Source organism: Nerophis ophidion, linkage group LG11, assembly GCF_033978795.1.
Source record: "Nerophis ophidion isolate RoL-2023_Sa linkage group LG11, RoL_Noph_v1.0, whole genome shotgun sequence".
NCBI lineage: Eukaryota > Metazoa > Chordata > Actinopteri > Syngnathiformes > Syngnathidae > Nerophis > Nerophis ophidion.
The window spans coordinates 19468118-19540206 of record NC_084621.1 but is presented as its reverse complement, the minus strand read 5'-3'; the positions used below and the strand labels follow the sequence as shown (position 1 = coordinate 19540206).

At 34.9% G+C, this 72089-nt stretch overlaps 2 protein-coding genes across 4 annotated transcripts; both read right to left on the bottom strand.

Annotated features, from left to right (window-relative positions):
- Nucleotides 1-3109: 3109 nt before the first annotated feature.
- On the bottom strand, nucleotides 3110-18432 carry LOC133561770 (zinc finger and BTB domain-containing protein 7B). Of its 3 annotated transcripts, none has more exons than XM_061915296.1 (3): nucleotides 18318-18432; nucleotides 13460-14968; nucleotides 3110-3683 (listed from the first exon to the last, which is right to left on the bottom strand). In XM_061915296.1, the coding sequence occupies exons 2-3, from the start codon at nucleotides 14942-14944 to the stop codon at nucleotides 3369-3371; spliced, it is 1800 nt and encodes a 599-aa protein (XP_061771280.1). In that variant the 5' UTR covers nucleotides 14945-14968; nucleotides 18318-18432; the 3' UTR covers nucleotides 3110-3368. The 3 variants fall into 3 exon arrangements, with proteins under 3 accessions (XP_061771280.1, XP_061771279.1, XP_061771278.1); XM_061915295.1 differs by lacking the exon at nucleotides 18318-18432 and adding an exon at nucleotides 17921-18266; XM_061915294.1 differs by lacking the exon at nucleotides 18318-18432 and adding an exon at nucleotides 17914-18265.
- A 10730-nt stretch (nucleotides 18433-29162) lies between these two features.
- On the bottom strand, nucleotides 29163-64452 carry ntd5 (ntl-dependent gene 5). The gene is made up of 8 exons (XM_061915297.1): nucleotides 64289-64452; nucleotides 59703-59837; nucleotides 58336-58527; nucleotides 52131-52248; nucleotides 51761-51837; nucleotides 42820-43002; nucleotides 32892-33089; nucleotides 29163-32823 (listed from the first exon to the last, which is right to left on the bottom strand). Exons 1-8 carry the CDS (start codon nucleotides 64353-64355, stop codon nucleotides 32732-32734), a joined length of 1062 nt encoding a protein of 353 aa, XP_061771281.1. The 5' UTR covers nucleotides 64356-64452; the 3' UTR covers nucleotides 29163-32731.
- Between the last annotated feature and the right edge of the window lie 7637 nt (nucleotides 64453-72089).

Below are 72089 nucleotides of genomic sequence, written 5' to 3'. Positions count from 1 at the left end.
CAAAAACATGACATTTCAACACCTAACATGTTAAAGGTAAACAAACATTTAGGTATACATATTATATACATTTTTTTAAAAAGTAAACAAACATTTAGGTATAAATATTATATAAAAACAGTACAACAAAATATAGTGCTAATAAGTACAGTATGTAATAAAAATATAAACCATTTACATTTTAATATGTAAATATTACTATTAGTTGTAGCATTCATATTAATATTAATATGATCATTATTAGTAGTAGTAGTGGTAGTATATTAGCAATAGTGGTAAAAGTGTTTTATTATTATTATTAATATAATTACCATCATCAGTGTTTATATTATTATAATTATTATTGTTGTTAATTGACAAGCTGTCAACTATGGAATGCATTAGCAACAGAAATGAAAAGAATGTCAGATTGAAACATGTTTTTATGTATGTGAACATTTTAATTTAAAGGATATACTGTCGTAAAAAATATATCAACAGTTTTAATTTACAGTAAAGTAATTTATGAAGGACTCACTTAAATACTACATACAATAAAAAAGGAGGACCCAAATAAATAAAATCATTTCATTTAGGACTGACTGTAATAACATTAAAATAAGATATAAATAAAGTAAATTACTGTAATAAAAAAGTAAAAATAAGATTTTAAAAATGAAATAAAGGACTTACAGTAACAGTAAAAAATATATATATATTAAAATAGATTCAATAATTTAAGGGAGGAACCAATGTAGTAAAAAAACTTTAAAAAAGTAAATTACTGTAATAAAATGTATTTAAAAACAATTTAAAGAAGGACTTACTGTACTACTCAACAAAATACAAAATCTAAATGAAATAAATAATTTAAGGGGAGAACTTACTGTAGTAAAAATTAAAATAAGAAAAAAATTAAGGAAATTACCGTACTAAAAATGTAAGAAAAAACAATTTAAAGAAGGACTTCTGTCATACTTACCAAAAATACAAAATCTAAATAAAATAAATAATTTAAGGGAGGACTTGCTGAATTAAAAATAATAAGAAAATAATATGAAAAAATAAAGTAAATTACTGTAATAAACATGTACAATTTTATTTAAAAAACAATCTAAATAGATAAAATAATCTAAGGGAGGACAGAGTGTAGTAAAAATAAAAAGTAGACTGAAAAAAAGTTAATAACTGTAATAAAAATGTAAAAATTACATGTTTTTATTATTTTTAAAGGACTTATTGAAATACACAACAAAAATACAAAATCTAAATACAATAAATAACTGAAGGGAGGGCCCAATGTAGTAAAAGTGTGCAAAAAAATAAATTACTGTAATAAGAATGCAAATATTACATTTTAAGAATAATTTAAAGAAGGACTTTCTGTAATACTCAACAAAAATACAATAAGTAATTTAAGAGAGGGCCAAATGTAGTAACATTTTAAATAAGAAGAAATTAAGTAAATTAATGTAATAAAAATTTAAAATATATATTTTAAAAACAATTTAAAGAAGGAGTTATTGTAATACTCAACAAAAATAAATACAATAAATGATTTGAGGGCCCACTGTAGTAAATAAAGTAAATTATTGTAATAAAAATGTAAAAAAAAAAACTTTTGAAAAACATTTTTAAAGTTCTTATTGTAATACTCAACAAGAATGCAAAATCTAAATACAATAAATTATTTAAGGAAAGACTTACTGTAGTCAAAATGTAAATGAGAAATAAATAAAGAATATTACTGTAATATAATTATTTAAATTTATTTTAAAAAATATTTCAAGAGGCACTTACAGTAATACTCAACACAAATAAATTATTTATGGGAGGACCCGTTGTAATTTTAAAAATTAAGTATATTACTGTAATTAAAAATGTCTAAATTACATTTTAAGAAGAATTTAAAGAAAGACTTATTGAAATACTCAACACAAATACAACATCTAAATACAATAAATAATTTGAGGACCCAATGTAGTAAAAATGTAAATAAATTATAAATTACTGTAATTAAAATATAAAATAATTTAAAAAATCTATTTAAAGAAGGACTTACTGTAATACTCAACACAAATAAATAATTAAGGGAGGACCCAATGTAGTGAGAATGTAAATAAGAAGAAATAAAGTAGATCAATGTAATAAAAAAAATATTTCAAAAACAATTTAAAGGACTTATTGTTAAACAAATATAAATACAATAAATAATTTGAGGACCCACTATATTGAAAATAAAAATTAAGTGAATTACTGATAAAAATCTAAAAAATATATATATATTTTTTTAATTATTTAAAGAACTTATTGTAATACTCAACAAAAATACAAAATTTAAATACAATAAATAATTTAAGGGAGGACTTACTGTACTCAAAATGTAAATAAGAACAAATAAAGAATATTACTGTAATAAAAATCGTAAAATGTATTAAACAATTTCTAGAAGGACTTACTGTAATACTCAACACAAATAAATAATTTAAGGGAGGACCCGCTGTAATAAAAATGTAAATACAAAAATAAAGTAAATTACTGTAATTAAAAATATCAATATTACATTTTAAGAATCATTTAAAGAAGGACTTAGTGAAATACTCAACAAAAATACAAAATCTAAATACAATAAATAATGTAAGGAAGGACCCAATGTAGTAAAAATGTAAATAAAATGAAGTAATTTACTGTAATAAATAATTAAAAAACAATTTAAAGAAGAACTTACTATAATACTCAACACAAATACATACAATAAATAATTTAAGAGAACACCGTCTAATTAAAATATAAATACAAAATAAAGTAAATTACTGTAATAAAAATTAATTAAATAACAATTTAAAGAAGGACTTACTGTGATACTCAACACAAATAAATAATATAAGGGAGGACTTACTATAGTAAAAATGTAAATAAGAAAAAATAAAGAAAATTACTATAGTAAAAATGACATTTCAGAAACAATTTCAAGAAGGACTTATTGACATAAACACTCTGAGTTGGAGCGGAACCTTGCCAGTGTGTAAACCCCCGTCAGTTCTTTGCAGTAAAGAAAGAACAACATGCAGAGAATAATCAGCGTTGACACTCGGTCATGGTGCGTGAGAAAGTGAGCCAGGCGGAGACGAAACTCTCAAAGTTTAATGAAAATAATTTAAGGTGCTGCACAGAATATAGTTTAAATATTAAATAGATGAAAGCAAAGATAAAAAAGTGAACGGTGTTTTCCTTCAAGTGCAAACCTCTCACAGTGTTTGAAGGAAGGAAGTCAGAAGTGCAAACATTGAAGCGCTTGAAGGTCATTGATTGGTTGGGAATGTTTTAAAGGTCAAAGAATGACATTCGAATATTGCAAGTGCTCCTGTCTTTGAACGCCGCGTCGTCCTTCACGGCTCCGTCTCCGACCCGGAGTTGTCCGGGTGCGACACGGTGGAGGAGTACCACTCCGCCGGCTCTTCCTCCGCCTCGCCGCCCCTCCCCTGGAGCATTTCCACCGCCGCCTGGTGGTACGGGTGCTTGCGCTTGGTGTGGCGGCGCAGCGTGTTGCGCTCGGCGAAGCGCGTGTGGCAGAGCTGACACTGGTAGGGTTTCTCCCCCGTGTGGACCCGCTGGTGGCGCTGGAGCTCGCCCGCCTCCCTGAAGCGCTTGGTGCAGATGTGGCACACGAAGTTCCTCTGGCCCGTGTGGATGTGCTTGTGTCTCTGCGGGGCACATGACAACTTAAATCATGGGTGTCAAACTCTGGCCCGCGGGCCAAATTTGGCCCGCCGTGTAATTTACTTGCCCCTTAAGGCAATGTTACGTTAACATTAGAGCTGGCCCGCCACTGTAACACCGCATTCACCACTAATACTCTTACTTGGCAACCCTCACGATTTTCCCGGGAGACTCCAGAAGTTCAGTGCCCCTCCCGAATTTCATCCGGGACAACAATATTTGGGGTGGGCTTTGGCGTTCTCTACAACCTGTCTCTACGTCCGCTTTTCCTCCAAACAAACAGCGTGCTGGCCCAGTCTAATAATATATGCGGCTTATACACACACACACAAGTGAATGCAAGGCAAAATTGGTCAACAGCCATACAGGTCACACTGAGGGTGGCCGTATAGACAACTTTAACACTGTTACAAATATGTGCCACACTGTGAACCCACACCAAACAAGAATGACACATTTCGGGAGAACATCCGCACCGTAACACAACATAAACAGAACAGAACAAATACCCAGAACGCCTTGCAGCACAAACTCTTCCGGGACGCTACAATATACACCCCCCGCTATTACCAAACCCCGTCCACCTCAACCCCACCGCCGAAAAGAGGCATTCAATTTTTATTTAAATTTTATTTGATATGCCATTGATATTTTTTAATTACTATTATTTGAAACTCGATTTTGCATGTCACTATTAAGTTATATAAGCCTTGCTTGTTCAATATTCAATGCAAAACGTGTTTGGGTCCCTATTAAAAGGTTAATTTGTTCAGCCTCGGCCCGCGGCTTTGTTCGGTTTTAAATTTTGATCTACTCTGTATTTGAGTTTGACACCCCTGCCTTAAATTGTGCTTTGTCCGTTCTCTGCTACCTTCTTTTTAGCACCGGTTGTTTACAAACCCCAAAAGCAGTGAAGTTGTCACGTTAAACGATGAATAAAATGGATTGCTAATCCTTTTCAACTTATATTCAATTGAATAGACTGCAAAGACAAGATATTTCATGTTCACACTGAGAAACTTATTTCAGCATCGTCTTGCTGAAATAAGCAGGGGCGTCAAAAATAACATATGTTGTCTGTACCTTTCAGCATGAATGGTGCCTTCACAGATGTGTAAGTTACCCATGCTTTGGGCACATTTTTAAAGCCTTTGGTATGACTCGGCCGGGGTTTGAACTCACGACCTAACGATTTCAGGTAGGTCGTGAGTTCAAACCCCGGCCGAGTCATACCAAAGACTATACAAATGGGAGCCATTACCTCCCTGCTTGGCACTCAGCATCAAGAGTTGGAATTGGGGGTTAAATCAACAAAAATGATTCCCGGGCGCGGCCACCGCTGCTGCTCACTGCTCGCCTCACATCCCAGGGGGTGATGGGTCAAACGCAGAGAATCATTTCACCACACTTAGTGTGTGTGTGACAATCATGGGTACTTTAACTTTAACTAATACACCCCCATTCTATCACAGATGCTGCCTTTTACACTTAGTGCCTAGAACAGTCCGGATGGTTCTTTTCCTCTTGTGTCCAGAGGACACAACGTCCACAGTTGCTGAAGACTGTGTGAAATGTGGACTTTTCAGACCACGGAACACTTTTTCCACTTTGCGTCAGTCCATCTTAGATGAGCTCGGGCCTAAAAAGCCGGCAGTGTTTCTGGGTGTTGTTGATAAATGGCTTTGGCTTTGCATAGTAGAGCTTTAACTTGCACTTACAGATGTAGCGACCAACTGTAGTTACTGACAGTGGTTTTCAAAAGAGTGTTCCTAAGCCCATGCGGTGATATCTTTTACACACTAATGTCGCTTTTTGATGCAGTCCCTCGCCCCGTCCTTGTTTGTGAACGACTCAGCATTTCATGGAAGCTGCTTTTATAGCCAATCATGGCACCCACCTGTTCTCAATTAGCCCATTCACCTGTGGGATGTTCCAAATAAGTCTTTGATGAGCATTACTCAACTTTCTCAGTCTTTTTTGCCACTTGTGCCAGCTTTTTCAAAACATGTTGCAGGCATCCAATTCCATCCATTTTCTACCGCTTATTCCCTTTTGGGGTAGCAGGGGGGCGCTGGTGCCTATCTCAGCGACAATCGGGCGGAAGGCGTTGTACACCCTGGACAAGTCGCCACCTCATCGCAGGCATCCAATTCCAAATGAGCTAATATTTGCAAAAAAATAACAAAGTTCCTCAGTGTGAACATGAAATATCTTGTCTTTGCAGTCTATTCAATTGAATATAAGTTGAAAAGGATTTGTTGTATTCTCTTTTTATTTACCTTTTACACAAGGTGACAACTTCACTAATTGTTGGGGTTTTGTATGTTGGAGTTCCCTGGGACCCTTTTTTCCCCATTGACTCTTTTTCATAACAGGCATTTTTCAAAATGCTGTAAACTTACTAATTTATTCGGCTTTTACCACCCTGAAAACCAAATGATTCCAAGCATTTCCCTTTGAAATGCGTGCAAAGCCTATTTCAGGTGTAATTTTACCCCTCCACCACTAGATGCCGCCAGAGTAACATTTAAGTTAGACGCCGTAAAGACGTGGTTACAAAACATTATGTGCACGTACGAATATTGCATACTTTGTGTTTTTGCCATAAAAAATGAATTTTGTTTATAGAGTTTAATTTCTGTCTTAATCATTAAAACTTTTTTTTTCTTTGCACTGAATGTATGTAATTTAGTTTTTTCATTTGAATTCTGTGAATTGACTTAAATAAATTTCACAGAAAAAGAATTGGGTGTTTAAAAATTCAGTGTAAAAAAATACGTGTACAAAAATTCAGTTTAAAAAACTTTGATTTTAAAAAATTGTATTGATATAAAAAAATGTGTATTAAAATTCAATGTTAAAAAAACAGTGTATAAAAATTCAGTTTAATAACTTGAATGTAAAAAAAATGTTTTTGTAATTTCAGTGTACAAAGTTTTCGTGGAAAAAATTATGTGTTTGAAAAAAATAAGTCAGTGTATAAAAATTCAGTTTTAAAAAACTTGAATTCAACAATTCAATTCATAAAAATTAAATGTACACATTTTTTATGTAAGAAAAATAGTGTATAAAAATGCAGTGTATTAAAATTCAATGTAAAAAAATAAATTTGAAAAAACTAAAATGTAAAAAAAAAAAGGTTTTTGTAAAAATTCACTATACCAAATTTTAGAGGAAAAAATTGTGTAAAAAAAAATCATTCATCCATCCATTGTCTACCGCTTATTCCCTTTGGGGTCGCGGGAGGCGCTGGTGCCTAAAAAAAAAATCAGTGTTTAAAAATTCAGTTTGAAAAACTTGAATTCAACAAATCAATTTATAAAAATTCAATGTACAATTTTTTGTGTAATTAATTGTGTATAAAAATTCAGTGCATTAGAATTCAATGTAAAAAAAAAAATAAACATCCTAACTGCCTCAGGCTAACTTTGTTTGGTTTTATTTAGCTAGCACCACAGTTACCCTCAGTTTTATCAGAGCTGGGGCTGTTTTGTGTACTAAAAAATCATTTAAAATATTGATAATCAAACAAAGAAATCATATACATTAGCATTAACTTGCTAACTAAGTGTAAAACAATATTACTGCCCTCTAAAATTAGCACAAATCCTATGTGAGTAGCTAATGCTAACAGCTAACTGTCGAGAGGAGAAGTATTCATCTGGCGATCTGAAACAGTACAAAAGTAAATATACTGAAAAGTTGTTTAACTTATCACGACTAATGGTAAAGTTCATATTAACATCCTAAATCCTTCAAGCTAATTTATTTGGTTTTGGGGGTTTTTAAGCTGGCATCACAGTTACCCTCAGTCTTATCAGAGCTGGGGCTGTTTTGTGTGCTAAAAAAATCATTTAAGATGCTAATAAACAAACCGACAGTTGACATTAATTAGCATTAGCTTGTGAACAAAGTGGAAAAAATTATATTTCAATCCATCCATCTTCTTCCGCTTATCTGAGGTCAGGTCGCGGGGGCAGCAGCCTAAGCAGGGAAGCCCGGACTTCCCTCTCCCCAGCCACTTCGTCCAGCTTTTCCCGGGGGATCCCGAGGCGTTGCCAGGCCAGCCGGGAGACATAGTCTTCCCAACGTGTCCTGGGTTTTCCCCGTGGCCTCCTACCGGTTTGACGTACCCAAACACCTCCGCAAGGAGGTGCTCAGCAGATTCCCGAACCACCTCATCTGGCTCCTCTCCATGCGGAGGAGCAGCGGCTTTACTCTGAGCTCCTCCCGGATGGCAGAGCTTCTCACCCTATCTCTAAGGGAGAACCGGAAGCTCCGCTGATCTCCGGTAAGAGCCGACTTATAACCACAATTTTGTCATTGAAAACTGCCGGTTGACATGTAGGCGGGGTCCATGTTCGCTTGACCGCTCTGATCCATAGTAAAGCTTCACCTCCGGGAATTTTAAACAAGGAAACGCTGTGTGTTTGTGTGGCTAAAGGCTAAAAACTTCCCACTTCCATCTTTCTTCTTTGACTTCTCCATTATTAATTGAACAAATTGCAAAAGATTCAGCAACACAAATGTCCAGAATACTGTGTAATTATGCGATTAAAGCAGACTACTTATAGCTTAGATCGGGCTGGAAAATAATGTCCGCTAAAACCCGAGACGTCAAACGCACGCGTCATCATACAAGTCATCATACCGCGACGTTTTCAACACGACACTTAGCGGGAAATTTAAAATTGCAATTTAGTAAGCTAAAAAGGCCATATTGGCATGTGTTGCAATGTTAATATTTCATCATTGATATATAAACTATCAGACTGCCTGGTGGGTCGTAGTGGCTTTCAGTAGGCCTTTAATACTACCTTAAATATTAATAAGAAAAGACATTTGTTGTGCTACTTTTGCTCCGAGCTTTGTGTTTTTTTTAAGCTAGCACCACGGTGCTATCATAGCTCCCTCTGTATTTAGTACAAAAAAATACATTAAATAATGGCGATAAACCCGCTGACAGCAGGTAAACATGGTGAAAAATAACACGTTCGGTTTTAAAGTCCAACGAGATGCTAATGCTAACAGCTAAGCTAACGCCAGATTTGTAGAAGAAACGCTGGATTTTTAACTGGACTTTAGTGAACGCTGGGTTGAAAGAAACTTAATACTACCTTAAATATTAATAAGCAAAGACATTTGTTGTGCTGCTTTTGCTCTGAGCTTTGTGTTGTTTTTTTTTGCTAGCACCACGGTGCTATCATAGCTCCCTCTGTATTTAGTACAAAAAAATACGTTAAATGTCGATAAACCCGCTGAAAGCAGGTAAAAACGGTGAAAAATAACACGTTCGGTTTCAAATTCCAAGGAAGTGCTAATGCTAACAGCTAAGCTCACGGCAGATTTGTAGAAGAAATGCTGGATTTTTAACTGGACCTTAGAGAACGGTACGTTAAAATTAACTTAATACTACTTTAAATATTAATAAGCAAAGACATTTGTTGTGCTACTTTTGCTCTGAGCTTTGTGGTTTTTTTAGCTAGCACCACGGCGCTATCGTAGCTCCCTCTGTATTTAGTACAAAAAATATGTTAAATAATGTCGGTAAACCCGCTGACAGCAGGTAAAAACGGTGAAAAATAACACGTTCGGTTTCAAATTCCAACGAAGTGCTAATGCTAACAACTAAGCTAACGCCAGATTTGTAGAAGAAACGCTGGATTTTTACTGGACCTTAGTGAACGGTACGTTAAAACCAACTTAATACTACCTTAAATATTAATAAGCAAAGACATTTGTTGTGCTACATTTGCTCTGACCTTTTTGTTTTTTTAGCTAGCACCACGGTGCTATCATAGCTCCCTTTGTATTTAGTACAAAAAATACGTTAAATAATGTCGATAAACCCGCTGACAGCAGGTAAACATGGTGAAAAATAACACGTTCGGTTTTAAAGTCCAACGAGATGCTAATGCTAACAGCTAAGCTAACGCCAGATTTGTAGAAGAAACGCTGGATTTTTAACTGGACTTTAGTGAACGCTGCGTTGAAAAAAACTTAATACTACCTTAAATATTAATAAGCAAAGACATTTGTTGTGCTGCTTTTGCTCTGAGCTTTGTGTTTTTTTAGCTAGCACCACGGTGCTATCATAGCTCCCTCTGTATTTAGTACAAAAAAATACGTTAAATGTCGATAAACCCGCTGACAGCAGGTAAAAACGGTGAAAAATAACACGTTCGGTTTCAAATTCCAAGGAAGTGCTAATGCTAACAACTAAGCTAACGCCAGATTTGTAGAAGAAACGCTGGATTTTTACTGGACCTTAGTGAACGGTACGTTAAAACCAACTTAATACTACCTTAAATATTAATAAGCAAAGACATTTGTTGTGCTACATTTGCTCTGACCTTTTTGTTTTTTTAGCTAGCACCACGGTGCTATCATAGCTCCCTCTGTATTTAGTACAAAAAATAAGTTAAATAATGTCGATAAACCCGCTGACAGCAGGTAAACATGGTGAAAAATAACACGTTCGGTTTTAAAGTCCAACGAGATGCTAATGCTAACAGCTAAGCTAACGCCAGATTTGTAGAAGAAACGCTGGATTTTTAACTGGACTTTAGTGAACGCTGCGTTGAAAAAAACTTAATACTACCTTAAATATTAATAAGCAAAGACATTTGTTGTGCTGCTTTTGCTCTGAGCTTTGTGGGTTTTTTTTGCTAGCACCACGGTGCTATCAAAGCTCCCTCTGTATTTAGAACAAAAAAATATGTTAAATGTCGATAAACCCGCTGACAGCAGGTAAAAACGGTGAAAAATAACACGTTTGGTTTCAAATTCCAAGGAAGTGCTAATGCTAACAGCTAAGCTAACGGCAGATTTGTAGAAGAAATGCTGGATTTTTAACTGGACCTTAGAGTACGGTACGTTAAAATGAACTTAATACTACTTTCAATATTAATAAGCAAAGACATTTGTTGTGCTACTTTTGCTCTGAGCTTTGTGTTTTTTTAGCTAGCACAACGGTGCTATCATAGCTCCCTCTGTATTTAGTACAAAAAATATGTTAAATAATGTCAATAAACCCGCTGACAGCAGGTAAAAACGGTGAAAAATAACACATTCGGTTTCAAATTCCAACGAAGTGTTAATGCTAACAACTAAGCTAACGGCAGATTTGTAGAAGAAACGCTGGATTTTTGCTGGACCTTAGTGAACGGTACATTAAAATTAACTCAATACTACCTTAAATATTAATAAGCAAAGACATTTGTTGTGCTACTTTTGCTCTGAGCTTTTTGTTTTTTTAGCTAGCACCACGGTGCTATCATAGCCCTACCTGTATTTAGTACAAACAAAACGTAAATAATGACGATAAACCCGCTGACAGCAGGTAAAAACGGTGAAAAATAACACGTTTGGTTTCAAATTCCAACGAAGTGCTAATGCCAACAACTAAGCTAACGGCAGATTTGTAGAAGAAACGCTGGATTTTTGCTGGACCTTAGTGAACAGTACATTAAAATTAACTTAATACTACCTTAAATATTAATAAGCAAAGACATTTGTTGTGCTACTTTTGCTCTGAGCTTTTTGTTTTATTAGCTAGCACCACGGTGCTATCATAGCTCCCTCTGTATTTAGTACAAAAAATACGTTAGATAATGTCGATAAACCCGCTGACAGCAGGTAAACACGATGAAAAATAACACGTTCGGTTTTAAAGTCCAAAGAAATGCTAATGCTAACAGCTAAGCTAAGCTAATGCCAGATTTGTAGAAGAAACGCTGGATTTTTAACTGGACTTTAGTGAACGCTGCGTTAAAAGTAACTTAATACTATCTGAAATATGAACAAGCAAACACATTTTTCTTGCTGATACGGCTTCAATCTATTTTTTCATGTTTTTTTAGCTAGCACCACAGTGCTGTTATAGCTCTATATTTAGTACAAAAAAAAAAAGTTAAATATTGTCGATAAACTCGCTGACAGCAGGTAAACGGTGAAAAATAACACGTTTGGTTTCAAATTCCAACAAAGTGCTAATGCCAACAACTAAGCTAACGGCAGATTTGTAGAAGAAACGCTGGATTTTTGCTGGACCTTAGTGAACGGTACATTAAAATTAACTTAATACTACCTTAAATATTAATAAGCAAAGACATTTGTTGTGCTACTTTTGCTCTGAGCTTTTTGTTTTTTTAGCTAGCACCACGGTGCTATCATAGCCCTACCTGTATTTAGTACAAACAAAACGTTAAATAATGTCGATAAACCCGCTGACAGCAGGTAAACATGGTGAAAAATAACATGTTCGGTTTTGAAGTTGAACAAGATGCTAATGCTAACAGCTAAGCTAGTGACAGATTTGTAGAAGAAACGCTGGATTTTTAACTGGACTTTGGTGAACGCTGCGTTAAAAGTAACTTCATACTATCTTAAATATGAACAAGCAAACACATTTGTCTTGCTAATACGGTTTCAATCTATTTTCTCATGTTTTTTTAGCTAGCACCACAGTGCTATTATAGCTCTATATTTAGTACAAAAAAAAACGTTAAATGATGTCGATAAACTCGCTGACAGCAGGTAAACACGGTGAAAAATAACACGTTCGGCTTCAAAGTCCAACGAAGTGCTAATGCTAACAGCTAAGCTAAAGCCAGATTTTTAGAAGAAATGCTGGATTTTTAACTGGACCTTAGTGAACGGTACGTTAAAATTAACTTAATACTACCTTAAATATTAATAAGCAAAGAAATTAGTTGTGCTACTTTTGCTCACTTTTTGTTTTTTTTAGCTAGCACCATTGCGCTATCATAGCTCTACCTTGATTTAGTACAAAAAATATGTTTAATAATGTCGATAAACTCGCTGACAGCAGGTAAAAATGGTGAAAAATAACACATTCGGTTTCAAATTCCAACGAAGTGCTAATGCTAACAGCTAAGCTAACGCCAGATTTGTAGAAGAAACGCTGGATTTTTACCGGACTTGAGTCAACGCTACGTTAAAAGTAATTTAATACACTCTTAAATATGAACAAGCAAACACATTTGTCTTGCTAATACGGCTTCTATCTATTTTTTCATGATTTTTTAGCTAGCACCACAGTGCTATCATAGCTCGATCTATATTAAGTACAAAAAAAATGTTAAATAAAGTCGATAAACCCTCTGACAGCAGGTAAACACGGTGAAAAAAAACATGTTTGGTTTCAAAGTCCAACAAAGTGCTAATGCTAACAGCTAAGCTAACGCCAGATTTGTAGAAGAAACGCTGGATTTTTACCGGATTTTAGTGAACGCTGTCTTAAAAGTAACTTAATACACTTTCAAATATGAACAAGCAAACACATTGGGCTTGCTAACACGGCTTTTATCTATTTTTTCATGTTGTTTTTTCTAGCTAGCACCACAGTGCTACCATATCTCCCTTTGTGTTTAGTACAAAAAATATGTTAAATAATGTTGATAAACCCGCAGGTAAACACGGTGAAAAATAACCCCTTGTTTGGTTTCAAAGTCAGACAAAGTGCTAATGCTAACAGCCAAGCTAGAGCCAGATTAATTGTTAATGCTACTTCAGCTTTGAGCATTTTTTTGTAGCTAACACCACAGTACTCTCAAAGCTATCTGTATTTAGTACAAACATGACTTAGAATACCCACTAACAAGCAGGTCCAAAACAATATGTTCCCAGTCCAAACCAAGTCCAAGGTCAGGCGAGGCGCTAGTAGAAACAGCTAAGCTAACGGCGGAACTTCCTGTTTTGACCGACGACCCGAGGGCCATGTTTGTTTAGGACTCACCTGCAGATGGCTGGAGCGCTTGAAGGCTTTGCCGCACTGCTGGCAAACGTGCGGCTTCTTCTGCGAGTGCGTGATGCGATGGCGCTCCAGGTCGGACAAGTAAAAGAAGACCCTGGGGCACAGCTGGCAGTACAGCACCCGGCGGGCGGACGGGTCACTGGGCGACTCGGCGGCGGAGACGGGGTCCAGGGGCTCCAGTTTGGGCGGCGACGGGGGAGCGGCGGCACTGGAAAAGTAAAGGTGGTCGTCAAGAGGTAAGTGCTCCGAGTCCGGTGCGGGCGCGGGGGATTGGGCATCTGAGGGGTCCGGGGTCGGACCAGTCAATGGCTTGTCGTTGTGGTTTGAGACCTGCTCAGCAGATATGGCTTCACTTCCATAAGAGTTAGTCGGACTAAACGAAGTGGCGAGGTCAGGGGCGCTGCCCGTGACAGGATGGGACAACAGAGGGAGGGAGACAGGGGCGGTGATCTGGGACAACTGGCCGGTGGCGGGGTCAAGGACAGCGATAGGGGTGGAGGCAGAGTCACTGGTGGACAAGAGGAGGAACATGGAGGAAGAAGCACCGGGCGTAAGAGAAAGACTGAGTTGAGCTGAGGACAGGAGAATCGGGGCGCCCTGTGAGCGGCTGCTCAGGATCTGGATGGCTTGATTGGGCTCCGGGGGCAAGGCATCCGAATCCACAACCGGCAAAGGGATCAGGCGACCGTTAGGTGCATCGTCTAAATTCTGGCTGAGGTTCGCCTGTGAGGACACTTCACTCTCCGTCTGAAGGACCTGGGACGACGTGGAGGCGTCCAGCTGCGGCACCCTGAGTCCATTCGGGCTGAGAGTATACGGGATGCCCTGGTCGTCTATGAGGAGAAGATCCTTGGTCTGGGGGTCCGTTGAGGTGAAGGTGGAGAAAAAGTCTTCATCGTCGTCCTCCTCCACCACGTCTCTGTCGCCCTCTCCGTCGTACTCGTCCACTTCCATAATCAGAGAGCTCTCACAAGTGTCCAGAAAGCGTCCGTACCTGGTCTCTCGGTTGTCTGGCCTCTTGGGTAGACTTAGGTCAAGGGGCTCGCTCTGTTCTTCCCTCCGGGGTCCATCCTGTAGAGAACTCTGCAAGCTAACTCCATTGACTTCTGACCAGTCCAAGAGGAGGGTTTCAGCGTCCACCTCCTCCTCCTCAGTCTTCACTACGTATATTTGGTTTGTTTCTAAACGGGAAGGCGTGGAGTCTTTGGTCAGGGTGGCGGCAGGCTGGGCAACCACCATTTTGGCTCTGATCGGCTGCCTTGGTTTGTCATTCGGTTGCTGGGGGTCGGGGGCACGAGTCTTGCCCAGCTCTCCGTTGATTGACGGAGCATCCCGGTCCACCAGACACGAGGACCGGAGGGTACCCTTTGAGTCCTCGGTGACAGCCTCGGGTGGTTCTGCACACCGGCCACCATTTCGGACCTCCGGACTGCCTCTTGCCAGCATTGTAGCCAACTGGGAAGCCATTTCGGATCATAGCCATTTATAGATCTACAATTGAAGAACACAATGAAGGATCTGTGTTAAATTGGGATTCTTAGTCATTACAATTCCAAATTTGTCAAAAATCCATTTTTAAAAGTATGCTAATAGTAACGCTATATGTTAGCATAACAAACTTCACAGTGAACCCCGAAAGATCCGACCGAAACATGCGCTTTCACTTGCGAGCATTAGCTTACAGCTAAAAATGTACGTAACCTTGTTCTTCTGAGCATGAGTGCGAAGGGAAGTGTTTTAGAAGAAGTGGATGATATCCATTGAATTAAAGAAAGAAATCCTCAAAAAGATGACAACTTGTGTGGCTAACTAACTGGGCGAAGCAGTCGGAGCGCAGCGGCGCTAGTCCGCGCCGATGCAGAATGAGTCGATAGCGACGCGTAAATGACATCTAAACATGTATCCATGAAAATATGAAGAAGCCGTTGATGGTGTTTTTGACCAAAGAGCAGTTCGAAGGAGATACCGTAGAGGTGATAACTGTACATTATTACTACAGTACTTTATAAACTACTGTATTTGTTTGCACATTTTTTGATACAATATGTACTATCTCAAAGGAGGTACCAAAGCTGGTACTATTTTTGGCACCGCCAGGCAAATTCTGCAGGGTAAGAAAAGTAGGCTCCAATTCTTTCAAAATAAAAAATGCGCTAGGTTGATGCTAATATACATTGGCTTTGCTATTGACATGCTACTGGTTAGCATTAGCCATTTTACATGGCGATTTCAACCCCTCCCAAATTCGACGACAAAGATGCATGTTACAATCAAACAGCTGCTGCCAGATAAGTACAATATTTACAGTATTAACACTTTTTAGGGGACAACTATTGGGAAAAAAAACATTAAAAACACTACTGTCATCTAGTGTCTTGAATTTACAACTGTAATTTCAACTTTATAATCATACTTGAAAATTATCATAATAAACTTATTTTTGAATCATATTTTTTTTGTAAGAACAATTAATATTTATTCACACACACAAAAGTACCCAAAATTGGTACCACTATTGTTTCCCAGGTACTGGAAATGGGTACCGTATCGTGAACGGTACCCACGTCAAAGTTAGTTGTTGTTTTTAAAAGCCAAGTAACGTGTTTTAAAATTTGATTTTTCCGCGGGGGGGTCAAGCAAAAATATGTGAAATATAATAAATGTAATAAAAAATAGTTTTTGTTGAGGTTTGATTCAAGTCTACTCGTGTCGAGGCGGAAAATGCTAATGAGGCGTTAGCACATAGCAATTGTGGCGTTCACTGACACTGCGTTTTTGTTATGGAGAAGCCGCTGATGGTGTGTTTGACCGAAGAGCAGTTCGAAGGATATACCGTAAAGGTAATAACTGTACGTTATTATTACATTACTTCTTAAACTACATCTTTTTTTATACAATAATTATCTGAAAATCGGGTGAAGTACCAAAGCTGGTACTTTACAAACAAATATTGCAATTTTCAATGCTAACATTTTATTTTTTTAAATGCTGCAATCTAAGTAACGTAAGGCTCCACTTTTCCAAAATAAAAAAATGTGCTAGCTTGTTGCTAATCTACATTGGCTTTGCTATTGACGTGCTACCGGTTAACATTATCGATTTTACATGGCGATTTCCACACTTTCCAAATTTGACGACTAAGATGCAAGTTACAACCAAACAGCTGCTGCCGAATAAGTACAATACTTACAGTATTAATGCGTTTAAGGGCACAACAATAACTAAAATTTAAAACACACTAGCGTCTTGGGCTTATAACTGTAATTGGAATTTTATAATCATACTTGAAAATGATGTTATCATAATCAACTTATTTTTAAATCAGATTTGTTTTTTTAGCAAGAACAATTATTATTAACACACACAAAAGTACCCAAAATTGGTACCACTATTAATTTCCAGGTACTGGAAATTTTCAATGCCTACAAAAACTTTTTTTTTTTTTTTAAACGCTGCAAGGTAAGTAACGTAAGGCTCCAGTTAAAAAAAAAAATAAAAAAAAATTTATGTGTGCTAACTTGATGCTAATACACATTGGATTTGCTATTGTCATGCTACCGGATAGCATTAGCGATTTTGCATGGCGATTTCAACCCCTTCCAAATTTGATGACTAAGATGCACGTTACAATCAAACAGATTCTACCTAATAAGTACAATACTTACAGTATTATCATGTTTTAGGGCACAACAATTAAAAAAAAAAAACCCTTTTTTAAAAAAAACTACGGCCATCTAGCGTCTTTGATTTACAAGTGTAATTGCAAACTTCATAATCATAGTTGAAAATGATGTTATCATAATCAACTTATTTTTAAATAACTTTGTTTCTTTTTAGCAAGAACAATTAATATTTATTAACACACAAAAGTACCCAAAATTGGTACCACTATTGTTTTCCAGGTACTGGAAATTAGGTTTGTTGTTTTTAAAAGCCATGTAACGTGTTAAAAAATGCATTTTTTTTTGTTGGGGGGGACAAGCACATAGATCTGAAATATAATAAATATAATTAAAAATATATATATATTTTTTTGGAGGTACGATCCAAGTCTACTCGTGTCGATGCGCGCTGTATCGGGGTCAAGGTAAGTGAGGAGAGAAATGCTAATGAGGCATTCACGTGACCTCGGAGCAAATAGCAATTGTGGCGTTCACTGACACTCCGTTAAATCGTGAAATGGAGACTTTAAAAAAAAGCCCGGAGAGGAGGCGTGGAGGCACAAGATGGTCACGACGGCGTGGGGAAAGCACGACGCGAGGGAATGAAGGAGAGATCGGTAATGGACGAGGCGGAGTGCGGGACGCCATTACGCACAGTCCCGGGTGCGAGCTGCCAGGGCTCCGTGACGACCGCGGGCTCGAACCTGCGCCATGGCCGCAGAGGGAAGCATGCAGGGCGGGGGGAAGAGGAAGAAGAGCAGCGGGAGGGCGAACCTCGAACCTCCAGCCAGCCGTGTGAAGAAGCCGCGGGTCCGAGCAGCAAACCTCCCCGCTTTCAGGACAAACTTTCCGGCCACGGCTCGTCATCCTGCCGCCGCCTCCCCGGTCTCTTCTCTACCGGACACGCTTTTTTTTGTCTTTTTTTTTTTTTTTTTGGCCAGGGGCCGGGGCGAGTGAGAACGGTTATGCCGAAAAGAGTGCGTGCTCCACCCCTGCGAGCCGCCGAGTTTGCGGAGAGACCCGAGCTTAGCCGAGTTCGCCCGAGCTTGCCCGAGCCCTGCACGCTTCCGGAGGACCAAATATGTCCGAACCGTCAGCAGGGCGATGCTGCCTGGCTCGGCTCCGGAGGGACGGAGGGAGGGGTCAGGGGAGGGAGTTGCTATGGCGGAGCAGCCTACCAAGTCTGAGCAGCCGCCGCCTTCAGCCTATCTTCAGCCGGTGTGTGGAACCCGCAGCCCCGACCTCATCCTCGGCCCGGCCGTCCAACAGGATGGGGACAACCGCAAACACACTTCCTGGTTATACCCACCCCTACTTCATTCATATATATATATATATATATATATATATATATATATATATATATATATATATATATATATATACATATATATATATATATATATATATAGTAGCTGAAAAAGTTAGCATGTCCATTATTTATAGTCACTGCTGTTGTGTCCTTGGGCAGGGCATTACAACATTAGCATGTTAGCAGTTAGCATGAGTCAGGTTAAGTACCATGTTATGTGACTCTTGAGGCGCACGGCCGCAAAATGAGCTGAAAAGGTTATTATGATCATGTTAGCATGCTAACATTCATATGTTAGCATGCTAACATTAACCATATGTCAAGTGCCAGGTTATATCACGCTGAGGTGTACGGCCATGAATTTAGCTAAAAACGTTATTTTGATAACTTTAGCATGCTAACATCTGAATTTTAGCATGCTAACATGTGAATTTTAGCATGCTATCATGAATTTTAGCATGCTAACATTAACCACGTGTCAAGTACCAGTTTATATCACGCAGAGGTGTACAGCTGTAACTTTAGCTAAAAAGGTTGTTTGATAACTTTAGAATGCTAACATATGAATTTTAGCATGATAACATGAACTTTAGCATGCTAACATTAACAACATGTCAAGTACCAGGTTATATCACGTTGAGGTGTACGGCCGTAAATTTAGCTAAACATGTTATTTTAATAACTTTAGCATGCCAACATATGAATTTTAGCATGCTAACATATACATGTTAGCATGCTAACATTAACCACGTGTCAAGTACCAGGTTATATCACCCTGAGGTGTACAGCCGTAACGATAGCTAAAAAGGTTGTTTTGATAACTTTAGCATGCTAACATATGAATTTTAGCATGCTAACATTAACCACGTGTCAAGTACCAGGTTATATCACCCTGGGAGGTACGGCTGTAAATTTAGATAAAAAATTTATTTTGATAATTTTAGCATGCTAACATATGAATTTTAGCATGCTAACATATGAATTTTAGCATGCTAACATTAACCACGTGTCAAGTACCAGGTTATATCGAGCTGAGGTGTACGGCCATGAATATAGCTAAAAATGTTATTTTGATAACTTTAGCATGCTAACATATGAATTTTAGCATGCTAACATATGAATTTTAACATGTTTAAATTAACCACGTGTCAAGTACCAGGTTATATCACGCTGAAGTGTACGGCCGTAAATCTAGCTAAAAATGTTATTTTTATAACTTTATCATGCTAAAATATGAGTTTTAGCATGCTAACATTAACCACGTGTCAAGTACCAGGTTATATCACGCTGAGATGTACAGCCGAAATTTAGCTAAAAAGGCTGTTTTGATAACTTTAACATACTAACATATTGATGTTAGTATGCTAACATTGACCTTATGTCAAGTACCAGGTTATATCACGCCGAAGTGTACGGCTGTACATTTAGCAAAACAAGTTACTATGCTAATATGCTAACAATAGCATGTAAACCGTTAACATGGGTCAAGTATCAAGTGATATGACTTATAAGGTGTACGACTGCAGAAGTAGCTAAAAAGGTTTTTTAATGGAAACCTTAGCATGCTAACGTATTAATTTTATCATGCTACCATATTTATGTTATCATGCTAACATTTCAACACTAGGATACCAACAGTACTCGTGTTAAGTACCGGGTTATATTAGTGTACAGCTGTAAATTTAGCAAAACTATTTAGCGCACTATCACGCTAACATTAGTTTGCAAACCATTAGCATGTGTCAAGTATCATGTTATATGGCTCTGAGGTGTAAAACTGTAAATTTGCGCTAACATTAGCATGCAAACTGTTAGCATTTGTCGAGTATTAAGTGATATAACTCTTTAAATTGTATGGCTTAAAAATTGTCTGAAAAGGTTGGCATGCTAACACATTTGCGCATGGGATTGTCTCAGCAGGTGGGGCTGTCGTCCAGAGACGCAAGGGTTCCTGGTCCGACTCCAGCTTCCACCATTCATAGTCACTGCTTTTTTGTCCTTGAGCAGGGCATTACAACATTAGCATGAGTCCAGTTAAGTGCCATGTTATATGGCTCAGAGATGTACGACTGCAGAACTAGCTGAAAAGGTTATCATGATATTGTTAGCATGATAATATTAATATGTTAGCATGCTAACAATAAGTTAGCATGCTAAGATTAATATTTTAGCAGTTAGCATGAGTTAAGTACCATGTTATATGGCTCAGAGATGTACAGCTGCAAAACTAGCTGAAAAGGTTATCATAATATTGTTAGCATGCTAACATTAATATGTTAGCATGCTAACATTAATAAGTCAGCATGCTAAGATTAATATTTTAGCAGTTAGCATGAGTTAAGTACCATGTTATATGGCTCAGATGTACGGCTGCAAAACTAGCTGAAAAGGTTATCATAATATTGTTAGCATGCTAATATTAATATGTTAGCATGCTAACATTAATAAGTCAGCATGCTAAGATTAATATTTTAGCAGATAGCATGAGTTAAGTACCATGTTATATGGCTCAGAGATGTACGGCTGCAAAACTAGCTGAAAAGGTTATCATAATATTGTTAGCATGCTAATATTAATATGTTAGCATGCTAACATTAATAAGTCAGCATGCTAAGATTCATATTTTAGCAGTTAACATGAGTTAAGTACCATGTTATATGGCTCAGAGATGTACGGCTGCAGAACTAGCTGAAAAGGTTATCATGACATTGTTAGCATGATAACATTAATATGTTAGCATTCTAACAATAAGTTAGCATGGTAAGATTAATATTTTAGCAGTTAGCATTAGTTAAGCACCATGTTATATGGCTCAGAGATGTACGGCTGCAAAACTAGCTGAAAAGGCTATCTTACTATGTTAGCAAGCTAACATTGTTTTAGCATGCTAATATTCAAATGTTAACATGCTAACATTAACATTTTAAAAGTTAGCAGGAGTTAAGTACCATCTTATATGGCTCAGAGATGTAGGGCTGCAAAACCAGCTGAAAAGGTTATCTTAATATGTTAGCATGCTAACATTTATACGTTTGAATGCTAACATTAACATTTCTAGCAGTTAGCATGAGTTAGGTTCCATGTTATATGGCTCTGACGTGTACTGCTGTACATTTAGCTAAACAAGTTAGCATGCTAACAGGTCGCACGTGGTTGCAAAACGGGCTAAAAAAAGAGGTTTTGGTGGTAATGTTAGCATGCTAACACATTAATGTAAAAATACTAATAGTAATCATGTGTCAAGTACCAGTTTATATTGGTGTACAGCTGTAAATTTAGCAAAACATTAGCTAGCAAACCGTTAGCATGTGTCAAGTATCAAGTGATACGACTTAGGTGTATGGCTGCAAAATTGTCTGAAAAGGTTAGCATGCCAGTGTTAGCATGCTAACACAGTTGTCCAGCGGATTGTCTCAGCGAGTAGGGTGGCTGTGCGGGTAACCGAGGGTTCGATTCCAGCTTCTGCCATCTATAGTCAATGCCGTTGTGTCCTTGGGCAGGGCGTTACAATATTAGCATGTTAGCAGTTAGCATGAGTCAAGTTACATGTTCTATGGCTTTGAGGTGTACTACTGTAAATCAAGCCTATCAAGTTAGCGCACTAGCATACTAATAGGTAGCATATGACTCAGGTGTACGGCAGCAAAATTAGCTGAAAAAGTTACTATGATCATGTTAGCATGCTAACAGTAACAGGTTATATTGCTCTTAGGTGTACGGCTGTAAATGTTGCAAAACTAGTTATGGTGTTAGCATGCAAACCGTTAGCATGCATCAAGTTTCAAGTGATATGACTCTAAGGTGTACGGCTGTGAAATTGTCTGAAAATGTCAGCATGCTAACACAGTTGTCTAAGGTTTATGTCTGTGAAATTGTCTGAAAATGTTAGCACGCTAACACAGTTGCCTAAGGTGTACGGCTGTAAAATTGTCTGAAAATGTTAGCACGCTAACACAGTTGTCCAAGGTGTACAGCTGTAAAATTGTCTGAAAATGTTGGCATGCTAACACAGTTGTCTAACAGATTGTCCCAGCGGGTAGGGCGGCCGTCCAGAAACGTGAGGGTTCCTGGTATGAGTCCAACTTCCGCCATTTACAGTAAAATGCAGTTGTGTCCTTGGGCAAGGCTTTATGACATTAGCATGCTAACAGTTAGCATGAATCAAGTTAAGTACCACGTTGGGGTGAACTGCTGTATATATAGCAAATCAACTTAGCATGCTAGCAAGTATCAGGTGATGCGACTCCAAGGTGTATGGCTGCAAAATTTGCTGAAAAAAAGTTATGACGATGTTAGCATGCTACATGCTAACAGTACCCATGTGTCAAGTACCAGGTTATTTTACGCTGAGGTTGCCAACAACATAATTGTGCGATGAACTAAAGTTTATTTATCTATGCTAGCAGGCTAATGTAAGCATTTTAACAGGTAGCATCTACCGACGTTCGGTACTTGATGCTATCTTGGAATTAGCTTGTAAACATGTTTGCGTTTTTTGGTAACTCTTTAGATCATTTTATTTGTTCAACCCTGGCTTTTGATTCTTGACACCGTCTTGGAAGTATTACAACTTGACCCATGTTAGCGTGCTAACATTAACACGCTAACATTATCAACTAGCATTTACGCCAACTGTATTTGTTTACAGCCCAAAATGGCGTTTGAAAGTTGCCGCCATCTAAGAAGTATACATACCTCTCCTATCTTAGCATGTTATTGTTAGCATGCTAACATTACATATTAGTTTTTTAGCCCATTTTATTTGTTCAAACTTACAAATTGTGGCTTTTGATATTTGATACCATCTTGGAAGTATTCCGTATCCCACGTTAGCGTGCTGACATACACATGCTAATACTTCCAACTAGCATTTAGGCTAATTTTGATCGTTTACACCCAAAAATGATGGCGTTTGAAACTTGTCAAAAATCTTTGAAGTGTACATATTTCCTATCTTTTAGCATGTTAATGCTAGCATGCTAACATTTTTATGATTGCTTTTTAGCTCAACCTGGCTTTTGATAATCGACTCCATCTTGGGAGTATTCAAACTTAACCCATGTTAGCATGCTAACATTTTCAACTAGCATTTAAGCTAATTTTGTCCATTTACTCCCAAAAATGATGGCGTTTGAAACTTGTCACCATCTTAGAAGTATACATAATTTTCCTTCCCCTAGCATGTTAATGTTAGCATGCTAACATTTTATATTAGCTTTTTAGCTCATTTTATTTGTTCAAACCTACAAATTGTGGCTTTTGATACTTGACACCATCTTGGAAGTATTCTGTATCCCACGTTAGCATGCTAACATTAACATGCTAATGTTTCCAACTAGCATTTAAGCTAATTTGGTCCGTTTACACCCACAAAGGATGGCGTTTAAACTTGCCGCCATCTCAGAAGTGTATGCTAATGTTAGCTTGCTAATATTTTTATGTTAACTTTTAACACATTGTATTTGTTGAACTTTTGATAGTTGACACCATCTTGGTATTCCAACTTACCACATGTTAGCATGCTAACATTAATATTCATTATATATATAAACATTGTATGTTTTCAACTAGCCTTTGAGCTAATTTTATTTAACACCCAAAATGATGGCGTTTGAAACGTGCCGCCATCTACGAAGTATACATACTTCTGCTATCTTAGCATGTTAATGTTAGCATGCTAACATTTTTATGTTTGCTTTTTATCTAATTTTTTCTTGTTCACACCTACAAATTGTAGCTTTTGATTGACACATCATGGAAGTATTCCAAGTTAATCCTTATTAACATGCTAACATTAACATACTTACATTTTTCAACTAGCAAATTGTATTTGTTTACACCCCAAAATGATGGCGTTTGAAACTTGCCGCCGTCTTAGAAGTATACATACTTCTCCTATCTTAGCATGTTAATGTTAGCATGCTAACATTTTTATGTTAGCTTTTTCACTCCTTTTATTAGTTTGAACCTACAAATTGTGGCTTTTGATACTTGACTCCATCTTGGAAGTATTTCAGCTTATCCCATGTTATCATGCTAACATTTTCAACTAGCATTCAAGCCAATTGTGTTCGTTAACACCCAAAAATGAGAGCGTTTGAAACTTGCCGCCATCTTAAAATATACTTTCTTTTATTATCATAGCATGTTAATGTTAGCATGCTAACGTTTTTATGTTAATATTTTAGCTCGTTTTATTTTCTTCAAACCCAGCTTTTGATAATTGACACCATTTTTGAATCTTGATATTCCAATTTACCCCATGTTAGCATGCTAACATTTTTCAACTAGCATTTAATCAAATTTTGTCCGTTTACACCCCAAAATGATGGCGTTTGAAACTTGTCGCCATCTCAGAAGTATACATACTTCTCCTATCTTAGTATGTTAATGTTAGCATGCCAATGTTTTTATGTTAGTTTTTTAGCTCATTTTATTTGTTCAAACCTACAAATTGTGGTTTTTTTATACTTGACACCATCTTGGAAGTTTTCCGTATCCCATGCTAGCGTGCTAACATTAACATGCTAATGTTTCTAACTAGCATTTAAGCTAATATTTTTCGTTTAGACCTCAAAACGATGGCGTTTGAAACTTGAAGTATACATATTTCTTATCTATTAGCATGTTAATGCTAGCATGCTAACATTTTTATGTTGGCTTTTTAGCTCATTTTATGTGTTAAAACCTGGTTTTTGATAATTGACTCCATCTTGGAAGTATTCAAACTTAACCCATGTTAGCATGCTAACATTTTCAACAAGCATTTAAGCTAATTGTATTCATTTACAACCAAAAATGATGGCGTTTGAAACTTGTCACCATCTTGGAAGTATACATACTTCTTAGCTGTTAGCATGTTAATGCTAGCATGCTCATTTTATGTGTTAAAACCTGGCTTTTGATAATTGACTCCATTTTGGGAGTATTCCAACGTATCCCATGTTAGCTTGCTAACATTAACATGCTAATGTTTTCAACTAGCATTTAAGCTAATTTTGTCCGTTTACACCCAAAAATGATGGCGTTTGAAACTTGTCACCATCTTTGAAGTATACATATTTCTTATCTTTTAGCATGTTACTGCTAGCATGCTAACATCTTTATGTTTGCTTTTTGGCTCATTTTATGTGTTAAAACCTGGCTTTTGATAATTGACTCCATCTTGGAAGTATTCAAACTTAACCCATGTTAGCGTGCTAACATTGACATGATAATGTTTTCAACTAGCATTTAAGCTAATTTTGTCCGTTTACACCCAAAAATGATGGCGTTTGAAACTTGTCACCATCTTATAAGTATACATAATTCTCCTACTTTAGCATGTTAATGTTAGCATGCTAACATTATATATTAGCTTTCTAGCGCATCATCTTTGTTCAAACCTCCAAATTGTGGCTTCTGATACCTGACACCATGTTGGAAGTGTTCCAACTTATCCCACGTTAGCGTGCTAACATTAACATGCTAATGTTTACAACTAGCATTGAAGCTAATTTTGTTCATTTACACCCAAAAATGATGGCGTTTGAAACCCAGCACTATCTTAGAGGTATACATACTTTTCCATGTTAATGTTAGCATGCTAGCTTTTTAGCAAATTTTATTTGTGTTTACAAATCATGTCTTTTGATATTCAACACCATCTTAAAAACATACTAAATTTTAGCAAAATTTTATTGATTTGGCGCTATCTTATAAGTATGCTCACTCAATTAACATTTTATGCTAGCATTTTAAACCTAAGAATCATTCATTTTGATACTTGGCGCAATCGGGATTGTGTGCTAACTTTTCCCATGTTAATATGCTAACATTTTATGCAATGCATTATAGCTATTTGATTCATTCAAACATGAAAAAAATCCTGCCTTTTCTAAATTGGTGCCATCACAGAGGTAAGCTAACTTTTCCTCGAAGGTTATCAAGTTGACAGTAGCAGGCGGCTAACGTATGCTAGCATTTTAGCTCATTTCGACCATTTTAAAACCATGAATTTTAGACCTGTCTCCATCTTAGAAATGTAAGCACGTTAGCTTTTTAGCTAGCATAGCATAGACAAATGTTCATAGTTGGCCCGTCAAAATTTCCGCAAGAATGTTCTAGTCTCACGAATAACGAGGCAGAAGATGCAAATGTGTTGACAAAAGTTTATTTCAAATCAATATAAAACGTGAAGAAAAGGAAATGTAGAAATATAAAAAGATATTGAAAGACACTTTAAAACATTTTGCACATTAAAGATGCTAAAAGCAATGCAATGTAGCTCAAGCTATGCTAAGCTAGCTGAACACAGCAACTTAGCTCAGTGTTTGAAGGTGACAAAGCAAAGTAGTGACACAGCCAATAAAATACCGTAGAACCCGATTATGTCGACAGTCTAAAACGTCAACATAAACATGTACATGTCAGTTAACAAAGGCTAATGTTAGCATGCTATTATTATTTTTTGCTTATTTTACTTATTCAAACATAAAATTACTTGACGCCACCTGAGACGTATGCTAAGTGTTCCAATGTTTGCATTCTGATGTTAGCATGCTAATGCTTTATGCTAAAAAAAAATTGCTTATTTTACTTATTGTAACCTAAAAAAAAAATCATACTTGACGCCATCTCCGTAGTATGTTCCTATGTTAGCATTATGTTTTATGAAAAAAAAAAAAAAATTGCTTTTTCTACTTTTTTAAACCTAAAACCTTTTAATACTTGATGCCATTTTACAAGTATGTTAAATGTTCCTATGTTAGCATGCTAATTTTACTTAATCAAACGTTTTTAATACTTCACTCCATCTTAGTATGTTAAATGTTCCTATGTTGGCATGCTAATGTTTTATGCTAAAAAAGTTTGCTTATTTTACTTATTCAAACCTAAAAAAACATAATACCTGACGCCATCTTAGTAGTATGTTCCTATTTTAGCATGCTAATGTTTTATACAGAAAAAATTTGCCTATTTTACTTATTCAAACCTAAAAAAAATTAATACTTGCCGCCATCTTAGAAGTATGTTAAATGTTCCTATGTAAGCATGCTAATGTTTTATGCTAAAAAAAAAAAGAGCTTATTTTACTTTTTCAAACCTAATAGCTTTTAAAACTTGCATGCCATCTTAGAAGTATGTTAAATGTTCCCATGTTAGTATGCTAATGTTTTATGCCAAAAAAAATTGCTTATTTTACTTTTTCAAACCTAAAAGCTTTTAATACTTTGACACCATCTTAGAAGTATGTTAAATGTTCCTATGTTAGCATGCTAGTGTTTTATGCTCACATTTTTTTGCAAATTTTACTTATTCAAACCTAAAAGCTTTTAATACTTGACGCCATCTTAGAAGTATGTTAAATGTTCCAGTGGTAGCGTGCTAATGTTTTATACTAAAGAATTTTACTTTTTCAAACCTAAAAGCTTTTAATACTTGACGCCATCTTAGAAGTATGTGAAATAGTCCTATGTTAGCATGCTAATGTTTTATGCTAAAAAAAAAAATGTGCTTATTTTACTTTTTCAAACATAAAAGCTTTTAATACTTGACACCATCTTAGAAGTATGTGAAATGTTCCTATGTTAGCATGCTAATGTTTTATGCTCACATTTTTTTGCTAATTTTACTTATTCAAACCTAAAAGCTTTTAATACTTGACTCCATCTTAGAAGTATGTTAAGTGGTCCTATGTTAGTATGCTAATGTTTTATGCTTAGAAAATCTGCTTATTTTACTTTTTCAAACCTTAAAGCTTTTAATATTTGGGGCCATCTTAGTAGTATGTTAAGTGGTCCTATGTTAGCATGCTAATGTTTTATGCTAAGAAAATGTGCTTATTTAACTTTTTCAAACCTAAAAGCTTTTAATACTTGACGCCTTCTTAGTAGTATGTTCCTACGTTAGCATGCTAATGTTTTATGTTGGGATTTTTGCCAATTGCATTATTTCGAACCTAAAAATAACGCCTTTTGACACTTGACGCCAACTTATTTTCCATGCTAGCATGCTAATGTATTCTGCTAAGATTCTGGCAAATTGTATTAATTTAGGCCAAAACATAGCTTTTAATATTTGACGCCGTCTTAAAATTATGCAAACTTTTCTCAAGTTTGCATGGTCATGTAAGCACAGTAATAATTTATGCTAGCATTTTTGCTAACTCCATTCATTCGAAACATAAAAATGACGGCTTTTTAATACTTGACGCCTATGTTTAATGCTAGCATTTTTGCTCATTCCAACATAAAAATTATGGCTTTTGATATTGAACACCCTCTTAAAAGTATACTAAATTTTAATGATTAGGCGCTATCTTATAAGTATGCTCACTCAATTAACATTTTATGCTAGCATTTTAAACTTAATCATTCATTTTGATACCTGGCGTAATGGGGATTGTATGCTAACTTTTCCCATGTTAACATGCTAACTTTTAGTTTTAGGTATTTGATTCATAATTGGTGCCATCACAGAGGTACGCTAACTTTTCATCGAAAGGTTATCAAGTTAACAGTAGCAGGGGTAATGTTTTATGCTAGCATTTTAGCTCATTTTGCCCATTTAAAACCATGAATTTTAGACCTGTTTCCATCTTAGAAATATAAGCACGCTAACTTGTGTTAGCCTTTTAGCTAGCATAGCATAGACAGAGGTTCATAGTAGGCCCGTCAAAATTTTCGCTAGAATTTTCTAGTCTCACGAATAACGAGGCGGAAGATGCAAATGTGTTGACAAAAGTTTATTTCAAAACAATATAAAACGTGAAGAAGAGGAAATGTAGAAATAAAACAAATATTGAAAAACACTTTAAAACTTTTTGCACATTAAAGATGCTAGAATCAATGCAATGTAGCTCAAGCTATGCTAAGCTAGCTGAACACAGCAACTTAGCTCAGTGTTTGAAGGTGACAAAGCAAAGTAGTGACACAGCCAATAAAATACCGTAGAACCCGATTATGTCGACATCTGTCTAAAACGTCAACATGTACATGTCAGTCAACAAAGGCTAATGTTAGCATGCTATTTTTTTTGTGTGCTTATTTTACTTATTCAAACCTAAAAGCCACAGAATTAAATACTTGATGCCACCTGAGACGTATGCTAAGTGTTCCAATGTTTGCATTTTGATGTTAGCATGCTAATGATTTATGCTAAAATAAAATTGGCTTATTTTACTTATTCAAACCTAAAAGCTTTTAATACTTGACCCATCCTAGAAGTATGTTAAATGTTCCTATGTTAGCATGCTAATGTTTTATGCTAAAAAATATATGTTATCCAAGCCTAAAAAAATGTAATACTTGATGCCATCTTAGTAGTATGTTCCTATGTTAGCATGCTAATGTTTTATGTTTGGATTTTTGCTAATTGCATTATTTCGAACCTAAAAATAACGTCTTTTGACACTTGACGCCAACTTATTTTCATGTTAGCATGCTAGTAGAATAGTTTGCAGTTTTGAATAATGTTTTCTGCTAAGATTCTTGCAAATTGTATTAATTTAAGCTTAAACATCATAGCTTTTAATATTTGACAGCATCCTAAAAGTACGCTGACTTTTTTAAAGTTTGCATGGTAATGTAAGCACGGTGAAAATTTATGCTAGCATTTTTACTAACTCCATTCATTCCAACATAAAAATGACGGCTTTTTAATACTTGACGCTTATGTTTAATGCTAGCATTTTTGCACATTTTATTCATTCCAACCTAAAACTGACAGCGTATGATACTTGATGCCATCTTAAAGGTATGTCATTTTTTCCTGTGCTATAATGCTAATGTTAGCATGTTAATAATTTATGCTTGCATTTCTGTTCACTTCATTCATTCAAACCTGAAAATAATAGCTTTGATTACTTGACGCCATCTTAGTTGTATGCTAACTTTTCTTATGTTAGCAGGCTATTGTTTTCGCAAACTGCATTCATTTGAACCTAAAAATAATCGCTTTTGATACTCGACGCAATCTAAGTACGCTAACTTTTCGTATGTTAGCGTGGTAATGTTACCATTGTAATAATTTGTTAGCATTTTTGCTAATTCCCTTCATTCAAACAAAAAAAATTATGGCTTTTTAATACTTGACGTCATTTTTAGAAGAACGCTAACTTTTCCCACGTCATAAATGCCAAAGTTAGCATGGCAATAATTTATGCTAGCATTTTTGCTCATTTCATTAAGAATGCTAACATTAGCACAGCAATAATTTATGCTAGCATTTTTGCTAATAACTTTCATTCAAACCAAAAACCCATGGCTTTTAATACATGACGTCATTTTTAGAAGAACGCTAACTTTTACAACGTCATAAATGCTAAAGTTAGCACGGCAATAATTTATGCTAGCATTTTTGCTAATACCTTTCATTCAAACCAAAAACCCATGGCTTTTAATACATGACGTCATTTTTAGAAGAACGCTAACTTTTACAACGTCATAAATGCTAAAGTTAGCACGGCAATAATTTATGCTGGCATTTGTGTTCATTTCATTGAGAATGCTAACTTGTTCTGCGTTATACTGCTAACGATAGCACAGCAATAATTTCTGTTAGCATTTTTGTTAATTCCCTTCATTTAAACAAAAAAAATTTGGCTAACTTTTCCAACGTTATTTTTCCTCATTTCATTCATTCCAACATAAAAATTATGGCTTGCAATATTTGACGGCATATTTAGCAGTAGCAGAATGCTAACATCAGCACGGTAATACTTTCTGTTAGCATTGTTGCTCATTCCAACATACAAAATTATAGCTTGCAAATACTGGAAGCCATTTTTAGAAGAACAAAAACTTTTCTTATGTTATAATGCTATCGTTAGCACAGTAATAATTTATGTTGGCACTTTTGCTAACACCCTTCATTCAAACCAAAAAAAAACATGGCTTTTAATACATGACGTCATATTTACAAGAACGCTAACTTTTTCTACGTCGTAAATGCTAAAGTTAGCGCGCTAATGATTTATGGTAGCATTTTTGCTAATTTCATTCATTCCAACATAAAAATGATGGCTTTTATATTTGATGCCATATTTTGAAGAACGCTAATGTTAGCACAGTAACGATTTATGCTAGCATTTTTTTCATTTCATTCATTCCAACATAAAAATAATGGCTTTCAATACTTGACGGCATATTAAGCAGAACGCTAACTTTTCCTAAGTTATAATGTTATCGTTATCATGTATGTTAGCATTTTTGATAATTCCCTTCATTCAAAGCAAAAAACTATGGCTTTTAATACTTGACGCCATTTTTAGAAGAATGCTAACCTTAGCACAGTAATCATTTATATTAGCATTTTTGCTATTTTCCTTCATTGAAACCAAAAAACTTATGGCTTTTAATACTTGACGCCATTTTTAGAAAAATGCTTATTCATGTTAACATTTGTGCTATCTTATGGCTTTTAATACTTGACGTCATTTTCAGAAGAATGATAATTTATGTTAGCATTTTTGCTATTTTCCTTCATTCAAACCAAAAAACTTATGGCTTTTAATACTTCATGCCATTTTTAAAAGAATGCTAATTTATGTTAGCATTTTTGCTATCTTATGGCTTTTAATACTTGACGCCATTTTTAGAAGAATGCTAACGTTAGCACGGTAATCATTTATGTTAGCATTTTTGCTATTTTCCTTCATTCAAACCAAAAAACTATGACTTTTAATACTTGCCGCCTTTTTTAGAAGAACGTTAACTTTTCCTACGTTATAAATGCTAACATTAGCACAGTAACGATTTATGCTAGCATTTTTGCTCATTTCATTCATTCCAACATAAAAACAATGGCTTTTAATACTTGACGCCATTTTTAGAAGAATGCTAACCTTAGCACGGTAATCATTTATGTTAGCATTTTCCTTCATTCAAACCAAAAAACTATGACTTTAAATACTTGACGCCATTTTTAGAAGAATGCTAATGTACGCATGGTAATCCTTTTTTTTTTAGCATTTTTGCTAATTCCCTTCATTCAAACCAAAAAACTATGACTTTAAATACTTGGCGCAATTTTTAGAAGAACGCTAACTTTTTCTACGTTATAAATGCTAACATTAGCACGGTAACGATTTATGCTAGCATTTTTGCTCATTTCATTCATTCCAACATAAAAACGATGGCTTTTAATACTTGACGCCATTTTTAGAAGAACGCTAACTTTCCAGTTAGCATGCTAACGTTAGCATGGGCAAACGGGTTCTACTGTATTGGTTGTCGGCGGCCATCTTGCAAAGGACAACAACAACAAGCAGCAGGTGTACCTAATGAAGTGTCTCCTGGCTCAGACGGCGGTGGCGTTGGCCGGCAGGTGGCAGGCGGGTATCTCGGAGACCAGGCGGTGAGGGAAGAGTTTGTACTGCAGCCAGGTGGGCTCTGAGAGAGAGAGAGAGGGCGGTCAAGATGGCGGGCGGCGAGAGCGGGGAGGGCAGCCGCTGGCTCACCGAGGTAGCAGGCGGGCGGCGGCAGCTGGCCATCATGGCAGGTGTGGCTGGTGGCCAGGCTGCACGGGAGCTGAGGGTGTTTGCAGTAGAAGGTGACCTGCTGTCCGTGGGCCACCATGGCGTCCGTCACGTCCAGGGGCCAACGCTTCACGCCGTCAATCATCACGCGGCTCCTGTGGGCGGGGATCAGGCAGCGAGCTGGCGGCACAAACACACAGGGGACACATCATTAGGGACGCCTCCTTCATCATCGCACTTATATGTCTCCCCACTAAACTATCAAACCTGATAAATGTCTTCCTATTAAAGTATCAAACTTTAATTAAGTTTGATACTTTAATTAAATATCAAACTTAATAAATGTCTTCCCATAAAAGTATCAAATTTGATAAAAGTATCAAACCTAGTAAAAGTATCAAACGTAATAAACTTAATAAAAATATCAAACGTAATAAAAGTATTAAATCAAACTTGATAAAAGTATCAAACGTAATAAATGTATTAAACCAACTTGATAAAAGTATTAAATCAAACTTGATAACTGTATCAAACTTAATAAATGGCCTCCCATAAAGGTATCAAACTTAATAAAAGTATCACATTTAATAAAAGTATTAAATCAAACTTCATGTCTTCCCATAAAAGTATCAAATTTGATAAGAGTATCAAACCTAATAAAAGTATCAAACTTGATACAAGTATGACAGTACAAGTATTATGTGTAAGGTTGACAAACATCACCAGCTGATCTTTCAACTGTCTTTGTGTTGTAAATGTTTTGCCTTTACCAAAAATAGATTTTTTTAATTTATTTTATTTTTATTTTTTGTTGTTTTGTTTTGGGGTTGTTGTTTTGCGTCAGAGTATATGTTTCTACATGTATCATACAGTATATATTTATACATGTATCATACAGTATACATTTATATATGTATCATGCAGTATACATGTATCATACAGTACAAATGTATACATGTATCATACAGTATACATTTATACATGTATCATACTTTTATACATGTTTCATACAGTATTCATTTATAGATGTATCATACTTTTATACATGTTTCATACAGTATTCATTTATAGATGTATCATACAGTATACATTTATACATGTATCATACATTTCTACATGTACCATACAGTACACATTTATACATGTATCATACAGTATACATTTATACATGTATCATACAGTATACATCTATACATGTATCATACATTTATACATGAATCATACATTTATACATGAATCATACATTTATACATGTATCATACAGTATACATTTATAGATGTATCACACTTTTATACATGTATCATACAGTATACATTTATACATGTATCATACAGTATACATGTATCATACAGTATACATTTATAGATGTATCACACTTTTATACATGTATCATACGTATAAATTTATACATGTATCATACAGTATACATTTATACATGTATCATACAGTATACATTTATACATGTATCATACATTTATACATGTATCATACAGTACACATTTGTACATGTATGATACAGTATACATGTATCATACAGTACACATTTATACATGTATCATACAGTATACATGTACCATACAGTATACATTTATAAATGTATCATGCAGTATACATGTATCATACATTTATACATGAATCTTACATTTATACATGTATCCTACATTCATACATGTATCATACCGTATACATTTATACATGTATTATACAGTATACATTTATACATGTATCATACATTTATACATGTATCATACAGTATACATCTATATATGTATCATACATTTATACATGAATCATACATTTATACATGTATCATACATTTATACATGTATCATACAGTATACATGTATCATACAGTATACATTTATAGATGTATCACACTTTTATACATGTATCATACATTTCTACATGTATCATACATTTCTACATGTATCACACAGTATACATTTATACATGTATCATACATTTCTACATGTATCACACAGTATACATTTATACATGCATCATACATTCATACATGTATCATACAGTATACATGTATTGTTGCGATCTGCTGCTCAGATCTACACTATTTATTTTTCTATTTTGTATATTTCTCCGACTCCTTATTTCCTGTTTGCTTTGTCACCATAGTCACTCATCAGTCCACCTGCTAGTCTCGCACCACACACCTGCTAATAATTATCACCCTCCTATTTAAGCTCACCTTTTCTGTTCACTCACTCTCGGATCCTAATTTGCCCACGCGCATCAGTGACGACTCTCATCCTTCGTATGTATTTTCTCGGTAGCTCTTACGCTAAGCCACTTTATAATCCAGCTTTCATGCTGAATGTTTTTGTTTACTCTTTTGTGTCCTCGTACCAAGTTTTAGTTTTCCTTGTGTTTTATCCTAGCTTTCACGCTAGCGTCTTTTGTTTACCTTTTCTCTTTACACCAGTGTTTTTGTTCATAGACTTTTGTTATTAAATAAATACCCTTTATCTTACCTATGCTGTGTTCTGCTTCGACGCATCCACGGGAAAACCACACCGGCATTACCATGCCGAAGAAGAGTCCTCACATGTATCATATATTTATACATGTATCATACATTTATACATGTATCATACATTTATACATGTATCATACAGTATACATGTATCATACAGTATACATTTATAGATGTATCACACTTTTATACATGAATCATACATTTATACATGTATCATACATTTATACATGTATCATACAGTATACATTTATACATGAATCATACATTTATACATGTATCATACATTTATACATGTATCATACATTTATACATGTATCATACAGTATACATTTATACATGAATCATACATTTATACATGTATCATACATTTATACATGTATCATACAGTATACATTTATACATGAATCATACATTTATACATGTATCATACATTTATACATGTATCATACATTTATACATGTATCATACAGTATACATTTATACATGAATCATACATTTATACATGTATCATACATTTATACATGTATCATACAGTACACATTTATAGATGTATCACACTTTTATACATGTATCATACAGTATACATTTATACATGTATCATACAGTACACATTTATACATGTATCATACAGTATACATGTATCATACAGTATACATTTGTATATGTATCATGCAGTATACATGTATCATACATTTATACATGTATCATACATTTATACATGTATCATAGAGTATACATTTATACATGTATCATACAGTATACATTTCTACATGTATCATACATTTCTACATGTATCACACAGTATACATTTATACATGTATCATACAGTATACATTTATACATGTATCATACATTTATACATGTATCATACAGTATACATCTATATGTATCATACATTTATACATGAATCATACATTTATACATGTATCATACATTTATACATGTATCATACAGTATATATGTATCATACAGTATACATTTATAGATGTATCACACTTTTATACATGTATCATACAGTATACATTTATACATGTATCATACATTTATACATGTATCATACATTTATACATGTATCACACAGTATACATTTATACATGTATCATACAGTATACATTTATACATGTATCATACATTTATACATGTATCATACAGTATACATGTATCATACATTTATACATGTATCATATGTTTATATCTGTATCATACAGTATACATCTATAAATGTATCATACATTTATACATGTATCATACAGTATACATGTATCATACAGTATACATTTATAGATGTATCACACTTTTATACATGTATCATACAGTATACATTTATACATGTATCATACAGTATACATGTATCATACAGTACACGTTTATACATGTATCATACAATATACATGTATCATGCAGTATACATGTATCATACATTTATACATGTATCATTCAGTATGCATTTATACATGTATCATACAGTATACATGTATCATACATTTATACATGTATCACACAGTATACATTTCTACCTGTATTATACAGTATACATTTATACATGTATATACAGTATACATTTATACATGTATCATTCAGTATACATTTATACATGTATCATACATTTATACATGTATTGTACAGTATACATTTATACATGTATCATACATTTATACATGTATTATACAGTATACATGTATCATACAGTACAAATTTATACATGTATCATACAGTATACATTTATACATGTATCATACATTTATACATGTATCAAACAGTACACATTTATACATGTATCATACAGTACACATTTATACATGTATCATACAGTATACATTTATACATGTATCATACATTTATACATGTATCCTACAGTATACATGTATCATACAGTACACATTTATACATGTATCATACATTTATACATGTATCATACAGTATACATGTATCATACAGTATACATTTATAGATGTATCACACTTTTATACATGTATCATACAGTATACATTTATACATGTATCATACATTTATACATGTATCACACAGTATACATGTATACGTGTATCATACATTTATACATTTATACATGTATCATACAGTATACATGTATCATACATTTATACATGTATCATATGTTTATATCTGTATCATACAGTATACATCTATAAATGTATCATACATTTATACATGAATCATACATTTATACATGTATCATACAGTATACATGTATCATACAGTATACATTTATAGATGTATCACACTTTTATACATGTATCATACAGTACACATTTATACATGTATCATAAAGTATACATTTATACATGTATCATACAGTATACATGTATCATACATTTATACATGTATCATACGTTTATATCTGTATCATACAGTATACATCTATAAATGTATCATACATTTATACATGTATCATACAGTATACATGTATCATACAGTATACATTTATAGATGTATCACACTTTTATACATGTATCATACAGTATACATTTATACATGTATCATACAGTGTACATGTATCATACAGTACACGTTTATACATGTATCATACAATATACATGTATCATGCAGTATACATGTATCATACATTTATACATGTATCATTCAGTATGCATTTATACATGTATCATACAGTATACATGTATCATACATTTATACATGTATCACACAGTATACATTTCTACCTGTATCATACAGTATACATTTATACATGTATCATTCCGTATACATTTATACATGTATCATACATTTATACATGTATTGTACAGTATACATTTATACATGTATCATACAGTATACATTTATACATGTATCATACATTTATACATGTATTATACAGTATACATGTATCATACAGTACAAATTTATAAATGTATCATACAGTATACATTTATACATGTATCATACATTTATACATGTATCAAACAGTACACATTTATACATGTATCATACAGTACACATTTATACATGTATCATACAGTATACATTTATACATGTATCATATATTTATACATGTATCCTACAGTATACATGTATCATACAGTACACATTTATACATGTATCATACATTTATAAATGTATCATACAGTATACATGTATCATACAGTATACATTTATAGATGTATCACACTTTTATACATGTATCACACAGTATACATTTATACATGTATCATACATTTATACATGTATCACACAGTATACATGTATACGTGTATCATACATTTATACATTTATACATGTATCATACAGTATACATGTATCATACATTTATACATGTATCATATGTTTATATCTGTATCATACAGTATACATCTATAAATGTATCATACATTTATACATGAATCATACATTTATACATGTATCATACAGTATACATGTATCATACAGTATACATTTATAGATGTATCACACTTTTATACATGTATCATACAGTACACATTTATACATGTATCATAAAGTATACATTTATACATGTATCACACAGTATACATGTATCATACAGTACACATTTATACATGTATCATACAATATACATGTATCATGCAGTATACATGTATCATACATTTATACATGTATCATACAGTATGCATTTATACATGTATCATATAGTATACACGTATCATACATTTCTACATGTATCACACAGTATACATTTCTACCTGTATCATACAGTATACATTTATACATGTATCATACAGTATACATTTATACATGTATTATTCAGTATACATTTCTACCTGTATCATACAGTATACATTTATACATGTATCATACAGTATACATTTATACATGTATCATTCAGTATACATTTATACATGTATCCTACATTTATACATGTATTGTACAGTATACATTTATACATGTATCATACAGTATACATGTATCATACATTTATACATGTATCATACAGTATACATGTATCATACAGTACACATTTATACATGTATCATACAGTATACATGTATCATACAGTATACATGTATCATACATTTATACATGTATCAAACAGTACACATTTATACATGTATCATACAGTACACATTTATACATGTATCATACAGTATACATGTATCATACAGTATACATTTATACATGTATCATACATTTATACATGTATCCTACAGTATACATGTATCATACAGTACACATTTATACATGTATCATACATTTATACATGTATCATACAGTATACATTTATACATGTATCATACTTTTATACATGTATCATACAGTATACATTTATACATGTATCATACATTTATACATGTATCATCGATATACATTTATAGATATATCATACTTTTATACATGTATCATACAGTATACATGTATCATACAGTATACATGTATCATACATTTATACATGTATCAAACAGTACACATTTATACATGTATCATACAGTACACATTTATACATGTATCATACAGTATACATGTATCATACAGTATACATTTATACATGTATCATACATTTATACATGTATCCTACAGTATACATGTATCATACAGTACACATTTATACATGTATCATACATTTATACATGTATCATACAGTATACATTTATACATGTATCATACTTTTATACATGTATCATACAGTATACATTTATACATGTATCATACATTTATACATGTATCATCGATATACATTTATAGATATATCATACTTTTATACATGTATCATACAGTATACATGTATCATTGATATACATTTATAGATATATTATACTTTTATACATGTATCATACAGTATACATTTATACATGTATCATACATTTATACATGTATCATCGATATACATTTATAGATATATCACACTTTTATACATGTATCATACAGTATACATTTATACATGTATCATACAGTACACATTTATACATGTATCATACTTTTATACATGTATCATACAGTATACATTTATACATGTATCATACATTTATACATGTATCGTACATTTCTACATGTTTCATACAGTATACATTTATACATGTATCATACATTTATACATGTATCATACAGTATACATTTATACATGTATCATACATTTATACATGTTTCATACATTTTTACGTGTATCATACTTTTTTTACATGTATCACACAGTATACATTTATACATGTATCATACATTTATACATGCGTCATACAGTATACATGTATCATACATGTATCATACATTTATACAAGTATCATACAGTATACATGTATCATACAGTACACATTTATACATGTATCATACAGTATACATGTATCATACAGTATACATGTATCATACAGTACACATTTATACATGTATCATACAGTATACATTTTAATAAATATATGTTTTGTTCCTTCTTACATTGTTGACGACTCACTTGCCTTCACACGAAAAAATGTTTTGACATATATTTATTTCTTTGGTTTGTGTATTTTCCATCCATCCATCCATTTACAACCGCTTATTCCCTTTGGGGTGGCGGGGGGCGCTGGTGCTTATCTCAGCTACAATCAGGTGGAAGAAGGGGTACACCCTGGACAAGTGGCCACCTCATCCCAGGGCCAACACAGATACAGTATACAGACAACCTTCACACACTAGGGACCATTTAGTGTTGCCAATCAACCTATCACCTTTATATTTTGTTATTGTAGCTGATATAGGCTCCAGTGACCCCCGTGACCCCAAAGGAAATAAGCGGTAGAAATGGATGGATGGATGTTGTTATATTTTCAGTTTTATTGTATCATACATTGTTCGATTTATGCATTTTAAAATACATATAATAATAATAAAGATAGTATGTATTAGTTTAGTTCAAAACAATTGTTTGTAGGGGGGAAAAACTAATAATATGGAATATTTATATTCAATATTACATAAAAACGTATTTGACTAAAAAAATGTCTGCCTTCCAATAAACATCTTTCTACTACTTCTGCTATTTGGAATAAAAAATGCTTCTTTTTTTGACAAAATAACATCCATATATATATATATTTATACATATATACAAATATATGTATATGCACGTATAATATGTGTGTGTGTATATATATATATATATATATATATATATGTAAATATACATGTGTATGATTTGTGTGTGTATATATATATGTATACATATATGTGTGTATGTTACACACATATATGTGTGTGTATGTATATATACATATATGTAATTATATACTCATATATATATAATGTGTGTGTGGGTATATATATACACGTACATTGTATATATATCCATACAAACACACACATATATATGTATAATGTGTGTATATAGATATAATGTATGTGTATATATTTACATACTGTATAAGTATATATATATACACACACGGTATATATGTGTGTATTTATATATAATGTGTGTGTGTGTAGATATATGTGTGTGTGTATATATATATATATATATATATATACACACATTTATATGTATACATATTTACATACACACACATATATAGATATACAGATACACTTTTTTTATTCACTTTAAGTCTTGATACTTGGCACCATCTTAAAAGTATGCTTATTTTTCTTATTTAGTATGCTAATGCTAGCATGTTAGCGTTTAAAAGCTAGCATTTTTGCAAATTTTACTAGTTGGAACCTAAAAATAATGGTATTAATACTTGACACCATCTTAGAAGTATTACAGCTTGACGCAAATTAGCGTGCTAACATTAACATGGTAACTTTTCCAACAATCAGTTAAGCTAATTGTATTCGTTTACAGCCCAAAATGATGGCGTTTGAAACTTGCCGCCATTTTAGAAGTATATATACTTCTCTGATCTTAGCATGTTAATGTTAGCATGCTAACATTTTTATGTTAGGCTTATAGCTCATTGTATTTGTTAAAACCTACAAATTGTGGCGTTTTATACTTGACACCATCTTGGAAGTATAACAATTCATCCCATTTTAGCGTGCTAACATTAACATGCTAATGTTTCTAAGTAGCATTTAAGCTAATTTTATTTGTTTACAGCCTATAATGATGGCATTTGAAACTTGCCGCCGTCTTAGAAGTGTATATACTTCTGCTATCTTAGCATGTTAATGTTAGCACGCTAACGTTTTTATATTAGGTTTTTAACTCATTTTATGTACACAATATGTTGATATCTATGTATGTATGTATATATGTATACACATACATAGTGTGTGTGTACATATATATATATATGTAAATAAAAATTATATATATAATTTACATTATATTTATTTAATGTGAAGGAATTATCTGTAGAAAAATATAAACATGTATTTATTTTAAATTTTCTCCATTTCAAGGAACTAACCTCAATGCAAATAATGTATTAAATATGAACAAAAAAAATAAATATATATTCCATTATATTTCTGAAAAGGCCTCCTTCTAAGAGTCTGCCATGTTTAAGAGACATGGCTGAGTCGGCAGTTCTCACCCCTGCAGGAAGGTGGCGCTGCACTCCAGCTGCCGTTGGACAAGCAGGTGACCTTCTGGGCTCCGTCCAGCCGGAAGTTCTTCTTGCAGAGGTAATGGACTTCGAAGCCCACCTCGTACTCCGTCTTCTGGACCGCCACCACGTAGCCCTGCGCCACCTCGCTGGGGGGGGTGCAGTACAACTCTGGGGGGGGCACACACACCAGCACTTCATCAGAATAATCATCAAAATAATAACATATACATGTTACATCTCTACATCAACTTTACATTTATTTTATCAACATGAAGCTTTTTTTAAAAGGTTATTTTCTATATTTTATGCCCTTCTTCTCAAGACTGTTTTTAATATGGTAAACTAACAAAATATTTCCCCAAAAATATGTTGTTTGCTATTAATAAATAAATACGCTGATAAATTCATAACATACAAGTTTTTTTGTTTTTTTTACAATGACAGTTTTTAGCAGAAAAACACTCGGGGATGTGAAAAGGTCCCCCTCATAAAAGTGTTAAAAAAAATGTCAAATATTATCACATTTTTTAATTTATTTTCATTGCTTAAATCTACACTTCTGACCAGTCTGTTGATATAAGTTGTTATTTTTTGTTTCATGCTGGGGTTTTTTTAAATAAAAATTAAGGTCTTGGGGATTTACATATATATATATATATATATATATATATATATATATATATATATATATATACATACACAAACATATATATTCATATACACATTTACATACTTATACACAAATACATACATATGTATTCATATATATAAATATATACATACATATACACATATATGTACACCTACATATACACATTTATATATACATATACACATGTATAAATACATACATACACACATATATGTATACATATATAAATACATACATTCACATATATATACATTTATATATACACATACATATGTACACATATATATACGCATATGTATACATATATATGCATATACACATGTATATAAATACATACATACACATATGTATACATATATATAAAGATTCATATAAATACATACATACATACACACATTTACATATATACATATATACACATTTGTATACATATATAAATATACACATACATATATACATACACATATATGAATGCATATAATTATATATACATACACATATATGAATGCATATATTTATATACACACACACATATATGCATGCATATATACACAGATATATATATACATATACACCTCTACATATAAATACATACATACACACATATGTATACATATATGAATACATACATACACACATGTATACATATATGAATACATACATACACATATATATACATTTATTTATATACATATTTACATATTCATACATATATATACTCATATATATGTATACATATATAAATATACACATATATATACAAAAACTGTTTCCATATGAGTTGGGAAACTGTGTTAGATGTAAATATAAACGGAATACAATGATTTGCAAATCATTTTAAACCCATATTAAGTTGAATATGCTACAAAGACAACATATTTGATGTTCAAACTTTTTTTTTTTTGAAAATAATAATTTAGTTAATGACAGTGGTTTTATTAAGTGTTCCTGAGCCCATGTGGTGATATCCTTTACACACTGATGTCGGTTTTTGAAAGCAGTACCGCCTGAGGGGTCAAAGGTCCATAATATCATCGCTTACATGCAGTGATTTCTCCAGATTCTCTGAACCTTTTGATGATTTTACGGACCGTAGATGGTAAAATCCCTAAATTCCTTGCAATAGCTCGTTGAGAAATGTTGTTCTTAAACTGTTTGACAATTTGTCCACAAAGTGGTGACCCTCACCCCATCCTTGTTTGTGAATGACTTAGCATTTCATAGAAGCTGCTTTTATACCCAATCATGGCACCCACCTGTTCCCAATTAGCCTGCACACCTGTGGGATGTTCCATTTAAGTGTTTGATGAGCATTTCTCAACTTTATCAGTATTTATTGCCACCTTTGCCAACTTCTTTGTCACGTGTTGCTGGCATCAAATTCTAAAGTTAATGATTACTTGCACAAAAAAAAAATAAGTTTATCAGTTTGCACATCAAATATGTTGTCTTTGTAGCATATTCAACTGAATATGGGTTGAAAAGGATTTGCAAATCATTGTATTCTGTTTATATTTACATCTAACACAATTTCCCAACTCATATGGAAACAGAGTTTGAATCTATATATATATATATATATAAATACATACATACACATATACAGTATATATATACACATATATATATTTACACACACATATACATACATATATATATATATATACACACATATACACATAAATAAATACATACATTTTTACACGTATATGTATACATACTGTATATATATAAATATACACATTTACATATATATACATATACACATAAATACACACATATATACACATATATTGTATGTATACATATATATAAATATAAACATTTACATATATATATATACATATACACATATATAAATATATACATACACACACATATATATATAAATATACACATTTACATATACACACACATATATATATGTATATATATATATATACATATACACATTTACATATACACACATATATATGTATATATAAATAAATACACACACACACTAGGGCTGTACGGTTGTACTTTGTTTTCCCTTTTTTTCATCCACTTGAAAAAAAAAATTTTATCAGATGAAACTTGTTATTTTTTTACATTTTGTCTTTTTTATACCCATGAAACTTTTTTGTTCTACCTCTTTTTTTTTGTTTGTTTGATTCATATGGAACATGAATTTTTACTTTTTTGTAAAAACTTGTATTTAATTCATTTATTTTTTATCTACATGGAACTTGTTTTAAAACTTTTTTCATCCGCATGAAGCTTTTGTATACCCACGAAACATATTTACAAACTTTTTTCTTTTGTTTTATCCACATGGAATAAATTATGTTTCTTCTTTGTCATCCAAATGGAACGTTTTCTATTTTTTTTCCCTTTTTTTCATCATTAGAATTTTTTTTTTTTTTTTGGGTACATTTTTTCTTGTTTTTAATCACATGGAACTTTGTATTGTCAAACCTATTTTTTTCTCTTTTTTCCATTTAAATGAAACTTTGTTTTTGTACTTTTTAATTTAAAAAAAATTGAACTTTTTACTTTTTTTTTCTTCCACATTAAACTTTTTTTTTTTTTTACTTTTTTCCCCTCCAAATTTAACTTTTATTAAAAATGTTCTTTTGTCATTTTCATTGAACTTTTCTTTTACTATCTTTTTTCTTTTGATGCATTCAACTTTTTTTTACTTTTTGAGTTGTTTCTCTTTTTTCATCATCAAAAAATAAATTATATATACACATACATAATTATATATATATGTATGTGTACATATATACACATACATATATATATTTAATGTATTTATGATTTTTATTACTTTTTTTTGAAAATGATGAATAAGAGAAAATCTTAAAAAAAAAAAAAAAAGCTCCATGTATTCTAAGAAATATTTTTGAGGGAAAATAGTGCATATTTTGTTTGTTTACCATATTAAAAAAAGTGGGGGGTTTCACTAAAAGTACATTAAAAACATATATACATATATATATGCAAATGTAGTGCAAATTTATGCAAATGTAGTGTATATTATTTTAAATGTAGTGCATATTACTGTAAATGGAAAAACAGTACTGCTGTTTTATGGTTAAAAAAAAAAAAGGACGCTCAGTTACCAGAATTTTACTGTAAAATTTATTGGGGGGGTTTTACCGTAAATAAAACAAAATGCACTTTTACAGTAAAATGTTGACACCTGAGCTGCCAGATTGTTTTTTTTTTCCATATTATTTCCAGGGCCAAATAAAACAAAGTGGCCCTCCGGGCCTTAAGTTTGACACCTGTGTGTTAGCATCTAATTTTACTGTAAAATTTACATTTAATTTTTTACAGTAAATAATAAAAAATACTGCACTTTTACAGTAAAGTGTTGACACCTGAGCTGCCAGTGTGTTTGTTTTTTTTACATTTTATTTCCAGGCTTTCGAGGGCCAAATAAAACAACGTGGCCCCCCGGGCCTCGAGTTTGACACCTGTGTATTATTAGCATCTAAATTTACCCTAAAATTTACATTTGGTTTTCTTTTACTGTAAATATAAAATTCTGCACTTTTACAGTAAAATGTTGACGCCTGAGCTGCCTGTTTGTTTTATTACATATTATTTCCAAGCTTTCGAGGGCCAAATAAAACAAAGTGGCCCCCTGGCCTTGAGTGTGACACCTGTGTGTTAGTATCTAATTTTACCCTAAAATTTACATTTGATTTTTTTACTGTAAATTTTTTTAAAAAATGCAATTTTACAGTAAAATGTTGACCCCTGAGCTGCCAATTTGTTTGTTTGTTTTTACATATTATTTCCAGGGCCAAATAAAACGATGTGGCTCCCCGGGCCTTGAGTTTGACACCTCTGTGTCGGCATCCTATTTAAACGTAAAATTTAATTTTTTACCGTAAATTAAAAAAAACTGCACTTAAAATGTTGACACCTGACCTGGCAGTTTTTTTTATTTTTTTTTATTTCAAGGGTCATATAAAACGAAGTGGCCCCCCGGGGCCTTGAGTTTGACACCTGTGTGCTAGCATCCTATTATATTATTTTTTTACTGTAAATAAAAAAAAACTGCACTTTTACAGTAAAATGTTGACACCTGAGCTGACAGTTTATTTGTTTACATATTATATACAGGCTTTCGATGGCCAAATAAAACTAAGTGGCCCTCCGGGCCTTAAGTTTGACACTTGTGTGTTAGTATCTAATTTTACTGTAAAATTTACATTTCATTTTTTTTACTGTAAATAAAAAAAACTGCAATTTTACAGTAAAATGTTGACACCTGAGCTGCCAGAGTGCTTGTTTTTTTTACATATTATTTCAAGGACCAAATAAAATGACGTGGCCCCCCGGGCCTTGAGTTTGACACCTCTGTGTCAGCATCCTATTTTAATGTAAAATGTCATTTTTTACTGTAAATTTAAAAAAAAACTGCACTTTTACAGTAAAATGTTGACACCTGAGCTGACAGTTTGTTTTTTTACATTTTATTTCCAGGCTTTCGAGGGCCAAAAAAAAATAAAGTGGCCCCCGAGCTTTGCGTTTGACACCTGTGTGTTTGCATCTAATTTTAACATAAAATTTGATTTTTTTTTTTATTACTGTAAATTTAAAAAAAACTGCACTTTTACAGTAAAATGTTGACACCTGAGCTGCCAATTTATTTGTTTCCATATTATTTCCAGGCCTTCGAGGGCCAAAAAAAAGGAAGTAGCTCCGGTGCCTTGAGTTTGACACCTGTGTGCTTGCATCTAATTTTACCGTAAAATATACATTTGATTTTTTAATGTAAATTTTAAAAAAACTGCAATTTTACAGTAAAATGTTGACCCCTGAGCTGCCAATTTGTTTGTTTTTTACATATTACTTCCAGGGCCAAATAAAACGGTGTGGCCCCCCGGGCCTTGAGTTTGAAACCTCTGTGTCAGCATCCTATTTTAACGTAAAATTTAATTTTTTACTGTAAATTAAAAAAAACTACACTTTTACAGTAAAATGTTGACACCTGACCTGGGATTTTTTTTTTTTTTTTTTTATTTCGAGGGTCATATAAAACGAAGTGGCCCCCCGGGGCCTTGAGTTTGACACCTGTGTACTAGCATCCTATTATATTATTTTTTTACTGTAAATTAAAAAAAACTGCACTTTTACAGTAAAATGTTGACACCTGAGCTGCCAGGTTGTTTTTTTTACATATTTCAAAGGCCAAATAAAACAAAGTGGCGCCTCGAGTTTAACACCTGTGGGTAAGCATCTAATTTTACCATAAAATTTGATATTTTTACTGTAAATAAAAAAAAATGCACTTTTACAGTAAAATGTTGACACCTGAGCTGACAGTTTGTTTTTTTTACATTTTATTTCCAGGCTTTTGAGGGCCAAAAAAAATGAAGTGGCCCCCGAGCTTTGCGTTTGACACCTGTGTGTTTGCATCTAATTTTACCATAAAATGTGATTTTTTTTTTTATTACTGTACATTTTTAAAAAACCTGCACTTTTATAGTAAAATGTTGACACCTGAGCTGGCAGTTTGTTTGTTTTTATTTTATTTCCAGGCTTTCGAGGGCCCAAAAAAATGAGTGGCCCCCGTGCCTTGAGTTTGACACCGAATTTTACCATAAAATTGGAAAAAAAAATTTACTGTAAATTAAAAAAAAGCTGCACTTTTACAGTAAAATGTTGACACCTGAGCTGCCAATTTATTTGTTTACATATTATTTCTAGGCTTTCGATGGCCAAATAAAAGGAAGTAGCTCCCGTGCCTTGAGTTTGACACCTGTGTGCTTGCATCTAATTTTACTGTAAAATATACATTTGATTTTTTACTGTAAATTTAAAAAAAAAACTGCAATTTTACAGTAAAATGTTGACCCCCTGAGCTGCCAATTTGTTTGTTTTTTAAATATTACTTCCAGGGCCAAATAAAACGGTGTGGCCCCCCCGGGCCTTGAGTTTGACACCTCTGTGTCAGCATCCTATTTTAACGTAAAATTAAATTTTTTACTGTAAATTAAAAAAACTACACTTTTACAGTAAAATGTTGACACCTGAGCTGGCAGTTTGTTTGTTTTTTTATTTTATTTCAAGGGTCATATAAAACGAAGTGGCCCCCCGGGGCCTTGAGTTTGACACCTGTGTACTAGCATCCTATTATAATATTTTTTACTGTAAATAAAAAAAACTGCACTTTTACAGTAAAATGTTGACACCTGAGCTGCCAGGTTGTTTTTTTTACATATTATTTCAAAGGCCAAATAAAACAAAGTGGCACCTTGAGTTTAACACCTGTGGGTAAGCATCTAATTTTACTGTAAAATTTGATATTTTTACTGTAAATAAAAAAACCTTGCACTTTTATAGTAAAATGTTGACACCTGAGCAGACAGTTTGTTTTTTTTACATTTTATTTCCAGGCTTTTCAAGGCCCAAAAAAATGAAGTGACCCCTGAGCTTTGAGTTTGACACCTGTGTGTTTGCATCTAATTTTCCCATAAAATTTGATTTTTTTATTACTGTAAATTTAAAAAAATTTGCATTTTTATGGTAAAATGTTGACACCTGAGCTGCCAGTTTATTTGTTTACATATTATTTTCAGGCTTTCGAGGGCTAAATAAAACGGAGTGGCCCCCGGGGTCTTCAGTTTGACACCTGTGTGTTAGCATCTAATTTTACCGTAAAATATACATTTGATTTTTTTACTGTAGATAAAAAAATTTACTTTTACAGTAAAATGTTGACACCTGAGCTGCCAGTTTATTTGTTTACATATTATTTACAGGCTTTCGATGGCCAAATAAAACAAAGTGGCCCTCCGGGCCTTAAGTTTGACACTTGTGTGTTAGTATCTAATTTTACTGTACAATTTACATTTGATTTTCTTACTGTAAATAAAAAAAACTGCAATTTTACAGTAAAATGTTGACACCTGAGCTGCCAGAGTGTTTGTTTTTTTTACATATTATTTCAAGGGCCAAATAAAATGACGTGGCCCCCCGGGCCTTGAGTTTGACACCTCTGTGTCAGCATCCTATTTTAACGTAAAATGTCATTTTTTACTGTAAATTTTAAAAAAACTGCACTTTTACAGTAAAATGTTGACACCTGACCTGACAGTTTGTTTTTTTACATTTTATTTCCAGGCTTTCGAGGGCCCAAAAAAATGAAGTGGCCCCCGAGCTTTGCGTTTGACACCTGTGTGTTTGCATCTAATTTTACCATAAAATTTGATTTAATTTTTTTTACTGTAAATTTTTAAAAAAAACTGCACTTTTACGGTAAAATGTTGACACCTGAGCTGCCAGTTTATTTGTTTACATATTATTTCCAGGCTTTCGAGGGCCAAATAAAAGGAATTGGCTCCCGTGCCTTGAGTTTGACACCTGTGTCCTTGCATCTAATTTTACTGTAAAATATACATTTGATTTTTTACTATACATTTTTTAAAAAACTGCAATTTTACAGTAAAATGTTGACCCCCTGAGCTGCCAATTTGTTTGTTTTTTACATATTACTTCCAGGGCCAAATAAAACGGTGTGGCCCCCCCGGGCCTTGAGTTTGACACCTCTGTGTCAGCATCCTATTTTAACGTAAAATTTAATTTTTTACTGTAAATAAAAAAAAAACCTGCACTTTTACAGTAAAATGTTGACACCTGAGCTGACAGTTTGTTTTTTTACATTTTATTTCCAGGCTTTCGAAGGCCGAAAAAAATGATGGGGCTTTGAGTTTGACACCTGTGTGTTTGCATCTAATTTTACCATAATTTTATTTTTATTTTTTTTCTGTAAATTTAAAAAAAAACTGCACTTTTACGGTAAAATGTTGACACCTGAGCTGCCAGTTTATTTGTTCACATATCATTTCCAGGCTTTCAAGGGCCAAATAAAACAAAGTGGCCCCCGTGCCTTGAGTTTAACACCTGTGTGTTAGAATCTAATTTCACCCTAAAATTTGATTTTCAAATGTAAATAAAAAAAACGGCACTTTTACAGCAAAATGTTGACACCTGAGCTGCCAGTTTGTGGGATTTTTTTTACGTATTTCAAGGCTTTCGGGGCCAAATAAAACAAAGTGGCCCCCCGGGGCCTTGAGTTTGACACCAGTGAATGAATGAACGAGGGATTGCCGTAAATAACAGCTGGCAGTGTCAATTAAAACAAATAGGGATGCGCTTTATTGTGGGTGCGGTACCGTGTTTGGCCACATGAGAGCAGCAGAGAGCTGAGAAGCAGCTCCGTGGCTTCAAAGATGTCGCATATTTACTTCCCAACAATAAGTGTTGACTCACTTCGGCAGGCGGGGTGCGGGTGTTGCCATCGCCGGTCATCCTGGCAGAAGTTCTCCGAAATCCCCAGCAAGCGCGACCTGCGGGACGTGAAAGCAGACGAGCAGATGGCCGCTGAGTGACACGTGACACATCTTTACCGGCTTCACAAGAAGGGAAAAATCAAAAAATGTGCGAACGCGTCTCTCCTTTTAGACTGACAGCCTCACAGCTGCATTGGCAGCGCGAGATGAGTCAGCGTGAAAAGAGTCCACTCGACACTTAATGACCCGTTTAGTACTGGTGGGATCCACGCAGTCCCCGTCTTCATTCCTCCCACTCGTCACTTCTTCCAACATCCACCTCCGTCAACGCTATCCGCCCACATCCTCACCCTGGCAGGCAGCTGTAGCGGATTGCTGTGCCCACGGCGCCGTCGCCTTCGATACGGATATTGCCGTCGGCGTCCTCCGGAAGCGGGCAGGTCAGGGCGGCAGTGGGAGGCGTGGCCCCTAGAGGGCAGCAGAGACACGTACAGGAAGCTCGTTTTTATTGTTGTCATGGGATTTCACAATAAAAGACTGGCAGAATTTTACTGGAGAAATAAAATTGGTGCCATTTGTTTTCATTTACAGTGGCTGCTGCTCAGTCACCAAATTATTAAAATGTAGAATAGTTTTGTATTTAATTTTGTTGTTTTAATGTAATTTGTAAGATGGTACCACATTTATTTTTATTGTAACATTCAATTTGTTTATATTTTAAAATCTACATTTTTTTCAGTGCATTACTGTAAATTGAATTAATTTTTTTAAAATATTATTTTTTTTTATTTAAAATTATTATTTTTTTTCAATATAATTCTAGTAAGTGAACTGCCAGTTTTTACTCTAAAATCAAAATATATATTTTTAATGTACAATGCATTACTTTAATTTTAAAAACAGCACTACTGTTATTCTTCTTTTTTGCCCTATATATTAGGGACAAGCGGTAGAAAATGGATGGATGGATGGATACTTACTTTGCGTGTGTAAATATAAATGTATGTATGTATATATATATATATATATATATATATATATATATACATATATATATATATATATATATATATATGTATATATGTATAAATATATATATATATATATATATATATATATATATATATATACAGTATACATGTGTGTGTATATATGTATACATATGCATATATTAGTATATATATACAGTATGTATACTAATATATGCATATATTAGTCGATATATATATGTATATACTGTATATATATATATACATTATATATATATATACAGTATAGACAGTGTATATGTAAATATATATATATATATATATATATATATATATATATATATATATATATATATATATATATATATATATATATATATACATATACAGTATATAAAGGCATGCGGTAAATGTAAGCATGTGCTAATTATTTTAAAACCTCTTCTCACTCCGGCACTTACCTAAGGCATGCAGTAAAAAATGTAGTGTGATGTAAGCTTGGACCTTAAATCCTACTGAATAGCTCTTAATCTTCTTCCCTTTATATATACATATATGTATGTATATATACACACACACACACACAGATATTTACAAAAATATTTTGCAAAGGTAAACATGGTAGGCTATAGGCTACTGGGAGCTCGCAGCTACACAACAGTTAAGCACACAATAGCACAGCAGCTAGACATAATAATGAATCATTATTGCGGTGTAAAACATCACATTTGTCAATATAAACAAGTAACAAAGAGTTATGGTTGCATGTCACTTACACATGCAAAGTCTACAAGGCAGAAGCATCCAGTAACAAACGTGTCCGCATCATTCATTCTTGTGTCGCCCACAAAAAAGAATTACCACTCCACTTCAGCTTTAAGCAGACATGGTACAGCCGTGAGGGCTCCAAACACCAACATGGAGTGGGCTTCATCGTGGAGGATGAGAGGACAGAGGATGGAGGATGGGAGGATGAGAAGATGGAGGATGAAAGGATGAGAGGATGGAGGGTGACAGGAGGAGAAGATGGAGGATGAGAGGATGAAAGGATGAGAAGCAAAAAGGATAAGAGTAACAAGGAAAGGCCTGAAGCAACATGACCAGTACACCTCTTTTTCTCTCTCACTCTGTGGACTGTGATGGGCCACCCACACACGCACACACGCACACACACACACACACACACACACACACACACACACGCTGCCACTTTGACAGTGATCGGCCGCCCACAGCCTCTCAGCAGGCATGAAGGAGCTCGGCTCACACTCCAGCATGCATACACACACACACACACACGCACACACACACACACACACACAATCGTTTTGAAAACCCACCTACCTTCTGCCTTAGTCTGTCAGCAGCTTGCACGTCTACTCTCATCACTAAACTCACAATCCTGTCCTCATTTCACATTTTACTGCTTTCCAATTGTTTGTGTGTGAGTGTGTGTGTGTGTGTGTGTGTGTGTGTATGTGTGTGTGTGTGTGTGTACGTGCGTGCGTGCGTGCGTGCGTGTATATATATATATATGTATATATATATATATACATATATATATATATATATATATATATTTATTTTCAGAATATCTTAAATCAACTTTATTTTGTTGCTTTGTTATTATTATTATTAATGTTGTATTACTAATTTATTCATATTATTATTGATTATATTGTAGTAATATTATTTGTAGTAATAATAATATTGCATTACTAATGTATTAGTATTACTAAAAAATATTACTAATTTATTACTAATAATATTGCATTACTATGTAATTATTATATTTTTTATTATTATTGTTATTAATATTACTATAATTATTATTATTATTGTTATTATTATTATTATCATTATCATTGTTACTATTATTATTATTATTATTATCATTATTACTATTATTATTATCATTATTATTATTACTATAATCATTATTATTATTATTATTATTATTATTGTTATTATTATTATTATCATTATTATTGTTATTGTCATTATCATTGTTATCCATCCATCCATCCATCCATCCATCCATCTTCTTCCGCTTATCCGAGGTCGGGTCGCGGGGGCAACAACCTAAGCAGGGAAACCCAGACTTCCCTCTACCCAGCCACTTCGTCTAGCTCCTCCCGGGGGATCCCGAGGCGTTCCCAGGCCAGCCGGGAGACATAGTCTTCCCAACGTGTCCTGGGTCTTCCCCGTGGCCTCCTACCGGTTGGACGTGCCCTAAACACCTCCCTAGGGAGGCGTTCAGGTGGCATCCTGACCAGCTGCCCGAACCACCTCATCTGGCTACTCTCGATGTGGAGGAGCAGCGGCTTTACTTTGAGTTTCTCCCGGATGGCAGAGCTTCTCACCCTATCTTTAAGGGAGAGCCCCGCCACCCGGCTGAGGAAACTCATTTCGGCCGCTTGTACCCGTGATCTTATCCTTTCGGAACGTAGATCGACCGGTAAATTGAGAGCTTTGCCTTCCGGCTCAGCTCCTTCTTCACCACAACGGATCGGTACAACGTCCGCATTACTGAAGACGCCGCACCGATCCGCCTGTCGATCTCACGATCCACTCTTCCCCCACTCGTGAACAAGACTCCTAGGTACTTGAACTCCTCCACTTGGGGCAGGGTCTCCTACCCTACCCGGAGATGGCATTCCACCCTTTTCCGGGCGAGAACCATGGACTCGGACTTGGAGGTGCTGATTCTCATTCCGGTCGCTTCACACTCCGCTGCGAACCGATCCAGTGAGAGCTGAAGATCCCGGTCAGATGAAGCCATCAGGACCACATCATCTGCAAAAAGCAGAGACCTAATCCTGCGGTCACCAAACCGGAACCCTTCAACGCCTTGACTGCGCCTAGAAATTCTGTCCATAAAAGTTATGAACAGAATCGGTGACAAAGAACAGCCTTGGCAGAGTCCAACCCTCACTGGAAACGTGTTCGACTTACTGCCGGCAATGCGGACCAAGCTCTGGCACTGATCGTACAGGGAGCGGATCGCCACAATAAGACAGTCCGATACCCCATACTCTCTGAGCACTCCCCACAGGACTTCCCGAGGGACACGGTCGAATGCCTTCTCCAAGTCCACAAAGCACATGTAGACTGGTTGGGCAAACTCCCATGCACCCTCAAAACCCCTGCCGAGAGTATAGAGCTGGTCCACAGTTCCACGACCAGGACGAAAACCACACTGTTCCTCCTGAATCCAACGTTCGACTATCCGGCGTAGCCTCCTCTCCAGTACACCTGAATAAACCTTACCGGGAAGGCTGAGGAGTGTGATCCCACGATAGTTGGAACACACCCTCCTGTCCCCCTTCTTAAAGAGAGGAACCACCACCCCGGTCTGCCAATCCAGAGGTACCGCCCCCGATGTCCACGCGATGCTGCAAAGTCTTGTCAACTAAGACAGCTCCACAGCATCCAGAGCCTTAAGGAACTCCGGGCGGATCTCGTCCACCCCTGGGGCCTTGCCACCGAGGAGCTTTTTAACTACCTCAGGAGAGTCCACCACAGATTCCCCAGGCATTGCTTCCTCATAGGAAGACGTGTTGGTGGGATTGAGGAGGTCTTCGAAGTATTCCTTCCACCTATCCACAACATCCGCAGTTGAGGTAAGCAGAACACCATCCGCACCATACACGGTGTTGATAGTGCACTGCTTCCCCTTCCTGAGGCGGCGGGCGGTGGTCCAGAATCGCTTCGAAGCCGTCCGGAAGTCGTTTTCCATGGATTCCCCGAACTCCTCCCATGTCCGAGTTTTTGCCTCCGCGACTGCTGAAGCTGCACACCGCTTGGCCTGCCGGTACCTGTCCACTGCTTCCGGAGTCCTATGAGCCAAAGGGACCCGATAGGACTCCTTCTTCAGCTTGACAGCATCCGTCACCGCTGGTGTCCACCAAGGGGTTTTAGGATTGCCGCCCCGACAGGCACCAACTACCTTGCGGCCACAGCTCCGATCTGCCGCCTCGACAATAGAGGTGCGGAACATGGTCCACTCGGACTCAATGTCCAGCACTTCCCTCGTGACATGTTCAAAGTTCTTCCGGAGGTGGGAATTGAAACTTTGTCTGACAGGAGACTCTGCCAGACGTTCCCAGCAGACCCTCACAATGCGTTTGGGCCTCCCAGGTCTGTCCGGCATCCTCCCCCACCATCGCAGCCAACTCCCCACCAGGTGGTGATCGGTAGAAAGCTCCGCCCCTCTCTTCACCCGAGTGTCCAAAACATAAGGCCGCAAATCCGATGACACAACTACAAAGTTGATCATGGAACTGCGGCCTAGGGTGTCCTGGTGCCAAGTGCACATATGGACACCCTTATGTTTGAACATGGTGTTTGTTATGGACAAACTGTGACAAGCACAAAAGTCCAATAACAGATCTGGGCGGCCATTCTTCCCAATCACGCCTCTCCAGGTTTCACTGTCGTTGCCGACGTGAGCGTTGAAGTCTCCCAGTAGGACAAGGGAATCACCCGGGGGAGCACTTTCCAGTACTCCCTCGAGTGTTCCCATCATTGTTATTATTATTATTATTATTATTATTATTACTATTATTATTATTTTAATTATTATTATTGTTATTATTATTACTATCATTATTATTATTATTATCATTTTTATTATTAGTAGTATTATCATTACTATTATTTTTTTTTAAATTATTATTATTATTATCACTATCATTTTTATAATTATTATTATTATTATTATTTTAATTATTATTATTATCATTATTATTATTATTATCATCTCTATAATTATAATTATTATTATTATTATCATTATTATTATTATTATCATTATCATTGTTGTTATTATTATTATTATTACTATATTGTTATTATCCTTATTGTTATTATTATTATTATTATTATCACTATCACGAAAGGGAATAAGCGGTAGAAAATGGATGGATGGATTATTATTATTATTGTTATTATTATTATTATCATTATTATCATTATTATTATTATTATCATCACTATAATTATTATTATTATTATTATTGTTATTATTATCATTATTCTTATAATTATTACTATAATTATTATTATTATTGTTATTATCACTATCATTATTATAATTATTGTTATCATTATTATTATTATTATTATTGTTATCATTATTATTATTATTATTGTTATTGTTGTTATTATTATTGTTATTATTATTATCATTATTATTATTGTTGTTGTTATTATTATCATTATTATTGTTATTATTATTATCGTTATCATTATTGTTATTACTATAATTATTATTATCATTATTATTATTACTGTTGTTGTTGTTATTATAATTTTTCTCTAAGTAAAATTATATTATCAGTGTTGTATAGTACAACACTAGTGTATGCATAGAGTATATATAGTACATAGATATAGAGTAAACAGATGTATACTACATGAATATGAATTATATAGATATATAATATATAGATATACATCCAGAAGCAGTTAAGAAAACACTGCATTGTGAAAATACGTCGTGGTTGCTATGGCGACACAACAAACAACACCACTGTGGGTTGTCCGGAGGAGGCGTCTCCCTCACCTGCGCAGGTGGGCTCCTCCCCGCTCCACTGGCGGTCGCCTTGGCAACGGCGAATGGTGGCGTCCAGACCGCTGGGCAGGGACAAGCCGGACTTGCAGCGCACCTCCAGCAGGGCGGAGAAGGAGTGGGTGGGCGACAGGAGGCGGGCCTCCCAGGCCGCGCTGGGGGTCAAAGGCCACGGACATGTGCGACCTGAGGAAAACACACACACACACACACACATATATATATATATATATATACAAACTCATAGTATTAGAAAACCCCAAAATTTGTGAAGTTGTCACCTTGTGTAAAAGGTAAATAAAAAGAGAATACAACAAATCCTTTTCAACTTATATTCGATTGAATAGACTGCAAAGACAAGATATTTCATCTTCACATTGACAAACGTTCTTATTTTTTGCAAAATTAGTTCATTTGGAATATGATGCCTGCGACATGTTTCAAAAAAGCTGGCACAAGTGGCAAAAAAGACTGAGAAAGTTGAGGAATGCTCATCAAATACTTATTTGGAACATCCCACAGGTGAACATCGCTAATTGGGAACAGGGTTTGGTATAAAAGCAGCTTCCGTGAAATGCTCGGTCGTTCACAAAGAAGGACGGGCGAGGGTCACCACTTTGTCAACAAATGCCTGAGCAAATTGTTGAAGAACAACATTTCTCAACAAGGAATTTAGGGATTTCACCATCTACACTCGGTAATATCATCAAAAGGTTCAGAGAATGATATTACGCACCTTGGATCCCTCAGGCGCTACTGCATCAAAAAGCCACATCAGTCTGTAAATGATATCACCACATGGACTCAGGAACACTTCAGAAAACCACTGTCAGTAACTACAGTCGGTCGCTACATCTGTAAGTGCAAGTTAAAACTCTACTCTGCAAAGCCACAGCCATTTATCAACAACACCCGGAAACGCCGCCGGCTTCGCTCGGGCCCGAAATCATCTAAGATGGACTGACTCAAAGTAGAAAAGTGTTCCGTGGTCTGACAAGTCCACATTTCAAATTGTTTTTTGGAAAATGTGGACGTCGTGTCCTCCGGACCAAAGAGGAAAAGAACCATCCGGACTGTTCTAGGGTGAAAGTGTAAAAGCCAGCATGTGTGATGGTATGGGGGTGTATTAGTGCCCAAGGCATGGCTAACTTACACATCTGTGAAGGCACCGTTAATGCTGAAAAGGTCCATACAGCTTTTAGAACGACATATGTTGTTATTATGGACGCCCCTGCTTATTTCAGTACATTCAACTGAATATAAAGCTGAAAAGGATTTGCATATCATTGTATTCTGTTTTTAATTTACCTTTTACACAACGTGACAACTTGCTTTTGGGTTTTGCACACACACACACACACCTGGAGCCACACAGCTGAGACCACACTGGCCGTCACACAAACATTGACGCTTGCTGCCACAGTCTTTGTCCACTTTACAGGGCTTTGGACACGTCCGCTTCCTCTCTTCTCCCACCAGTCTCTCTGGGCACGACTCTGTTGGGATAACACACACACACACACACACACACACACACACACACACACACACACACCCTTTGTTTACCCTCCTTGCAGGGGCGGTGCTGGTAAAAAGGAGCAGCAGGAGGTAGTTGTTGACTGTGCGTGGGTGGCAATGGAAACATTTACCACCCAGGTTGCATTGTGGGTGTTTTCTAGTGGCCATATTGGCATTGTTGGAGGATCCTTCAGCAGCACACACACACACACACACACACACACACACACACACACACACACACACAAACACACACACACATTTTCTTGCACTTCTGAGTATCATATGTCCGAGGTGTGTTTCTGCGTTTCGGTAGTGAGAGAGTAGTCTTTGCCATTAAGTTGAATGTCTCTTGAGGATGGTTTATACACGAAAGTATTGTACTTATTACACAGCAGCTGTTTGGTTCTAACCCGTGTCTTAGTTTTCAAATGTGGAGGTGTTGAAAACCGCCATGTAAAATCGCTAATGCTAATCAGCAGCATGTCTATGGCATATCCAATGTAAATTAGCATCGACATCCTGTCTTATGTGAATCGATTTATAGTGGATCCCTACTAATCAGGAGCATTCATGTGTATGTATATATATATATATATATATATATATATATATATATATATATATATATATATATCCATCCATCCATCCATTTTCTACCGCTTTCTCCCTTACAGGGTCGCAGGGGGCGCTGGCGCCTATCTCAGCTACAATCGGGCGGAAGGCGGGGTACACCCTGGACAAGTCGCCACCTCATCGCAGGGCCAACACAGATAGACAGACAACATTCACACTCACATTCACACACTAGGGCCAATTTAGTGTTGCCAATCAACCTATCCCCAGGTGCATATCTTTATATATATATATATATATATATATATATTTTTTTTTTTTTTTTTTTTTTTTTTTTTTTTAAAGCATTAAAATGACATGTAAAACATGATCAAATGTGATTTACATTGAAATAAAACTACTGTTAGTGAGATGGATTAAAGAACTTTATTTTTTGTTGTGTGGTATTATTATTATTAATAATTAGCACATTAGCAACTTAAAAATATTTTTACTGAAAATTTCAAAAAGTGGCTAAAATATCTAAAATTCATCGATATGATGGTTAATTGTAACATTTTTTTACCATTTAAAAAAGGTTCCCAATGTGATGATTATAAAATAAGTGTGATTTTGTATTGTTTATGAGGATTGTTGTGTGGTATTATTCATAATAATTAACACATTGGCAACTTAATATTTTTCTTTTTAAAAATTTTAAAAAGTGGCTAAAATATCTTAAATTCATTAATATATTAAACAAATAATGCTCAATTCATTTATTTTTTTACCATTTAAAAGAGTTCTTAATGTGATAATTATAATATTATTGTGCTTGTTTGTATTATTAATAATAATTAGCACATTAGCAACTTAAAACACTTTTTTTTTGTTTAAGTGGCTAAAATATCTCAAATTCATCAATATATTTAACAAATAATGGCAAATTTTACAATTTTTTTTACCATTTTAAAAAAGTTCCTGATGTGATAATTATAATATAATTGCGATTATTTGTATTGTTTATAATGTTTGTTGGATGGTATTATTATTAATAATTAGCACATTAGCAACATAAAAAAAAATTTGGGGAAAATTTTAGAAAGTGGCTAAAATATCTAAAATTCATCAATATACTTTTTTTAAGCATTAAAATGACATGTGATTGATCAAATGTGATTGAAACAAAACTACTATTAGTGAGATGGATTAAAGAACTTTTATTCACAAAATAATTCGATTGCGTTCATAGTCAAATAAAAACAAATGTATCTAATTTGAAACTGTTTTTTTCTGATTAAATTTCTTTCTAAATGTATTAATTCAAAAACAAATATTAAAACTATTTAATGACAAATATAATAATGACATTTTTTATTTATTTAACGACATGTAATATATATATGTGTGTGTGTGTGTGTGTGTGTGTGTGTGTGTGTGTGTGTGTGTGTGTGTGTGTGTGTGTGTGTGTGTGTGTGTGTGTGTGTGGGTGTTATTTTAAACTATTGATTGACATGTAAAATTTGATAACATGTGATTAAAATGGAATAATCGGACTGTTAGTAAGATGGATGAAAGGACATTGTTTTACAAAATTGATCGATTCCACTCAAAATTCAACAAAAACAATTACATGAGTTTGAACAAATATTTTCTGAGATTATTTATTTGTTGTATGTAATTAATAATTTAAAAAATTGAATTTTTTTAAAATGAAGAATATAATCAAACAAATTTAAAAGTAACATTTTCTGACATGCAAAATGTAATAAAAGGTGATAAATTGACATGATAGTGAAAATGTTTACCATTGAGTGAGATGGATGAATAAATATTTCCTTCCATTACAATAACTCCGCTACAAAACAATAAAAACAATTTAAACAGTTTAAATTATGTATCTAATAAATATTTCCAATATTTTAAATTACAGTTAAAAGATTAATAAGTATATTATATTAAATTACTCAATGAAATGTACAATATTATCAAATGTGATATATTGAATACAAATTAAATACTAATAACAATAATAATAATTATAGTAATAATAATAATAATTTAGTAATATTATTTTTACTATTTCTGAGAAGGGTTAACGAACATTATTTTTTTACAATAATAATTAATTTAATTTGAAAAATTTATTTTTGGACAAATTAGTTCTTTATTAATTCATCCCAAAAATATATATAACAACACTCTTAAATGAAAAATATAATAAGATACTTTTAAATGTAATAAAAGGTCATACATTGACATAATAGAATATATATACTCCACAAATCTTTTTTGAATTAAATTGTTGTTGTACTTATTTATTCAAAACAATATTGCATATTTTTGAAATGAAAAATATGATAAAACAAATTTAAATGTGCCATTTTCTGACATGCAAAATGCAAAAAAAGGTGATAAATTGACATGATAGTGAAAATGTTTACCATTGAGTGAGATGGATCAATAAATATTTCAGTCCATTACATTTCAATAATAATAATAAGATGTTAAAATGTGCAATATAATCAAACGTGACAACGTTGAAATAATATTAGTATTTCTGAGATGGGTGAAAGAACATCATTTTTTTTTAAATATATAACAATTATTTAATTCCACTTTAAATCAAATAGAACAGATGAATTTAGTTGGAAAATGTATTTTTGGATTAAATTAGTTATTTAATAGTTCATCCAACAAAATATAACAAAATTCTTAAATGACAAATCTAATACGATACTTTTAAATATAACAAAACTTAATAAATGTATATAATAGTATATAGTATATATATATATATATATATATATATATATATATATATATATATATATATATATATATATATATAATTTCATTTTCTTTTCTTTTTTTTTGTTTTCCCATTCAAAATCCAACAAAAGCTAAATATTTTTTTCGGTTCAATTTTTGTTGTACATTATTTATTCCACACAAAAAAATTTTAACCTTTTTAAAATGAAAAATACAATAAAACAATTTCAAATGTAACATTTCCTGACATGCAATATGTAATAATCGATTGAAATAAAATGACTATTTCTGAGATGGATGACAGAACATTATTTTAGTTTTTTATTGTATAACAATGATTTGATTCCATTCTTAATCAAAATTTAAAAAAATACATTTAATTTGTTAAATTTGTTTTTGGATTAACATAGTTCTTTATTTATTCATCCAAATAATATAACAAAACTCTTAAATGACAGATATAATAAGATACTTTTAAATGTAAAATATGACACAACTTAATTAAAAAAAAAATTAAAAAATAAATAAAATATGTATATATAATAATAAATAAATAAAATACAAATATATGTATGAATAATAATATAATAATAATAATATTACATAAGAATATATATAAATAATAATAATAAATTAATTAAATTTAATTAAAATATATATGTATAAATAATAATATAATAATAATAAATACATTAAATTTAAAATATATACATATACATATATATATATTATTTCATATTTATTCATTTATATATTCCCACTTGGCGCCCCATGGGTCAGTTTGTAAACAAGACATTTAGCACATAATAACGGGACTGACAACAAACACTCCAGGGTCAAACTTGAGCGAGCTCGAGTGAAAAAAAAAACAACGCAAATCCAAAAGAGAAATGCTGTCACGCTTTGAAATGATTCGCTTTTGAGGCTCTCTATCCTGTGTGTCGCATTAAATGTGTTCCCCAGACTATAAAGCATGGCCCAAAGGATATTTGGGGGTGGGGGGGCGACAAATATTTACACAAACGGAGAAAAATCTACCTGGTGTCAAAAAGATGAAGTTTAGCGAGGCGAGGAGGCGGACACGGCGAGACAGGAAGCGTACCTGGAGTCTGCGGGGCCACAGTGGCGGCGAGGGCCCAGAAGGAGAGCAGCAGCAGAGCAGAGTCCATCCTCCTCCAAGCAGGCCTGCGACCTTCTGAGGAGGGTCCTCGTGCACACGCTCTGCAGGAAGCCGAGCGTGGGTGGGCCGCGGGGGGAGCAGGAAGTGAGATTGCGACACATCTGCTTTGTGCTGAGCAAAGGAATTACAACCGCTGACCTTTCACCTATTTGCATCCGGGCGGGAAGACCGAGCCGCACACCTTTGGACTGTTCTCTCCGGGACGTTTACGCAACCTGGGCAAACATCTGGCGTGCTCTGCTTCCTGGCTGTCCTGCAAAAAGGAACAAAGTGGCCTCGGGATTAAAAGCTTTTAAGAAGACTACATTTGAAAAAAACAACATTTTTATTTTGGGTTCTTTCTAAAACCAAGGGAGTCACTTTGAGACCTCCTGAAGTTTGTTGTCTGCAGCTGCTGGCTCACGTGCGCCCCCACCCCCTCCATGGTGACTCAGAGTACTACATTTCAGTAGTTTTCTCTATTTTTTTGGAGTGTAGAAAAAAAATCACTTTTCAAATGAACCATGATTCTTATTTGTTACAAGTCTTAATAAAAAAAAATCCTGAATACATTTTTAGATCAATCACAATTTTTTTGTTGTTGTAACAATTTTTAATCAATTTTAAAAAATCAAAAATCTATTTTTAGATTAATTGCAATTTTTTATATATTTGTTTTGACTCTTAATCGATTAAAAAAATAAAAAATAGATTTTTAGATTAATTGTTATTTTTTTTTATTTTCTTATTCAATTTTTTTTTTAATCTATTTTTAGGTTGATCGCGATTTTTTTTGTAATGATTCCTAATCGATTAAAAAAAATCATAAGTCGATTTTCAGATTATAGCAATTTTTTAACATCTTTGCTATGACTCTTAATCGATTAAAAAAGACTATTTTTAGATTATTGGCCCTGCGATGAGATGGCGACTTGTCCAGGGTGTACACCGCCTTCCGCCCGATTGTAGCTGAGATAGGCACCAGTGCCCCCCTGCAATCCCAAAGGGAATAAACGGTAGAAATGGATGGATGGATGGATTTTTAAATTAATTGCAATTTTTTTTAATTTTCTTAATCAATTTTTAAAAAAATCTATTTTTAGGTTAATCGCGATTTTTTTTGTAATGATTCCTAATCGATTAAAAAAATCAAAAGTCGATTTTCAGATTATAGCAATTTTTTAACATCTTTGCTATGACTCTTAATCGATTAAAAAAGACTATTTTTAGATTATTGGCCCTGCGATGAGAAGGCGACTTGTCCAGGGTGTACACCGCCTTCCGCCCGATTGTAGCTGAGATAGGCACCAGTGCCCCCCTGCAACACCAAAGGGAATAAGCGGTAGAAAATGGATGGATGGATGGATGGATTTTTAAATTAATTGCGTTTTTTTTTTATTTTCTTAATCAATTTTTTCTTAAATCTATTTTTAGGTTAATCGCGATTTTTTTTGTAATTATTCCTAATCGATTAAAAAAAATCAAAAGTCGATTTTCAGATTATAGCCATTTTTTAACATCTTTGCTATGACTCTTAATCGATTAAAAACGACTATTTTTAGATTATTGGCCCTGCGATGAGATGGCAACTTGTCCAGAGTGTACACCGCCTTCCGCCCGATTGTAGCTGAGATAGGCACCAGTGCCCCCCTGCAACACCAAAGGGAATAAGCGGTAGAAAATGGATAGATGGATGGATTTTTAAATTAATTGTGATTTTTTAAAAATCTGTGTAACATTTCTGAATCAATTTTTTTTTATCGATTTTTAGGTTATCGCAATTTTTTTGTAATGATTCTTAATCGATTGAAAAAAATAAAAAGTCGATTTTCAGATTATATCAATTTTTAAAAAATCTTTGTTATGATTCTTAATCGATCAAAAAAATTTATTTTTAGATTATTTGCCCTGCGATGAGGTGGCGACTTGTCCAGTGCCCCCCACGACCCCCAAAGGGAATAAGCGGTTGGAAATGGATGGATGGATTTTTATATTAATCACAATTTTTTTGTAAAGATTTTTAATTGATTAAAAAAATATATATATATATTTATATTAATTGTGGTTTTTTTTGTTTCTTTGTAGCGATTCTTAATCTATTAAAAAATTGTTTTTGAAGATTCATTGTAAAAATGTTTTAAATCTTTGTAACAATTCTTGATAAAAAAATTTTTGGGGCGATTTTTAGATTTATTGCAATTTTTTTGTAGTGATTTGTAATCGATTAAAACAAAATCAAAAGTCGATTTTCAGCTTATAGTGATTTTTATTATTTTGTTAGGATTCTTAATCGATTAAAAACTCTAAAACAAAACACATTTTTAGTTTAATCACGATTTTTTTCTAACTATTTTTAATCAACTAAACAAAAATCAAAAGGGAATTTTGTTTCATCTTTGTAGCAATTTTTAATTGTTTAAAATTGTAAAAAAAATATATATAAAGAGATTTTTGGATTAATCACGATTTTTTAAAACAATTTTTAATTGATTGAATAAAGATCTAAAACCTATTTTTAGATTAATCGGAATTTTATTTTCTTTGTAAGGATTCTTAGTCGATAAAAAAAATGTAAAACCGATTTTATATTAATTGCGTTTTTCTTTTATTTTGTAACGTTTCTAAATCGATTAAAAAATCGAGTTTTAGATTAATCACAATTTTTTTTCTCTGAAATGATTTTCAATCGATTTTTAGATTAATTGCGATTTTTTTATTTGTCTCTGTATCAATTCTTAATCAATAAAAAGTTTAAAAATACATTTTTAGATTAATTGAGCTTTTTTAATCTTTGTAACGATTCTTAATTGATTAAAAGATAGATTTTGTTTTATTAATCATATTTTTTTTCCTTTGTATTATTTTTAATTGATTAAAAAAAAGGCAAAAATAAATGTTTGGATTAATTCCTTTTTTTTAAATCTTTGTAATAATTCTAAATTGATTAAAATTGTAAAAATAAAAAGGATTTTTAGATTAATTGGAGACCAACTCGAGTTGGCCCCCATTGGTCACAAGCCCCTTTCAGGTGCCATGTTGGAGCCCAACCCTGAACCCGAGTTGACCATAATCTCTGATTGGACACAAGTCCCTATAGCTTACTTGCCAACCCTCCCGATTGTCCCGGGAGACTCCTGAATGTCAGTGCCCCTCCCAGAAATCTCCCAGGACAACCATTCTCCCGAATTTCTCCTGATTACCACCCAAACAACAAAATTGGTTCCGTGCCTTTAAGGCACTAACTTTAGCATTTTCTTTCACCTGAAACCTTCACCCCTTAACAGCCGCATGCTGACCTGAGAACAGCCTGTCGTCACGTCCGCTCTCCCTCCATGCAAACAGCGTGCCGGCCCAGTCACATAACACTTCTGGTTTTCACACACACAAGTGGATGCAAGCATACTTGGTCAACAGCCATACAGGTCACACTGAGGGTGGGCGTATAAAAGACTTTAACACGGTGAGAAATATGCGCCAAACTGTAAAGCCACACCAAACAAGAAAGACAAACACATTTTGGGAGAACATCCGCACTGTAACAAAACATAAACACAACACAACTAATACACAGAACCCCTTGTAGCACTAACTCTTCCGGGACGCTACAATATACATACCCTGATAGCCCCCCTCCGATTGGTCACAAGCCCCTTTAAGGCGCCATGTTGGAGACCACCTCTGAACCCAAGTTGGCCATAATCCCTAATTGGTCACAAGTCCTTAAAGGGCGCCATGTCTAGCATTAAAAGATTACAGTTGGTACAAAATGCGGCTGCTAGACTTTTGACAAGAACAAGAAAGTTTGATCACATTACGCCTGTACTGGCTCACCTGCACTGGCTTCCTGTGCACTTAAGATGTGACTTTAAGGTTTTACTACTTACGTATAAAATACTACACGGTCTAGCTCCATCCTATCTTGCCGATTGTATTGTACCATATGTCCCGGCAAGAAATCTGCGTTCAAAGGACTCCGGCTTATTAGTGATTCCCAAAGCCCAAAAAAAGTCTGCGGGCTATAGAGCGTTTTCCGTTCGGGCTCCAGTACTCTGGAATGCCCTCCCGGTAAAAGTTTGTGATGCCACCTCAGTAGAAGCATTTAAGTCTCACCTTAAAACTCATTTGTATACTCTAGCCTTTAAATAGACTCCCTTTTTTGACCAGTTGATCTGCCGTTTCTTTTCTTTTTCTCCTATGTTCCACTCTCCCTTGTGGAGGGAGTCCGGTCCGATCCGGTGGCCATGTACTGCTCGCCTGTGTATCGGCTGGGGACATCTCTGCGCTGCTGATCCGCCTCCGCTTGGGATGTTTTCCTGCTGGCTCCGCTGTGAACGGGACTCTCGCTGCTGTGTTGGATCCGCTTTGGACTGGACTCTTGCGACTGTGTTGGATCCATTATGGATTGAACTTTCACAGTATCATGTTAGACCCGCTCGACATCCATTGCTTTCCTCCTCTCCAAGGTTCTCATAGTCATCATTGTCACCGACGTCCCACTGGGTGTGAGTTTTCCTTGCCCTTATGTGGGCCTACCGAGGATGTCGTGGTGGTTTGTGCAGCCCTTTGAGACACTAGTGATTTAGGGCTATATAAGTAAACATTGATTGATTGATTATTGATGTTGGAGACCAACTCTAGTTGGCCATACTCTCTCTCTGATTGGTCACAAGTCCCTATAGGGCGCCATGTTGGAGGCCAACTCTAGTATGCCATTGTCTCTGATTGGTCACAAATCCCTATAGGGTGCCATGTTGGAGACCAAGTCTGAACCTGAGTTGGCCATACTCTCTCTGATTGGTCACAAATCCCTATAGGGCGCCATGTTGTAGACGTAGTTTGAACCTGAGTCGGCCATACTCTCTCTGATTGGACACAAACCCCTATAGGGCGCCATGTTGGAGACCAACTATAGTTGGCCATTGTCTCTGATTGGTCACAAGTCCTTATAGGGCGCCATGTTGGAGGCCATCTCTGAACCCGAGTTGGCCATAATCTGTAATCGGTCACAAGTTCTTATAGGGCGCCATGTTAGAGACCAAGTCTGAACCCGAGTTGTCCATACTCCCTCTGATTGGTCACAAATCCCTATAGGGCGCCGTGTTGTAGACCTAGTTTGAACCTGAGTCGACCATACTCTCTCTGATTTGTCACAAGCCTCTATAGGGTGCCATGTTAGCCCCAACAGGGCGCCATGTTGGAGACCACCTATGAACCTGAGTTGGCCATACTTTCTCTGATTGGTCACAAGCCTCTATAGGGCGCCATGTTGGAGACCAAGTCTGAATCCGAGTTGGCCATACTCTCTCTGATTGGACACAAACCCCTATAGGGCGCCATGTTGGAGACCATCTCTGAACCCGAGTTGGCCATAATCTGTAATCGGTCACAAGTCCTTATAGGGCGCTATGTTGGAGACCAGGTCTGAACCTGATACGGCCATATTCTCTCTGATTGGTCACAAATCCCAATAGGGCGCCGTGTTGTAGATCTAGTTCGAACCTGAGTCGGCCATACTCTTTCTGATTGGTCACAAACCCCTATAGGGCGCCATGTTGGAGACCAAGTCTGAACCCGAGTTGTCCATACTCCCTCTGATTGGTCACAAATCCCTATAGGGCGCCGTGTTGTAGAGCTAGTTTGAACCTGAGTCGGCCATACTCTCTCTGATCGGTCACGAGCCCCTATAGGGCGCCATGTTGGAGACCAAGTCTAGTTGGCCATTGTCTCGGATTTGTCACAAGCCTCTATAGGGTGCCATGTTGGAGACCAAGTCTGAACCCAAGTCGGCCATACTCTCTCTGATTGGACACAAACCCCTATAGGGCGCCATGTTGGAGACCAAGTCTAGTTGGCCATTGTCTCTGATTTGTCACAAGCCTCTATAGGGTGCCATGTTAGCCCCAACAGGGCGCCATGTTGGAGACCACCTATGAACCTGAGTTGGCCATACTTTCTCTGATTGGTCACAAGCCTCTACAGGGCGCCATGTTGGAGACCAAGTCTGAATCCGAGTTGGCCATACTCTCTCTGATTGGTCACAAATCCCTATAGGGCGCCATGTTGTAGACGTAGTTTGAACCTGAGTCGGCCATACTCTCTCTGATTGGACACAAATCCCTATAGGGCGCCATGTTTGAGACCAACTCTAGTTGGCCATACTCTCTCTCTGATTGGTCACAAGTCCCTATAGGGCGCCATGTTGGAGACCAACTCTAGTTGGCCATTGTCTCTGATTGGTCACAAGTCCTTATAGGGCGCCATGTTGAAGGCCAAGCCTAGTTGGCCATTGTCTCTGATTGGTCACAAGTCCTTATAGGGCGCCATGTTGAAGGCCAAGCCTAGTTGGCCATTGTCTCTGATTGGTCACAAGTCCTTATAGGGCGCCATGTTGAAGGCCAAGCCTAGTTGGCCATTGTCTCTGATTGGTCACAAGTCCTTATAGGGCGCCATGTTGAAGGCCAAGCCTAGTTGGCCATTGTCTCTGATTGGTCACAAGGCCCTATAGGGTGCCATGTTAGCCCCTACAGGGCGCCATGTTGTACACCAAGTCTGAACCTGAGTTGGCCATACTCTCTCTGATTGGTCGCAAGCCCCGATAGGGCGCCATGTTGGAGACCAACTCGAGTTTTTCCCCCATTGGTCACAAGCCCCTTTCGGGGTTCCATGTTGGAGGCCAACCCTGAACCCGAGTTGGCCACAAACTCTGATTGGACACAAACCCTTACAGGGCGCCATGTTGGAGACCAACTGTAGTTGGCCATACTTTCTCTGATTGGTCACAAGCCTCAATAGGGTGCCATGTTGGAGACCAAGTCTGAACCCGAGTTGGCCATACTTTCTCTGATTGGTCACAAATCCCTATAGGGCGCTATGTTGGAGACCAACTCGAGTTTTTCCCCCATTGGTCACAAGCCCCTTTCGGGGTTCCATGTTGGAGGCCAACCCTGAACCCGAGTTGGCCACAAACTCTGATTGGACACAAACCCTTACAGGGCGCCATGTTGGAGACCAACTATAGTTGGCCATACTTTCTCTGATTGGTCACAAGCCTCAATAGGGTGCCGTGTTGTAGACCTAGTTTGAAGCTGAGTCGGCCATACTCTCTCTGATTGGTCAAAAATCCCTATAGGGCGCCTTGTTGGAGACCAAATCTGAACCCGAGTCGGCCATACTCTCTCTGATTGGTCACAAATCCCTATAGGGCGCCATGTTGGAGACCAAATCTGAACCCGAGTCGGCCATACTCTTTCTGATTGGTCACAAATCCCTATATGGCGCCATGTTGGAGACCAAGTCTGAACCCAAGTTGGCCATACTCTCTCTGATTGGACACAAATCCCTATAGGGCGCCATGTTGTAGACGTAGTTTGAACCTGAGTCGGCCATACTCTCTCTGATTGGACACAAACCCATATAGGGCGCCATGTTGGAGACCAAGTCTGAATCCGAGTTGGCCATACTATCTCTGATTGGTCACAAATCCCTATAGGGCGCCATGTTGTAGACGTAGTTTGAACCTGAGTCGGCCATACTCTCTCTGATTGGACACAAACCCATATAGGGCGCCTTGTTGGAGACCAACTCTAGTTGGCCATACTCTCTCTGATTGGTCACAAGTCCCTATAGGGCGCCATGTTGGAGACCAACTCTAGTTGGCCATTGTCTCTGATTGGTCACAAGTCCTTATAGGGCGCCATGTTGGAGGCCACCCATGAACTTGACTTGGCCATACTCTCTCTGATTG

What these genes read in the sequence shown, in the direction of transcription:
- LOC133561770 (XM_061915296.1), bottom strand. Translation starts at nt 14,944, where the DNA reads ATGGCTTCCCAGTTGGCTACAATGCTGGCAAGAGGCAGTCCGGAGGTC. An exon ending in AGCGCTCCAGCCATCTGCAG is followed by an intron (nt 3,684 to 13,459) that starts GTGAGTCCTAAA and finishes TGTGCCCCGCAG; the next exon opens with AGACACAAGCACATCCACAC.
- ntd5 (XM_061915297.1), bottom strand. Translation starts at nt 64,355, where the DNA reads ATGGACTCTGCTCTGCTGCTGCTCTCCTTCTGGGCCCTCGCCGCCACT. An exon ending in TCTCAGCTGTGTGGCTCCAG is followed by an intron (nt 58,528 to 59,702) that starts GTGTGTGTGTGT and finishes TGTTTTCCTCAG; the next exon opens with GTCGCACATGTCCGTGGCCT. An exon ending in GGAGGAGCCCACCTGCGCAG is followed by an intron (nt 52,249 to 58,335) that starts GTGAGGGAGACG and finishes GCTGCCCTCTAG; the next exon opens with GGGCCACGCCTCCCACTGCC.